At 28.7% G+C, this 72,089-nt stretch overlaps 3 protein-coding genes across 5 annotated transcripts; 1 reads left to right on the plus strand and 2 right to left on the minus strand.

The window, feature by feature from the left end:
• The first annotated feature begins 10,356 nt into the window (after positions 1 to 10,356).
• Positions 10,357 to 34,478, plus strand: LOC129976347 (gastrula zinc finger protein XlCGF7.1-like). 2 transcript variants are annotated; one of them, XM_056089871.1, is made up of 2 exons: positions 10,357 to 10,490; positions 33,038 to 34,478. In XM_056089871.1, the coding sequence occupies exon 2, from the start codon at positions 33,528 to 33,530 to the stop codon at positions 34,446 to 34,448; it is 921 nt and encodes a 306-aa protein (XP_055945846.1). In that variant the 5' UTR covers positions 10,357 to 10,490; positions 33,038 to 33,527; the 3' UTR covers positions 34,449 to 34,478. The 2 variants fall into 2 exon arrangements, with proteins under 2 accessions (XP_055945846.1, XP_055945847.1); XM_056089872.1 differs by having other exon boundaries at positions 10,367 to 10,494.
• Positions 25,441 to 26,676, minus strand: LOC129975330 (uncharacterized). Its single transcript, XM_056088393.1, has one exon. The coding sequence runs from the start codon at positions 26,674 to 26,676 to the stop codon at positions 25,441 to 25,443; it is 1,236 nt and encodes a 411-aa protein (XP_055944368.1).
• Positions 34,479 to 67,870: 33,392 nt separating the features above from the next.
• LOC129976639 (uncharacterized) lies at positions 67,871 to 69,340 on the minus strand. Of its 2 annotated transcripts, XM_056090318.1 has the most exons (3): positions 68,525 to 69,340; positions 68,327 to 68,424; positions 67,871 to 68,254 (listed from the first exon to the last, which is right to left on the minus strand). In XM_056090318.1, the coding sequence occupies exons 1-3, from the start codon at positions 69,080 to 69,082 to the stop codon at positions 68,143 to 68,145; spliced, it is 768 nt and encodes a 255-aa protein (XP_055946293.1). In that variant the 5' UTR covers positions 69,083 to 69,340; the 3' UTR covers positions 67,871 to 68,142. The 2 variants fall into 2 exon arrangements, with proteins under 2 accessions (XP_055946293.1, XP_055946292.1); XM_056090317.1 differs by having other exon boundaries at positions 67,871 to 68,424.
• Between the last annotated feature and the right edge of the window lie 2,749 nt (positions 69,341 to 72,089).

Genomic DNA, 72,089 nt, shown 5'->3' on the forward strand with positions numbered 1-72,089 from the left:
GTACTTTTCACAGGTAGGTACGTTTGCCCGAGAGGGGCAGCAGGGATAAACGTTGGCTTTTAAATGTTGAGTTGTAGCTCAACGCTTATCCCGGTTCATTTGAATCGTTTTTCATTGATCACGAGGGAATACGTTGTCATTACTTTAGCATGTGAATGTGGATATAGTTTTCCTCTCTATTAATGTCTATTTTTAAATCACTATTTCTTATCTTTGAAAATGTTTACAAATTTGTTCTTGTGTTGCATTTCATAAACGGATCGTATATAATTTTTAGAAATGTATAAAATTACATTGTGAATGAAGAGGTAATGTGATATTGATATTTAAGTTTCAGTATGTAATATGGAAATAAAGCAAATCATTAACCATTTCATTTTCATACTTGATTTTTTTTTGCCATTATATTACTTTTGTGCTTTGTAGTTTTAAGTAAATGCATGTTAAATTCTTGTAAAGGTAATAAACTAACAGGAATGAAATAACTTATTGAATTTAAATAACACGTTTTGTGAGTAGAAGACATATAACCAAAACTTAATGATCTAGGTCATCTTTATTTTTAAAAAAATAAGTTAAATAACTTTTACACAAATTTAGAAAAATAATTTTATAAAGTGCTTACTGTAAAAACAACTTTAGCACAAAGTTTATTTCCTACTCGGGGTTCATAGTGTAATAAAAGACATAGCATGTTGAGTAGGTATATATTGTAATATTTATTGTATATCAAGTCAAGCCTTTATTCAAGAAACAGTTTTCTTAAAAGGATTCTGATTTTATTAATGTTTGATTGAGATTTATTTTACTATATTATAAATTTCTGAAATTTTTATTATCACAAGTTGTTTTCCTCTTCTCAATAAATAAAACAAATTGAGTTTTATTACTTAACAGATAAATCTCATTAAATGAGCTATAAAAATATGAACCTTTTTAATGCATGAAATAAAACTATTTTCAATTCATGTTTTATTGATAATTTAAGTTCTTTTGTAACAAATTAGTCCTACATAAATGACACAATTGTAAATATATTTAAAATATTTTCATTTGATGAAGTTATTTTATTAGTTCAATTAGTATTATTTGAAAAATAACATTTTAATAATGTCTGTTAGCAATTTAAAGTTGCAAAGAATTGTATTTTATAGTGATTTTTTTTAAACATAGGACTATTTAAATTCAATTTTCTTATGACAAGTATAAGATTATTTTCAATTACATAAAAGTATTAAAATGTAACTCCCTGCGAATATTTCGGAGGATATAATTTTTTTTTTTTTTAATACTGGTTTTCTTTAAATTAAGGTTTGTTTTTCTAGTTATTAAGAAATCATGTTATATAGAGTTTCATGTTCATACTTACACCTTCCTCAGTATATTTCAAAATATAAATATTCTTGAAAGATTAATATAATGGTCTTTTAAAAGATGTTCAGAATATTCACAATATTGCAGCCTGTTACTGACATTCTGAATATAGGAAAGGAATAAATCTCTATTTTTAAAAAATGAAACTACTAAATTTTCCTGTTAATAACTGAAAAAGAAGTGATATTGAACTAATATATTAGCATAAGTGATATGAACTAATATATTTCTAGTAGCACCAATATGTCTCCATGTGAAAACTTTTTTAAAGAGGGTTAGTGGAATTTGGCTTCATTCTATTTAGTCGTAGATGCCTCCAAATGGGGAAAGTTATTTTATGGTCACCCTGTAGTTTAATTACACAAAATTTTTGAAATATGGCAAAGTGAAGTTTTAAAAATTCATTTAAAAAAAGTAAAAATTGGAGCAAAAAAATTATAGTTAGGAAAGAATTAATTTTACCTGCTAAATCATGCAGCAGTTATTTTTTTCATGTTTAGGAGTATGAATATAATATCCTGAAAATTCTACAATTAAATAACAAGCTAATTTTGAATTAAGCAATAACATTTGGAAAAATAGAAATATAGTCAAATATCAAATTCTTATTGGTTTAACAGTATAATATAAATAAATTAACATATGAAATAAAAACTAAAGAAAATAAATAATATATAGCACTGTATTACACAATTTTTTGACTAAACTTTAATAAGTTAATGTCATAACTAGGCAGTTTTTAGAGTGAGGAAAAATATAATGTATCGATTGTTAGCTTTATACAGCTATAAAATGTAAATAAATGTGTTCATGGTAATTTTTTTCAGATTGTTGTTCTGTGACATAAAAATATTTACAGTGTTTGGGAATGAAGTAATCGTGTTATCTTCCTTTTGTGAATAATTGCAATACTTATTAATTTATTTGAAAAATCTTGGTTGGTTTCATTATAAGAGTCATAAAAAGAAATAGCTATAATATATATAATCCTTATGATGAGAAAGGTTTTATTTGATTTGTCAAAATTTTTCTCATCTCATCTCATCTTAATGCTTATCTTATTGAAATGATAGTGCAAGTTTACACATTACTAAAGTTTCTACTATTTTAATAACAAAACAATGACAAAATGAGATTCTCATCTTACTGTTTATCAAATAAAATACAAAGATATCCTTACGAAATATGAAATCATGATAAAAAGAATTAAATAATAATTAGCAAGTTCACTTGAATCACAAGGAAAACTAAAAGCTAAATTTAGAAGAGCCTACAGAAGCAAATTGTTTTTTGAGATGTAATCTAACTGACATTGCTCACAAATGGTAAAATGTTTAGTATGTAATAAAGTTAAATATAATAAAAACGCAATATATATTTATTACGAAAACATTGTGTAATGAAACAAACAGAAAATGGATTAATATTAGTATGAAAGAGAATACTATGCAATATTGAAACATGACATTGTTTTCATATTTGTTATAGTCTGTTCCATCATTCTGTTATGCATTTCATAGTATATATATTCATACTTGTCACATTAGGTGACCAGTTTGTTCATCAGGAACATTGGTTGTATTTGTTTTTAGATAAATTGTTTAGATATAACTTCATATCAATGAGTCTTATCAAATAGTTTAGCATTAAAATTGTGATTTTAACTGACTTACTTAAATATTCTTATTTACTATGTGTATTGTGATCATAAACTTTTCTGATTGAGACTGTTACTTGACATCATGGCACTGTTGAAAATGTAAATAACCCTTTCATCTATCTTCTAAATTTGAGGTATTGTAACTTCACTTTTTCTATTTGTTTTATAAATTGCTCAGATATTAAATATAATACTTCTTTACTTGACTTTCAATAATGGGCAAAAACCATGCGATTAATTACATGATGAAAAAATGAAAACGATTTGGATTTCAGGGTAATAATGTAACATTAAATGTGGGGAGGGGGATATTTTTAAAAAAAGCAAATATTCGTTCTACAATTCAATTGATATAATTAAAAAAATTTCAAACAATGTAAAATTTATGTTTGTGCAGTGATATTTTCAGAAATTATCATGGAAAAATGGCGAATTTCAGCTTAAAATATTATTTAAAATTTCTAAAAAATCGATCCAAGGTGCACACATCCACCATTCTACATATGTGTCACATTTGATACATGTAGGTCAAATATTTGGCTTGTAGAGCACCAAAACACACACATTCAACTTTATTATTAGTATATAAATATATTTGTTCCACTTTTTTTATAATTAAATGTTTCATTATTCGTTCGTTGAAGCAAGTTATGTATGGGGTGGATTAAAAAAATGATTTCGTTTTTATCTTTATAATGTATTAAAATAAAATAGATAAATATAATAATACTAAATATATATATATATGCAAGTGATACAATAAATGAGTTTGTCTGCATTATCTAACCAATAAAAAAAAAGATTTACATAAATACTACAGACAACAATTCTGTGCACGATGACTTGCAATTCTGTTATTTGGTTAAATGTTACAAACTGTATTTTGGTTTATATATTATAATTATGCTAAAAACTAGTGAATCTGTAGAACTTCAGCTCTCAAGAATTGAATAAATTTGATGATAGTTAATAGATATTTTATAGAAACTTTTAATTTAATAAATTTAAATAATAATATTTTATAAACTTTCTATAGCAAACAACTTTTTTTTATTATCTTTATTGAATATAGAATAAGAAATGAAATACTTTTTTTACTTAATATACAAATGAATCTAAATTTTTCAAGGCAGATTTTTTAAAAATTTCAAATGCAATTTAGTTTCTCCATTGGTATATTGTATCTAATTATTAAAATATAGCATTGTAGTTTTATTAGAAACAAAGAATTTTTCAAAAGCATAAAATATATTTCATCATTTGAAGAACTTATTGTGCTATTTGACTTTAAGTGGCAGAAAAAAAACTTAAAACAAATTAAAATAATATAATGAAAATAGTTATTTCCATTTTTTTATTATTATTTATATAAAAATATGTTATTTTCTATGAGAAGAAATATTATATTTCTATAATTTTATATTATTTATTTTATTGTTTTACAATAAAAAAAATAATAAACACAAAATAAAGTTGGATGGACACTAGAAACAAAGTAAACAGAATGAAAGTAATTTGATTAAAACTTGTTTTAAATATTTACATAACAGCTCATTTTTGTGAGGCAGTTAAGAAAATAATATATTTGTTTTCATTAGGTTTACTTCAAAATCATTAAGGAAACCAAAATATGAATGGCTGATAAACATAGATAATATACTCTCAATTAGCATTGGAACCATTGTGCATTATATATGTAATTTTCATAATTGTGCTATAGATATAGGAAAAATATTTATTCACTTAAAATATAGAAATGTTACAGTGTTAAAGAATATAGTAAAAATATTTACAGATTGGTTACAGAAGGCTACACTTTACTGAATGCCTGCCAAAAATGTCTTTGGTAAGTGGTTAGTGATTAAAAAAAAATAACTATAATTGGTTATTTATTTACTGAATTATATAGGTAATTCTCATAATTTATAAGACTAACAATGAAAAACATTTATACATGAATATTTGACCGAGTTAGTCCAACAAACATTGATATTGCATAATAGGAGATGCTTTGGATGTAGAATATTTTACTATATAACTTTCAAAAATCAAATAATAAAAACAGCAAATTATTTAGCCTGTAACTAAATTGAAATACTAATATGAAATTTTTTTTTTTTTGTCTATTGAATTGATATATTTGGCTCTAATTTACAATGTAAAATTTTAATGAAAGGAATTAACATTATCAAGAGGGTTTTGCAATGAATAGACACATATTAAATGCACAAACTACATATAAAATGCTAAGCAAAATGTGTAAATTTTATTAAGAATGAGAACAACGCATAATATAAAAAAAATATTACAACTGAAAAACATAGATACCATAATTACAGTTTCAGGATCAATAAAGTAAAGAAAGCAACAAGAAGGAAAAATTTACCTAAGTATTTTAAACACTAGTATATCTTCTCACAAATCATGTGATGTGTAGCATTTTATCGTTAAAAAAAGTTCCAAGATTCAAATTGCCAATACTACAATTGATTTTGAATACTTAGTACATTCTAAAAGAGACACTATGAATCTATGTGTGCAATATTTTACTTGGATTTTTTCTTTTTAAAAAGAATTTATCAAAGCATAATTATTTTTAGAAACTATATAACTGCAACTGGCTAATGGAAAATAAATGTAAAACTTATGAAGTTCCCAAATAATGTCTTAAATTGTGTTTTTATTATATGAGAACACAATATAGTTTTGGGAATGAAATTTTTATTTCAGAAAAAAAATTGGCCAGCTATATCTTTAAATTGGGACTGCAGAAAATGCAAAATATCAGAAAACATTCTAAATCCATTCCAAATTTATTCTTTTTGAGTTTATATTCTGAATTAACAACATTCTAATTATATTATAGAAAATACTTCTACAGAAAGATTATATCAGGAAGCGTATTCTATTTAAAGTATATATATTTCAGATGCTTCAATTTGTCAATGCCTTTTGTGACTATCTATGGTTTAAAAATCCAAATTTTAGTTTATATTACAAAATTGAAATGTTCTCACGTCATATTTTAAATTTAAAAATAGCAGTATACATTTTTTTTTTTCAGTTCATGGTAACATATTAAGACAAATAGAAATGTGAAGTTTAGGAATTATAAAAAAAATAGATATACACTGTTCTGGGAATGTAAAGGCAAATATAACCATTGGCAGAATATTTTTTTTCTCAGACTATAAAGATATTATAGATTAAAGATTTTCAAAATCAGTAAATTACCAGTTTTGAAGATGATGTATTAATGGAAACATTCGTCGGGTCAAATGCACTTTTAAATGATTTCAAGATTCATTAATATTAGGAAATTCAGAACCCTATAAAAACAGAATTAGTAATAATAATAATAAAAACAGTAGAAAACAAGTAAAAGCCACCTGAAAATGAATTGTCTGAAATATTGCTTTTGGTAAAATAAATGGTATTTGTATTAAATATCCATTGAATAAAATGAAGGTCACTGAAAAATATGTTTAAAGCTAATATGTCGACAGCTTGCTTGGAAAACGCATCCTTCCACTGCAGCGGAAAACGATTCAATTGAAGCGGGATAAGCGTTGAGCTACAACTCAACATTTAAAAGACAACGTTTATCCCTGCTGCCCCTCTCGGTCAAACGTCCCTACCTGTCGAAAGTATGGTTTGGGATGGATTCGCCCATCCCGTAGGGATAGACGTTGCGATTGAGACGCTAGTGAATACGGCCGTAAGAGTGCGGTTAGTCACGGTAGATGTTGGCTTAGCGAAGTGCGGGTAATGTGTTACTGGTTTTATTTAAAAGTTTTCTGATCTTTTTTTCATATTAATTTTAATTTATTGTAATAAAGATGCCTAGTGCGTGCTGTTTTCTTAATTGTGAAAGTAATTACACGAAAAATAGCCCCAATATTTCAGTATTTTCGTTTCCAAGAGATGAAAACACTAGAAGAGCATGGATCTCTGCAATAAAGCGGGACAATTTCGTGCCAACTAAATATAGTAAGGTAAGTTTGATTCTTTTTTGTACAGTTTTTAGTTAATTAATTCTCTTGAACTGTGAAACATTTAAAATTATGTATAACTTCCATTTCTGTCATTTTGTTTTCTCTACATTTAGTTGCTTATGCTTCCAATTACTTTGGTATTGTTTGCTTGAGCTAAATAAAAAATTTCTTTGTTTTATTGTTACTTCTCATAGTATTTTTTATAAATTTGTTCTTAATATTTAAAATGTTTTGTTTCTGTATCTTTTTAATTATACTTCATATATATTTTTTTTAAATTTGACTTAAGCCTAATATTTGTTTCATATATGTAGGTCTGGGCTAAACATTTTCCAGAAAATCAGTTTTTAACTGTTAGAGAAGCGTTTAATACCAGTACAGGAGAACTTATTCAAGTACCAATGGAGTATAAAAGGTAAGTTTTTTTAAAAAATATGTAATAATTATCACCAAAATCTTACAAAGTACCTAAGTGATTTACTGTTATTATACTCTTATAAAAAAAGTTTAAAATCATCTAATGAATAATAAAACTTAATTTTTTATTATATATATCATGGCTATAGATTGTAGCAAATTAAATTTATATTTTGTTCTAAAATATTATGTAAAAAAGTTAGATGTAGTTGTAAAACAATATGAATTGCATGCTCATATAGGTTTAGAAAATGTAGTTTTTATTTGTTTATCTATAAATCATCAGATTATATATAAAACAATTAATATTTATTATTTTTAAATATCATTAGTTATACACAATCTTTAATTATAAATGGATGCAACTTTTACAAAATATCTTAAACGTTTTAAAAAAAGTAATGAAAAGTTAACTGTTTTTAAATCAATTTTTCATACCTTGTAAAATCAATTGATTAATTCATGTAGAATATTGTATTACTTGAATGGTAGTAATAATAAATAATTATTTTAGATATTCCAACGCAATATTGAACTATTTATTTTGGATGAATAAATGTTTCTGTTGATTTTAAATTTTATTATTTAATAGTATGATTTTAATTAATACTGTCCAACATACATTAGCTTTCAGTTTATGCATTATAAAATTACTAATTTTTAATATTGTTAATCTTTTAATATTGTTATTAACTTTTATTTATAAATTTGTATTTTAACTTTAATATTATAATTAATTTCATTTGTCTGTGTGAAATTTATAATAAAGTTAAGAAACAAAATGTATTTTGTTATTGTCTCTGAAAATAAAATGTTATGAATGAAATAGTGTGTGATTTTTTATTTGTGTTATCCAACTGTTACTTCAGATTAAGTATGAAATGTGAAATCAGATGTAATAAAAGCTAGTTTATTAAATTGTATGAATTACTAATATATTAAATGAAAACAATTCTTAATGTGAAAAAACAAGGTGTGAAAGTAATTCTTTTTTATCAACAGAATTAGTTGGTGTAAAATTTAAATCTGATATTAAATACATTAATGTTTTATTTGAAAGTTCATAAGTAATTTGAGAAGTAACAACAACAATTATATGTTATTTATAAAATACATGTATTACCTGTCACTACAATAAAAAAAATCATCAAAAGCTTTAAAAAGTCTTTAATTTCAAGCTTTAAAAAATATTTTCAAGGAAAAAATAAAACGATTTTTAACAGCTTTTAATAAAATAAAAAAACTATTAAAACAAGAAAACTAACAATACCTCAATGTATATATTTAATAAATTTACATCTTCGAAAGTTTGAATGTTATTAAATGGTCAATACGCTATAGAGGACTTTTAAGATTTTCTATCATGCCGTTTCTTTTATTCACACGGGAAAAAATAAATCTTGAATTTTATGCAAGATTCATGTCTTAATATTAGGAATAGTAAGTTATTTTTAAGTGAATTTAAAATATACCTACACATCAAGGAAGAAAGCAGGATTCTGCTCACGGCAGGCAATCATCCTAATTGCGTGACGTCACAAACTAGTTGTGAGGCCTTGTATTACGGAGGTCGTGAACGATCCGATGTTTAGCAACCGGTTTGGTGAATACGGCCGTCAGTGATACTAATTCTAAATAAGATAAGTAAAGTAAAAAAACCCTAAATAATATGAATAAATAATGAAAGATAAATAAAGAATATAGATTAATAATATATAAATGAACAAAAAGAATTCTTATCTCCACATGCAAATAAAAGGTGTAAGAGATTCAATACACACGTCTCACGTACAGCAGAGCAAAAAGAAAAAGGATTAGTCACTAAATAATGCTAGATAAAGCCCGCGCTAAATGACCAGTATGACGTCAACAATGAGTTACGTCATATCCGATGAACTTTGGTTCATATCCGGTAGAATCAGGTGTTCTTATCCGGTGGCAACGACTTACTCCCATACGTAAAAACCAAAAAAAAAAAAAAAACAAGAACAGAAGACAAGCGTCTGTACGGCAACGGCAACGTCGTGATGTTTCGGAGTTCCGCGATGTGACAAAGTGGTCACGAGCACCTCCACATCATAATTTGGAATAGATACTTTAATTTGTTAGTTTAGGGAAAAGTTAAATTTAATTGAACTAGTTTGGACGAGCGCAATAAAGCTCTAACGTCATGAAATTTGGTATTTAATTCATATTATTACAATTTTTGATACAATTAATTAATTTAAAAAATAATATTTAAATTATTTATGGGGTAAAATAGAACTTTAGTGGAATTACGTTGCACGTGCCTTAACTATTGGGGCTTTTTTGGAACTAAACTTTCTGAAGGAAAAATTTCAAGGAATTTCACGCGTGTAGCTCATCGTAGCTATCTGAGGCCAAAACAAATAATTTTGAAAAATTTAATCCACCAGATTGGTAACAGAGTTAATTAATTCTCAGTTTTTTAACTGAGGGGAAATTTACATAGACATTGTCTATTGCAGCTCTAGGTCTTTTCCTAGAGCTGGGTACTGCAGGATCATAAGCAGGTAGATTAAGTAACTTGTTACGAATCTGGGGCAGTTTTTCGAAGAAATTTATTGATGTTCTTCTAATAAATTCCGAAACAGGTTCAATTTTGAGATCGTCATGTAAGATCTTTCTCCTGATATACCAGGGGGCGTCAACAATCTTCATCAGATGCCTATTTTGAAAAACTTGCAACCTCTTAATGTTTGTGGCTGATGTCGCCCCCCATATTTGGGAGCCGTACATCATTATTGGTCTTAAAACAGCTTTGTACAAGCGTCTGTATCACAAGCACGGATCTAAGAATCTTAACATACATTGGCTGTGTAAATCACGTGAACTAAATGCTAAGTTTTAAGTTAAATCTGAGCATGCGCAGAAAAACTCATTCCAGCTCAGAAAATTTAGAAGTACGCATGACCGTTCTTGTTCTCTCGCTATCCGCTTCTGGAAAAAAACAGCCTCTTCTTTTCATTGTTGTTGGAAGATGGTGTTTGAATTCAACTTCTGTTTTTAACTTTGAAATAATTGTAAGTAAGTTTTAATTTATACATAAATCTTTTTATTTTGAAAGAGTTTATATTTTAAGGAATTAAACGTCCTTATACCCTTATGGATAATCAATGTTCAATAAATTCAAATAATGTTGTAAATGAAACTATTGTAAATTTTCTTGTAAGATTGATAGTTAGATGAAATTATTAGCAATTAAAATATATCATATGGGCATAGAGTAGTGGAGAAGAGAAAAACTGATGGTTGCTTTTCCCACACCATGGTATTGAAATTTTTTCTCATGCTGTTGTTTTGAAATTATGTTGTATTTTATTGTCAATTTATAATTATATTGCTTACTTATTTTATATTTTTAACCGTGCTACATAGATTTCAACATGTAAAATCCTAGGATGATTAGTAAATGCATTTTTTTACAAAATCAATTTTAAGTATTATATTTACCGAAAAAGTTAATTCTACAAAATATTTTCAAGATTACCATGATTCTATTTAGGGAATAATTTAATCCTTCAGTTCTTTTAACTATTATGTGTACATTAACATTATTTCTGAAATGTTTTTCTGTAGGTTATATATTTATTTTGAATTGGATCATCTGTTTTTCTCTTAATATGTCCATTGAATGAATTCCACTCCACTTCTTTTCTCCTAAAAAAAATGAAATAGTTTACCATAAAAGAATGCTATTCTAATTCTATTATATTATTAAAATTCTGAATCATTTAATAAATATGAGTAGAAATTATATAAATGTTTTTAATGTTTAATAACTGTTCTAAATCGTAATTATAACATTTAATCATTAATCAATATAATATTTAATAATTTGAACTACATAAATTGTGAGTTTTTTGTATTAATTACAAATGAGAATTTTGAATATATATATATATTAAAACAATTCTGTTCATTTCATTTAATAATAGAATAATTTCTTCTAATATTAAGTATCAATCTTGTTTATCAAAAATAATAAAATTTATTTTTAAAAAACTATTTTTTTATAAGTAATATGATACTTGTGATTTTATGCACTTATTAAAAAAATTGGTTTAGAATTTTCAAATGTCACTGGTATAAAATTCAAATTTTAAAAAAATGAACAAAAACGAAGATATTGTTCAAGAAAAATAAAAGAAAATTATGGCAAACAATTTATTCACAAAATGCTAATGCAAAATCTGAGATGTGTCATCAACATATACCTGTCTATTTCCAACAATGAGTAATTGAATGCTAATACAATCTTAGGATTAATGTGTAACTGCAATCAAAAAGTTAAAACTTAGAAAATATTGTTAATAAAGAAAAAGAAAATTTATTAAGTACTTACTTGAATGTCAGAGATATTATATAATTTGTTTTATGTAATCCATTGGTAAACTAGAAATATTTCCATGAATTTTAAACTAAAAAAATTAATTTGGAATCCAAAACATGCGAAAGTTCTCACTGGTCCGCTATAGCAAATTGTCTGGCCACAGCAGAAAGTAATTCATTGCTTGTTCTCGAATAGTAATGGTGGAAGGAGTTAGTGTTCCAGGCCTCCTCAGAGCCCCGATAGTTCATTCCAAGATATGCTAAGTAAAATGTGAGAACTGCAATAAAAATTTCTAGGATTATATTTGACTAGAAATTGTCCAAAAATAATTTACATGCTGATACTTTCAATGGAAATTGAACCAAAAATCACTGAAGTAGAATATTTCTATTCCATTTTATTAATTAAGAAACATAACATTTACTTTAAGATAAAGAACCTAATTTAGATTAAAGTTATTTATCTAAATCTATTATTATTATTAAAAGTTTAATTTAGTCAAAGAGAAAAATTGGTGAGTAATGTAAATGTATGTAGAAGTGTGGAGAGACTTTTTTTATATCTGGACTTGATTTTTATAATATGTAGATAATGATATCTTTTGTTAATTTTTCAGCACTGTATATTTGCTTCAAAGCTTTTATTGCAATACTTTTCTGCTTAATCCTCTTTATAATAAGTACATTTTTATTCAAATTGAAATATTATTTTTCTTCAAATATTACTTCTGTTTGAAAATTGTTAATATACATTGCAGGATTTTTTTTTTTCTTAGCTCCTAAAAGTTAAATTTTTCTACAAGATGAAGTCAAGATTTTTTAAAGAAATTATAAATGCTATATTATTAAAAATTAAGCTCTTGCTGTTTATAGCTATTTTAATTTTGAAAATGAAAAAATATTATTGCAAAATGAAAAGAACAGGAAATACTTAGATTGTTATTTGTCCTTATAACTGTTCTCATTATAAGTATTGAACGAATATTTTTCAAATATTTTAGTAATTAATTATTATGGAGAACTTTACTTTTTAAAATATTAATTAAGAAAAATTGTAAACTTAAAATATTCTGTCTGCTAATAAGAAATCTTTTCTTATTTGGTCTGCAAATAAGAAACTCTGTTATTTCATAGTAAATTAGGCAACATAAATCCAAGACTCGCCTTATGACTAATTTATTTACTTTAATATTTTTTTCTTCATTATTGAGATGCATATGTTCTATATATAGAGTTTGTGATGTCAGGGGAACCTTTGAGACAAAACATTTGTGCATTTGTTTCACTTTTTAAAATATGATGAAAGGGCAAAAAGATATATGCCCTGTATGTCATTTATTTACTTCCTTCAGCCATTCTTGGCACCAATAACAATCAATACATGTCTGGCAGCTTGCATCCCTATTTTAAATTACTTGTATGCTTTAATTGCCCATTCATTTATCCCCTCGTCTCCTCAATACAGTTTTCCCATTTGTGATGTGTATAATGATTTTTTCTTGGGGAACGGGAAAACTTGCACAATAATTCTACAAATTTTTAAAGAAAACCACAAGTCATATTTCAGTTGTTTAATGAGATAGAAAGATACTTTTTTGTTTATTTAGAATCCTTGTTGTAAGAAAATGTTTTAAGCTTTTTTTTTTTTTTTTTTTTTCAGATTTAAAAATTAATTTTAAAGTTTAAAAGTTAGTTATTATAGAAGTGAGTTTTCTTTTTTTATTTTTGAACAGAAATGAAAGTCAATGATTAAATACAATGCTTAACAAATTCTTTGGAAGGGGTAGCAAATGATTATTAAATATAGCATTTAGCTAGAATTTTTAAAATATTTTTTGAAAATGATGGAAATTATTATTTAACTCGACAAAGAAAGAAAAAATTGTTTTTTTGTTTGTAGCAGAATTTTTAAAATTACCATCTAATTTAGAAGCTATTTTTCTAATCTGTATGTTCTCTAGACTTTTATTGACTTAGCATGTTACATGGTCTTCCAATGTAACAAATTACAATACAATTCAATTAAAATTCTAAGATTTTTGATAAATAACGAAATTCATTCTGAAAGTGAAATTTTACTCTTTATAAGTTTTAAATTTCTGATAAATGACACACTAAGAATTATGACTCCAGTAATGCTGTATGGGTAGTTCTAGTAAATTAAATAAGTTATAAAAACTACTCCTTTGTAAATCTTCTAAATAATTTTGTTTTTATTTTAAATTTTTCTGATATTTTATTTATTATTTCAAGTGTGTCATTTGGAAACTGATTTTTCATATATTCTCTACCCATTTGAAACTCATATATAAAATTAAAATAAAATATTAAATTAATTAATAATTAAAGAATGTATTAATTAGTATTGACTTCAAAAAAAAAAAAAAGTGTACATAATTTGAAAACTATCCCTAACACAAACCAAGTGAAAAATCAACTAAAAAAATTCATAATTAAAAATAATCGTCTGTCAAACTGGAAATTCCATTTTTGCAGTTGTGAAACAAGTGAACTTAAAGAAAAAGAGTATAATCATATTTAACTGTTTTGATTTTAGTTTTTTTAAATGCTTTTTTCAGTTTCCAATCTTATATGTTTTTTATTTGCATTTTTTTTTTTTTGTGTGTGTGTGTGTGTGTGTGTGTGTGTGTGTGTGTGAATTTACAGCTTCTAAATTAGATACATGCTTATTTCATGAGTAATTACTCGCTAAAACCAGTTTTCAGAACTTTGATTACAAATAATATTCTGAGTTGTGTAATTTAGTTACTTTCAAAAGTCCAACTGTTATTTTGCAGAAAATGATTATTTTTTAGCATACATATGAGTTACTTCCCAAATTGTAGCATTTATTCCATCTTTCAAAACTCATAGGAATGATTCTTGTAAACAGTACAGTTTCGAGCTCATAGAATTCCTTCTCACACCACCTCTCACAGCTTTTTCCATATTACTAGTGAAGGTTATTGTTAAGAGCTTGATTTCTACTACTAGGAAAAGCTACACTAATTAAAAATCAATCAGTTAGTCTTCCACTTCAGTATCCAGAATTACTGCAACGCAAAAGTGATTTTTCCACCAGCTTAACATTTAAAAAAAATTATATTTTTTAATGTTGCCAGTTTTGTGCTATACATATTTTTTATAAAGTTAAAAACTGTTTAATATTATCAAGCGCATTTTACAGCAATAATTTTCATTCTTTTAAGTGGTTATCAAAGCATTGCCATTGTTCTTTTGGAGCTTCCATCCATAGTTTTACTGTGTAAGTTAATGATAAATATGCCTTCAGTATATATAGATAAACTATGTTTTCTTTCTTTTTTTTATTTATTCAAGCCATAAATAAGAAGATTTTGTAGATTGTTTTTGCATGTCTTTAATTTTCAGCAGAGTTAATCCGATAATATCACAGTTTAGAGAGAAAAATAAATCAGCTTGAAATAATTCATATTTTTGAAAAATTTTCAGTTTGTTTCTTGTGCCAATGGTACATTTAATTATCTATACTTATATAAAACTCAGTGTGTGTGTGTGTGTGTGTGTGTGTGTGTGTGTGTGTGTGTGTTGGCTCTCTACAGACCAGACCGTTTGACCTACAGTTACCAAATTTGGTACATGTATACCTTGGATGTCGGGACTGTGCATCTGGGTCCCTTTTTTTTGAATTTTTAATTAGAATTTTCAGTTCTAATTCTCAGTTTTTTTAAAAAAATCTTTTAATTTTTCCCGCCGCCAAATGAGTAGGGCTTCAGGGGTTCCCCCCCCCCCCACTCTAATGAGGCTAGGCTTAAGATCTTTCGGCCGATTATTTTAAACGATTCTGTTTATTTTCTTAATGTTTTGATGCATTTAAAATTAAACATTGTTAATTAATCGATCATTCAGATTCATTCTGAAGTACTTTTGAATTAAAATAAAACAGAATGAAGGAAATTAAAAATTACTAATCTGCATAGCGTTACCCCAACTGGCGTTGAAGATTCACGCATGCGCATTGTGTTCTGATTGTTGACAATTATTAACAACGGATGCGGACTGGATTTAAATTATTTTTAGGTTAGTTGCAGGCTTTTGTAATTAAATTGCATTTATGTTAATTATATATTTTTTGTATATGCTTACAGTTTTAAGTACATCGTTTATTAAGTAGCTTTTTTAAACCTGTTTTAGACCGATTATTTTAAACGATTCATTTTATTTTCTCAGTGTTTGATGCATTTAAAATTAAACATTGTTAATTAATCGATCTGGTCATGATGAATCTGAGAAAATTTTGTTGACAAATTCTTGAAATATTACATAAATTAAGAAAGATTTTCTTTAGTGTCCATAAAGTTTAAACGCTCAGTGACTCTGTTTTCAGTGATCATATTACAAAAAAATACTTTGCTTCAGTAAAAAATATTATTATATTAATTGCAAATTAATCCTTTCCACTTTAAAGTAAAAATTATACGGGAGCTAACAGAAAATTAGAGAGATACATATTACGTTATGACTGAAGGCCTTTATAATATTATGAGTGAATTAATTATATGACTATCAAAATTTGAAGTATTTTGATGAAGAAGCTATTAAAGTAGGAATTGTTTAAAATATTTAATTATTAAAATTTTAACGAGCATTAAGATTGGCGAACCGGCTGGTCGCCAAAGGCGGCTAGTATAAAATATATTCATTTAATGTGAAGAGGTGTTCTCTACTATTTATTTGTTGAAGGAGTTTAATTCTACCTAATTAAACCCGTATATGTACTTCTAACGGAACTCACTGTATTTTACGGGATGTAGCGTTTGTTCTAGAATTGCCAAATTTGATTCAAGCATATTTGATGAATGATATATTTTTCCCCCTCCTTTTTTTAATATATAATTAACCTAATATTTACTATTTTTATGCAATAATTTGGGAAAACAGTTTATACCAAATATTTTTTTATTACATCAGTCAAAAGTGCATTTTCTCTGCTCCTAGTTTAAAAAAGCATTTAGTAACACATTAAAAAGAGAAATCATATGCTTTTGATGTGTGCACTAAGAGTTTTTTTTTATCAAATGGGAAGTTTAATAAGGCATTTACAGAACCATTTGAAAGATAAACCGTATGTATGTGATTATCTGAAATAGAGTAAATACTGTGTGGTGCAGGAACATTTTTAAGAGAATTTTGATGACCCAAATGAGAGAAAATTTGAATATGTTTTTTTTAATTCGTAAATATTTTTTTTAAGTTGTGAATTTAAATAACTCTTTATTGAAGCAGAAAAATACAGTGCAGTTGTAGTTTATGAGATTTTAATAGGTTTTTTTTTTTGTCACGAAGTAGATTGTGAATAACTTTTCTTAACCTCGTTGAGGACCATGATCACATATCTGTGATCACTCAATTCTCCCTTCACGGCTCACAGCGAGATATTTATTTGGGATGTTTTATTAAATTTTTAAACAAAACTAAATGACTGAAATTTTATACAACTTTCATTTGTAACTTTGTTTTCATGCGTATAATTTTTGCTTGCGTGGGTATAGTTGAAAGCTGAGTGTTTGGCTGTTTCATTCATTCATTTTATGTTGTAGTCTTTATATTAATAAATATTAAGTAGTAGTATATAACATACCTTATTTGTAAAATTGAGGTCATTATATAAAAATGATAATTTTATGCGATTTTTTTTTTTTTTTTTTTTTTTTTTTTTTTTTTTTTTTTTTTGTAAAATTAGGCCTAACTGCGAAAGCTGCGTTGGCCCGTGGTAACGCTCTACTTCAGAGCGTCCCGGACCTGTGAGAGCGCTTCGTTATCCACATCCTGCTTCTGAAGGGGTTAAATTTTGCTAAAGTCTGACTGACTCTTATTTATTCACGTCAAAATCTCGAATTCGAATTTTTTTCATGATTACAATACTTCTTCTATACTTCGTACAAAGAAAAAAAAGGAAAGAAAAAAATCAATGAAAGATCCCCTCAAAAGTTGTAAAATATTATCATAGCAAACCATCGCCCCTGGAGGCGGACCTCGAAATGAGGATGAGATGCTTCCAGCATGGTGGGTGCATCTCGCCAGCCTGGCGGGTACATGAAAAGGTGGAGGTCTAGCTCTTCCGATCGATGACGGGACGTACGTTCCTTAGAGAAGGATTGTACCGTGGCCGATGATGGCCCTTTGCACTCAACCACAGTTCCTGCCAGTGTTGCTGTAGTGGCGGTCCGTGTGCCTGCTTGCGTGTTGGAGAGTCAGTGATATATCATACTGAGCCTTTCGTCTGACATTGCCAAATTCAATATTAATATTTCCGCTTCTTTCGCATAAGGTCATATTTTACAAAAATGTACTTACCTTTAATAGCACTGGTAATTCCTGTAAATACTAGCTGCTTTAAAGAAATATCTACTGATACATTTCATGAAGAAACATTAAGTATTTGACTTATATTCAAGTATAAGAGGATTGGGGGAAATGAATAATGTGAATTTTCTAAGAAATTTTCTTTGAAGAAGATTTGACGAAATTGTTGTTCTGTTAATCATCTGAGAATAAATTTCTTAATATGTGAAATGTTGGCTGAAATACAGATCATATTTGATGTTTCCATATTATTAAAGTGTTTACCCGAATGTATTAAGTGATTGGATTTGAAAGCCTTTTTCTTTTTAATTTCTTAATATTTTGTTTTTCTAACCTTTTTATTTTACTGGCTAAGTAGATGTTACGAATTTATTTCTTTATAATTTTGTATTAACGGAGTTCCAGATGTCGCCACGGTTAAATATTGGCGCAGTTTTATTAACCCCAACATCTGTCATTAAGATTCAACAGGTTTTTGTCTGAAATTTCGCTAACGGAACTTCACTTACATTTTAATTTCCGGGAAACTTAAATAAGAAATTTATTTTTATGAAAAATTTGCAATTTACTGAAATAAAAAGGCTTCTTTTTATCTGCAGTGCGAAAAAATAAAACGCTTGCAACTTTTTGTGTGTGTATGTGCTTTTTTATCTTAAATATAGAATATTAGTTTAATCATTGGCAGTCAGTTGGCATTTTCACAAGAATATTTAACTTTTTTTGGTGCAGTCTCTCAAAAAAGTATCTGAATGCTATTCTTTCTTCTGAAACTAATTATTATATAAGAAAACTGTAAATGCTTGTCGTTGTAGAAGTATCTTCACTATAAGTAATGGAAGGGGTCGTCTTCAAAATTAGATTTACACAAACTCAATTTTCAAATATATATTTAAATTCTCCAAATTAAAGCAGCCTGAATATATAAAACATTTTGTAATTTCAAGTAAATGGTTAATGAGTTAAACAAAATTTTATTTCTTAATTCCTAATATTCCTTATCAGAGACCCATATGAGAACCTTTTTATCTTTTTAAAATCTGTTGGATTTTATTCCTTGATTTGAACTCATTGTCATGGTTTCGTTGTGATTTTTTTTTTTTTTTTTTTTTTTTTTTTTGTAATTTATTATCGTTTTAGCAATTGTTATTTTTGTATCATTTTAATAGAAACTGTTTTTTTTTAAACTTTGAACTAGAAATAAGTTTCTATCGCGCAGTATGACCTTCAGATTGTTACTTGAGCCATAAAACATCAAACCAAACAAACAAACAAAAAAAAGCTTGATCAACTTGATAGCTGTCACTAACAGCGCTACAAAACGATCTGTTCTCAACTGCAAAATGTGGTGTCAGTTGCTGAATTGTATTGATAACTAGATGCCACTTTATTGTTGTTGTTGTTTTTTAATTCTTGCTCACTGGCCACATTGAAGAAAAAAAAGGATTTTATGTCTTATCAACTTAAAAAAAAAGTGTATTTCTGTAATCTTTTTTATAGAAATAATATAATTTGCTAAAACCTATTTCTATTATTTCGTTAAACTTTTAAAAAAATAAAGATAATTTAACATAACTCAATGCATTACATTTTAATTAAATTGTCTTTAAAGCAGTGTATAGCTTTAGATTATTTCTGCAAATAGTATTGCTGTCATGAGCATTCAAATCTCAAAAATCATCTTTTTCCTAAAGATTTCCACAATTTTAGCCACTACTGTGTATATACATATATCAATTCTTGCCGCAAACGAGATATATAGAGAATACAGACATTACCACTGAAAGAACATGGATAAAATTGTATAATTTTAATATGAGAAAAAAAAAATCTCGACTCAAAATTTCAAATAAACAGTATAAATATTACAATTTCATAGTTACAGTTACAAAATGATGAAAGTTATACAAATATTGTTAAGATTAATTTAATCGAACATCAAAACCTAATAACGATAGAATATTTTTTAATAGTCATCTTTAAGAATGCTACTTAAAATCCATTACTCTTTGTTAAGCAAGAGAAAATAATGCATAACGATAATAATTATCACCATTTCACCCTTAGTAATCATCATTGACATTGCAAGTTTAAACGTAGGATAGGCCATAATATCATTTTTCGCTTTTTCATCAAAATTTTCTTTAAACAACAATGATGTACATGCGCAATCATTTTGTCTTCATGGCGTGCGAGGCATCCATAACCCTTTTGTTCTACTTCTGCTACACCACTGATACTATTAACATTAATACAAATGCAAAATAAGCTTCATATTAAGTTTGGGTCAGAGCTTTTTTAAAGACTCTTATCTTTAGACATGTCTACTTTCTCGTATACGTACATACGAGAAAGTCATATAATAATTCGAACTCGATATTTTGGCGAATCTCCACGTTCTAGACCTACCTGAATTTAAATAACAGGTTTTTGGAAAATGTGTGTCTACCAGTCTGCAACAAAGATAATTCAAAAACACTCTGAACTAGGCGGCTGAAATTTGGTATACGGTCTTCACACCAAATTTTCTGGTTTCTATCAAATTTTGAGTAAAATTTGTTCAGAGAAACTTCGTCTGTCCGGCTGTTCGAATATGAGTTATCATGATAGCTACGAAACGGAAGAGGTAGATAAGTTTCGGTACCCACATTTGACATCTATATTGTGAAACCTGTCAAAATTTGAACCATATCCAACAGTGGATTGATTGTCTGTCGTTCTGCACTTTCAGAAATATGTAAACGCGGTAATTCAAAACCCCAATGACTTAAATTTGTGTAGTTTGGTATGGGATTTTATTTATTAGAAGTAATTTTTTTTTCTTTCGAATCTTTGTTTCAATCGGTTGAGAAAAATGTGTTGAACGGCTTGCCAGGGATTTATCGTCAAGGACGACACGATAAATTCAGTAAAAATGCTGAAGTCACGAAATTAACATTTCGTAACTATTGTACGTCAATGCCATGCACTGGGATGATATCTTGACTAGAGACCACTCTCGCTGTTTGTTTCACATTAATTAAGTTAATCATTAAGTACTGTTGAGGATTGTTATTAAGATATTATGTTTTTTCATATGTAAATTAGATAAGAAAGAAATAGGAGTTGTGCTTAAGTGGGCTTCTAGCTATTTACTTTGGACTCATGTAATTTTATATTAAATTCAACGCAAAAAAATGAACAGTAAGAATTGCTTATAAATTTTTCATTTTATTTAACATTAATCACTTTCGACGCCCAGCTAATTCACCGAAGATATTGGTTGTATTTTTATACCAATTAAATCTTTAGATATATTTTGTCCATACTTCCGCCAAATTGACAGGCATTAAAATCGCGTTATTTTAATTGTCTTACTTATGTTCTCTTCATTTTGTACATAAACCTTTCTTTGGAAACCAGTCCCGTAATCTCATAGCGCTGTTAAAAACGTTATGTGATTCATCTATCATCTAAATATTGCAGTTGTGTAACTTTATTCGTCTTGTAAACCACAGGGTTATTAAATAATCCTACTTATTTAGCTTTTAATCACTAGATTTCCTTCAATTATTAAATGTGTGATGAAAAAATGGAAACAATTTAAATTTCAGTGCAGTTATGTAATCCACTGTTGGAAATGAGGCAAAACGATACTTTTGGAAAATTACCAAAATTGAGAAAAATTTTGCATGAATTATTAAATTGGTGTCATTAAAAACTTTTTAAAAAATTTTTTGAAACGGCGTAAAATTTATTTTTCAGCAATAATATTTTTGCAGTTGGCTCAAAATGAAAGCCTTATTCATGAAAGTTATTGGATGGAAACGACAAAATTAAGTTTAATTTTTAATTCATTAATTTTTTTCTAAAAAAATGCTGCTAGGTACACATTGGCAAATTTGATAGTTGTAGTCCAAATGGTGTAACCTGTAGAGCGCCAATACGCATATCTTCATTTTTATTATTAGTAGAGATAACGATATTTTTTTAGGGCCATTTCAAATTTTGATGTAGTTCACTTCGCTTTTCTTTAATTGCATTTTGTAGAAATACTTCACAGAGTCGGACTTTATCAGAATCGTTCCTGAAAATAGGGGATCAGATAATTGCATTACAATAGCGGGACTAACAGTTCTCATTGTTAAACAAAATTTGTCTTTTTCCCTCCATAACTTCCATAAATATAAACAGCTCAAAAATGATTTTTACGTTATCTTAGTAATTGTAACTAGTTTCATTGCTGTTCAAATTTTTTATTACATTTTTAATCAATTAAAAAATATTTTAAGCTTATTTTTCATTATATTTCACACTCTTGTAATGAAATTCATATATATATATTTTTATTGTTGCTACAAATATTTTATTCTGGATTTTTCCTCCATTCTTAAAGATTGAAATATGAATATATGGCTTATTTTTCTTCGAGTAATTATTTGTTTAAAGTTTGCTTTTAATAAACTTGAATTTACAGATATGCTGTAAATTCAAACAACTGTTATTCAACAGTGAAATTTGCTGCGAAGCTCTATCGCTATAAGTAGCAATGGTGAAAAGTTTATGAAATGTGTTCATTTTTGTTGCTCATTTTTGTAAAATAATTAGATGCATAAAAAAAACAACTAATTATTCATATAGCTTTCTTATTGTAGTAAACTAAATTTTTTATTGAATTTGACTAAATTTGTTGAATAATCCTCTGAGATATTATATGAATTATAAAAAATATTGTGTAGTACACGTAACACTCCAATACTGAACAATTTTGTTTGTTATATTCATATTTTTAAAAACTTGTTTCAGGACATTTTTTTCTGTTAATTGAAGTGTAATCATTTCCGTTTTATCTTTAAATTCAAATTTTATGGGAGATGATTGAAAATTATTGAAATGAATAGTACAATTTACAGAGCGATGTAAACCTTCTAAAATGGTATCGGTTATTTGACTGTCAAAATTTGAAGCTCAAAAATATTTATATTGGCTTTTAAGACCAAGTTGTCTTAAAATATTTGATTAAAGATTTTAGTGACCATTAATACCGTCGGACTTGTTGGTTGCCAAAGGCGGTTAGAACTTAATAAAATGGTTTTTATAAAATGCTGTTCAATATTTGTATTCACATTCTCATTATATTATACATATATGCATATTTTAAATATTTTTTTGATTTTTTAACTTGTTTATATTATTAATCAAAAATGTGAGGTGCACTAACATCGTAAATAAATTTCAAAATAAAATAGTTATGTAAATTCAAATAATGTATAAAAGTTTTTATTTCCTTACTAAATGCTAATGGGTAAATTTTATACAGTACGCTATGTTAATTCGCCAGTTCTACGCACACATTTAATGTAATTCACAACACAAATCAGATTGCAGAGACTTTAGAACAACTCCATTTTATTCGCGTTCTTTCCACACTCTCTCTCTCTACACAGCCACTCTCGCGTTACAGAATTATTTTCGCTTCACTTTGGCGGCGCCACCATACAATCATTTCACAACACCGAACATCCACCCCCGGGTTGAATGATACATTCAAAAACTTAAAAGTAAACACCAACAATACAAATGAACACATACCACTTAATACAATAAACAGTATACAACATTGCAAAAACAAGAAATACTCAATTCATCAAATATACACAGTTGAATTCACACAAAAGGTAACTAGTATAATACTCAAAAACAACCAGTGATCATAACACAAAGAGAAATGTTCGCACAAATTACTCATTTGGGATGGGTAAAATACAAATTTTAGTAATAGGACGTTTAAAAACTCCATTTTTAGTTTTCACTAACACTACTCTGATTTTATTATCTTTACCATAATACACTTCAAGAATTCGACCAAGAGGCCAGTTACACACAGACAAATTTTCTTCTTTCAAAATTACCATATCATTTATTTTTACATTATTTTTCTCAAAAAACCATTTATTTCGATTTTGAAGTGTACTTAGGTAGTTATTTGACCAACGTTTCCAAATCTGTTGTACAATTTTTGTTAGTTTTTGCCATACCTTTAACCTGTTATCAGGCAGTTCAGTTAAACTCGGTTCAACCATTGCTGAAATCGGACGACCAACAAGGAAATGACCAGGAGTCAAAACATCAAAATCGTTAGGGTCACATGATAAAGGGTAGAGGGGACGTTAGTTGAGAATTCCCTCATTCTGGTTAAGAATCGTTAAAAATTCTTCATAAGTGAATTTTAAATTACCCATAATTCGATTTATATGATATTTGACCGCCTTGACTCCAGCCTCCCAGAGGCCTCCATGATTTGGTGCTCTTGGTGGAATGAAACTCCACTCAACACGTTCATCACACAAAAATTTACTCATATTATTGTTACTATTACTCATAATTTTTCTCAGTCTCTTTAACTCTAATTGTGTGCCTACAAAGTTGGAAGCATTGTCTGAAAATATACGTTCAGATTTTCCTCTTCTACTAAAAAATCGTTTTAAAGCCGCAATGAAGGCTTCGCTAGTTAGATCGGAAACTAATTCAAGGGGACATGCTTTTGTGACCATGCACACGAAAACACACACGTAAACTTTATTGAAAACACCTTTTCTCTGATTAGGATATTTAATCCAGAAATGCCCACAGAAATCTACTCCCACTTTGTTAAAAGGAAAATTTTGAGAAATTCTCTCGGTTGGCAATTGACCCATAATTTGTGAACAAGTAACGGGTTTTGCTTTAAAATAAATTGTACAGTTATTAACTAATTTCCTGCACATATTATGACCATTTAAGGGCCAGAATCTCTGTCTAACAATAGACAATAAAGTTTGTGCACCTACATGCAATTGTCTCTTGTGAGTCAATTCAAGAATCAAATTAGTTAACTTGTGATTCTTAGGAAGAATTATTTGGTGTTTTTTGTCATAGTTTAAATTACTATATGCCAGTCTACCTCCTACTCTTAGTACCTTTTCAGAGTCTAGAAATGGAGAGAGATTTTTCATCTTACTTTGAGGGCTAACCATACCCTTAGTGGACAAGTCCTTTAATTCTGATTCAAATTCTACCTGTTGCACCAACTTCACAAGCGTAGTTTCCGCTCGTTGGACTTCGGATATCTTCAATGGTCCAATTTGTTTGTTAAATGGTTGCTTACAATTATCGATGAACCTGTAAATATAACTAAGAACACATAAAATTTTTTGGAAATTATTAGATACAGAAAGAATTTTGTTCAAAAAACTATTGTCCAAAGTCACAGCCAAAGTTTTTCTCTCAGACGATTTTAGTTCTTCCTGACACACACTGTCATCACTAAGTATCACGTCATCATTTTTTAGGGACAATGTTTTCTTCATGTAGGAAACTCGGTCCATTCCACCACTTCTCACAGTTCAACAGTGAGTCGGCGCTGATGCCTCTCGTAAGAAGATCAGATGGATTGTCCTTTCCAGGACAATGGTGCCACGTATCTTTGTTTGTCAAGGATTGTATTTCCTTCACACGGTTGGCGACAAAGACTTTCCATCTGCTGCTGGAACCTTGAATCCGACTCAAGGCTATAGTGGAATCTGTCCAAAAGTGGTTGGTTGCTGGTATTTTCTCACTGAGGACTCTTGATACTTCTTTTGCCAATCTCGCAGCAAGTAACGCACCCATTAATTCCAAATGTGGAAGGGATAATGGCTTTAGAGAAGCCACACGGCATTTTGAAGCTAAAAAATACACACAAATTTTGTTAGGAGTTTTCAGTCTTAAATATGAGACAGCTCCATACGCTTTAATGCTAGAATCGGAAAATGTGTGTATTTCACACTCTGGGGGATTCTCACTATCACACTCAAGGACATATCTAGAAATCTGAAGTTTACCTAAGAAAGACGCTTCTGAACACCATTGTTCAAACTTCTCATTAACATCTGGCAGTAACTCTTTGTCCCAGTCTGTTTTACTTTTCCAGATTTCTTGAAATAAGATTTTAAATCTTATAGTGAAGGGGGATACAAATCCCATTGGATCAAATATTCTGCCTGCGGCCATCAACAAGAATCGTTTAGTAATTTTCCTTTTCAGAAGGAAGTCCAATAGACCTTTTAAATTAAGACTAACATAGTCATTTTGAGGACTCCACGAAAGTCCCAAAACACGATGTGGTTGGTTCACGAAATCGTTAATATTTAAATGGTCGAAATGTTCTGTCTGCCATTGTTTCATTAAATCACAGTCATTTGAAATCCACTTCCGCAAATTCATCCATGCATCATCCATGATTTTTGCTGCTGTGTTTAACAAGTAAAATGCTGATGATACGTCGTCTTCACCAGAGACGAGATCGTCCACGTAAAAACAACTATCGAGTGTCCGCAAAGTAACGGGATATTGTTCCTTATATTTCTCAATATGGGTTTTTATAGTTGCGCCCAATAGAAATGGAGACGAGTTCACACCAAAAAGAACTCGATTGAATCTATACACTTGAACATTGTTTTCACTGTTAGCCACAAGAAACCTAACTGCGTCTTTATCTTTTGAAGTCAAAAAAATCTGGAGAAAGGCTTTTTCCATATCAGCTAAAATGGCTATTTTGTTCAAGCGAAAGGATATCAACAAATCAAAAATGTTTGGATTTAAATTAACTCCTTGATGTAAACAATCGTTCAGCGATAATTGTCCTATTTCATGTGCACTAGCATCAAAAACTATACGTAATTTTGTTGTTAGAGATTCATTTTTTATTATCACTTGGTGAGGAAGATAAAACACTGGGTTATTTGTTGAAGCAAACAGATTTGTTACCCTCTCAATTATCCCCTAATCTAGGTAACCCTTTAAAACTTTACAATACTCAGAATACAACACCTTATCATTTTGCATTTTTCTCATAAGACTGCTGAGTCGTCTTTTTGCTAAATCAAAATTATAGCTCAACTCATTACTATCTCTTTTCCACGGGAGTCCCACCTCATACCTACCATTTTTAAAACATATATTTTCCTTAAACAATTCTAAATTCATGTCCTCCTCACTAGTAATACCCTCGTCCTTGACACCTATTGATTCTGACTCCCAAAAGGTCTTTAATGTTGTATTTAAATCACTATCTCGAATTAAACCACAGTGAATTTTGTTATTCACCTCCTCATCTACACTTCCGCTAGCGACATATCCGAACACTGTATTTTGCAAAAGTAGTCGAGAATCTCCTGTATAAATTTGACCTGGCCTAAGCAATTCATAAAATATTTCCGCGCCTAATAAAACATCAATTTTTCCAGGAATATTAAATTTGTAGTCTGCCAGCTCAATATCGTTAGGTAAATCAATTGAAACATTAATCATTCTTGACAGAATTAAATCGGTTATTTTTTTTGACAACTAGCAAATTAAGCTCTTTTTTAAAACTCATATCAAGATTATTTATGGTTGCCATAACACACCCATTAACCGTCATTGATGAATCATTTAAACAAGATACAAGTAAATTAATTTTGTCATTCCTCAACTGCAATCTATCCGCACAATCCTTCGTTATAAAATTTGACTCGCTTCCTCCGTCTAGGAGGCACCTCACTTCATGTCTCGCGCCGTATCTGTCTCGTATTAAGAGCATCGCACGGTACTCAATAAAACTGTTTTTGTTTTGTTTTGCAAAAAACTCGTAGCCACTACTGATGCATTTCTCTCGCTCTCAATTTGGGGGAAGGCAATATTTGCTGACCCTCCCTGACTCTGACTGACGTAAGCATGTGCATTTGGATTCAACGGCGTCGAATCATTGGCTCCTGTTGCTGTGTGTGTCTGGGCGGAAGAGTTATCTCTTTTGGGATAATGAATTAATCTATTGTGCGGTTTCCCACAAAAACAATTTTTAGCTCTACACGGCTTCTTAACCAAACAATTTGAGGAAAAACATTTATAACATAAGCAATTAGTTTTCACGATATCTATTCTTTCGTCAACGCTAAGAGATTCGAACACAGGACACAAATACAGCGGGTGGGATTCCTTTGTTTTACAACTATTTACAATGCATTTCGCATTTTTAACGGAAGACAGATAAACACTTAAAGTATTTTTTGACCCACGACTATTATTTTGATTACTGACATCATAACGCCGCTTTTCATATTTAGATTTATAATTAGGTATTAAACTTTGTTCTCCTTTAATTTTTCCCTTCGACGATATGAAAATATCGCATTCTTGGCCTAACTCATGTGGTTTAAACCACGTCTCTCCTTGTTTTACGCCAATATGAGTAGTTAATTCTCTATCCAACGTCTCGATTATTTTATCTGACACTATTAATTCACAAATTGATTTTAAGTCTTTTACCTCCCGTAACTGACAATAGTATTCAAAGGTTGCACTCAATCTAGATGCGAACTGCACATAACTTTCATTGGGTAACCTTTGCGCCTTTTTAAAGTGGTTTAGACATTCTTGGGGTGTTGGTTGAAACTCATTTAACACTATGGCTTTAAGTTTATCATAATTACTCAAATCTTCTTCTCGAAGATAAACCATTAAATTACACGCTTTCTCTCCAAGGATATTTAAAAGAATTTCGGGTTTTAATTTCTCGGGAACATCTTTGGTTTTAAATGCCTTCTCAATCGACTGAAAAAATAAATTAAATGACTCGGCTCTCTGAGGAATCGGAATAGTTAGAGTTTTAATATTCTTAATCAAACTCTACATTACACTCTGTTCCGATTGTTTTCATGTCATTTTGTGATGGCTCACTCTCTCGAGATTGTTCACGCAATTTTGCAATTTCTAATTCCCTTTCTAACTGGGATAGTTTAATTCTCTCAAATTCTAGTCGATTTTCGTTTTCTAATTTTTCCCGCTCAAGTTTATCTTTTCTCTCGTTTATTTCTTCAAGTACACAGTCAACAATAGTTTGATACGATTCTTTATCTGTTTTATAAATCTTACTCTCCTGTATTAACTCTCTTAAATCTAGAACTTTAGCATTATCAGGTATAGGTAATTTTAACTCCTCGGCAATAGCCTTTAACTCCTCTTTTTTAAACTTAGTAATACTCATTTTCACAAAAATTAACTCAATCACAAATGAAATTAATAAAACACAAATTAATTACGTCTTAAAACACTAGATATAACAATATCAATATCATAAAATTTGAATAACTAACCTCTCACCAAGTAACAATAACAACTGAATCTCCGTGAAACCCAAACTTGAACTCTGAACAACACAAGACTATCGCTTTCGTTTTCAATTAATTTTCGATGCACTATTTTCAAAATTTTTGTTCTTCGGTCCCAGCCACCTCCGGCTCGACGGACCATGTTGATTCGCCAGTTCTATGCACACATTTAATGTAATTCACAACACAAATCAGATGGCAGAGACTTTAGAACAACTCCATTTTATTCGCTTGCTTTCCACACTCTCTCTCTCTCTCTCTCTCTCTCTCTCTACACAGCCACTCTCGCGTTACAGAATTATTTTCGCTTCACTTTGGCGGCGCCACCATACAATCATTTCACAACACCGAACACGTTACTGTTACAAACTACTGGATTTTCTTTAAAGCTGAGATTTTTTGTAGATTTATGCTTCATATTCAATGAATAAAAATGATAGAAATAATTGCTTCTACATACATAGCATGAAAAAAAGTTGCCATTTACCATGGTGTAAGTATTTAATTAATCTTTTACCGTTTTTATTGTACTGATATGGCACATATATGCATGAAAGAGATTTAATTAGTGGGCTAATAGTAGAGTATAAGAAAGTGGTAGATTTTATATCTACCGGGTGCGTCTTAATAAATTCATGCAAATTTTAAAAAATCACAATAAAAAAAGTAATTCTCGATAAAAATTGCGGTTTGAGGGAATATGTTCAGGGAGCCTTTGGATTTCGTTATTTCCATTAAAAAATGTATTTAATAATGACCGATAGATGGCGCTCATACGGTCATACCGAAACGGTTTGTGCAAATCAGGAAAACAGAGCACAGTAACATTATAGTACATTTTATTTTACAGCAAAAGATGCTCAACATGACCGCCACCACAAGGTATTAAGCAAGTGAGGCGCATCACTACGCCTATTATACAGCTGCGTGTAACATGTCGGCTCGATGCCACTAACGGCCAATTAAATGAATCTTTCAGTTCCATCAAAGTGGCAGGAGAGCTCCGGTACACACGAGACATTAGGTATCCCCACAACCAAAAGTTCGCTGGTGCAAGATCTAGTGATCGGGAGGGCCACACATTCTTACATCCTCTGCTTATCACTCTGTCCTCAGTGAATGTGTCTAAAAGGAACGTATTAACGGAACTAGAAACGTGGGGCGGAGCATCATCCTGCATGAAGGTGACGGAAGATAACGCACGTCTTTGCTGCAAAGCAGGCATAACGTGGTCTCGCAAAAGCCTAAGATAGTGTTCTGCAGTGACGGAACAGGTTTTCCAACTGGATACAGTATCACGCTCTTCAAAAAAGAAAAGGCCTGGAATGAAGGACGCAGTGAAACCGCACCAAACAGTCACATGTGGAGAATATAGCGGTTTGGTCGTGTACGCACGAGGGTTTGATGCTGCCCAGATACGACTGTTTTGCGTATTGACGTCACAATGAAAAGTGGGCTTCATCTGTCCACATGATGTTCAGTAACCATTGTGAAGTCACGTTCCATTTATGTGAGCACCCATGTTGCAAAGGCTTGTCTCTTCTTGCAATCTGCTGGCAACAACTGGTGAAATGCCTCTATCTTGTACAGATGCAGCTTCAAGATTTCGTCAGAATGCGTCGGATCGACCTTTCCGGAATTCCTGTTATTTTACCTCTTTCACGTGCACTGGAACTCCCCGTTGAAGTCTCGGCTGCTACATTTCACATGACCCTTTGGACAACAGGGACGCGGTCAACGCTGACGGATGGTCTGCCACTTCGTGAACGATCCTCTAATCTTTCCGTCATCTAATCTTTCTAATAATCTAATCTTCTAACTAAATTCAATATCCCATTCAATGAAATTGGATTTTTCTGCGCCTGAATTCCTTTCATCGTCCGTAACTGTTGCAATGCTTTAGTCGCGGATTCGTCGTTCTAATAAAAAAGTTTAACCACTGATGCTCGATCCTGCAGCGATAACATGCTACTGACGTCGAATAACAGATCCATTTCCAGCCTTGTGTTTCATAGCTATAGTGATTTGCATAAACTGTCTCGGTATGACGTGTAGGCGCTATCTATCGGTCATTTTGAAATACATTTTTTAATGGAAATAACAAAATCCAAAGGCTCTCTGAACATATTCCTGCAAACCACAATTTTTTTCAAGCATTACTTTTTTTATTATGATTTTTTGAAGTTTGCACGAATTTATGCCGCACCCGGTACTTTTATTTCATTGAATGCAAAGTATTGAGAGAACTTTAGGTTGCCTTAATACTTCGCATATCATTGATGAATAATGCAAGTATTTTCTTTTGGTTGATAATTATAATTTAATAATGATACTTGCACTCATATCCGAAAGAAATCTCTCAGAAATTATATCAAAGTAGCCGCTTTTGGTGACCTTCTGGCTCGTAGAGAATATTGACTGTTTCATCCCAATTCAATATTTTATGCATTTATTAATGTTTATGATTTTCTAAACACAATAATTTTAAGTATCGAATTGTTGCAAGCATTACAGCCGCGGTATTTCAGAAGCATTTTGTATGAAGTTCCATGCAATCGTAGTGCTATTAAGATTGGCTCCATTTGTTTTCTAACATTTGTGATATTGTAACTTCACTTAGCTATATCTAAAGCACGCTTCTCAAGTATTAAAGTAAAATTTTTCTTCCTGATATTTCAAGTATGAAAACATTGTATCATATAGTTGATGAAACAATGAAAACGATTTGAAATTTTTGCAACAGAATGTGTTATTAAAAATTAGACTTAAAATTTTTTTTCACTAAACTAACAAAAAAAATATATATATATCGGTATTCAGGGAGGGGGAATTGCACGGTAGAAAAAATGGTATCGTGAAAAAGAAAATTTTTATATTATTATTTTAAAGTGTTATAGAAATCAATTTAATAAAATAATACTGTCGATAATTTTCAGGAAAAATATTAAAATTTTATTTTATTTTCAATTAATTAAAATTTAAAAAAAAAACATTACTTGGTGCACATTCTAACCTGCCAAAAAATATTTGTGCTATATTTTGTTTCCTTTGACCAAACAATTTATCTTGTGGCACGCCAGATACAAATGCGCGTTCTCTTTTATTGTAATTAGGTATAAGTACTGCAGTTCATTTATTTCTAATGAAAGTGAATGTTAGTAATTTAAAGGGTGCATTATTTCTTCTACAGCTACAAAAATTCTTTCTAGTCTTTCTTTTTTTTATTTATTTATCTCTCTCTCTCTCTCTCTCTCTCTGCACTTGCGTGCGTGTGTGTGTATTTAATAACATTAAAATCTGCTATTTTTCAGGAAAAATTCAATAGTTTAAAATTAAAATAATAAAATAAATTAAAATTCAATAGTTTAACATTTACATCAATTCAATGAAATGCATAATCTAATTTTAATATATTTAAACTGAATTTTTAGAAAATTATACTAAGAGGCATTGCCTTCTTGTGGTGAGATTGCATTGATTTTTTTTCTCCTATTTATACAACATTTATAACTAAGACATGAAACATGTATTGTACGTTATATGTATAATAAAGATTATAAAAAATTATTTGCATCATACGTTCGTGCTAAAAAAGTACATTGCATAGCATGTTATATACATAATACATATTATAATAAATTGCAATACATTCTTAAAATATGTTTATTTAATGTTTCTAGGCTTGTAATTTTGTTATTTTTGAAGATTTAACTTCAGGTGTAAAGATTAATAAAATGTTCTTTTTTCAGGTTATGGAAGAAACGGAAACAGCAAAAATATAGCTTATAAATCAAGATTAAATATATAAAGAATAGAAGTTTAACAATTCCTGTTTGTCAGCCAATACGGTTAAGGTTAAATATATGTAGTTACCGCTCTACTTTTCAACAAGATCTCATCAAACTCAATTATTGAGAAAAAAATGCTATTACGTTATATACTGCAAAAAAAGCAAGTAGTCCTCTGAAAAATTTAAAAAATTATTCTGTCGATTCTTGTAAAATATATATCATGCACAAGCAGCATATCTAATAGATACCTTTGCCAATAATAGTTTTTTTATGTTTTAACAAGATAAAAATCACGCAGATCTAATTTTTGTTGCAAAAGATTTTCTAGTGCCTGTGAAAGAAAAGTGTGGATCATTCAATCAATCTGTGGATCATTCAATATAAAATATTTTCTAATCTATTCACTCAAGTTTGGAATATATGCAAGCTTACGAAAGAATTCTGCAAAATGTGTAGTGAAGTCTTTTCTTCGCAAGAATATATGATGCCACAGATCTTGACGGATATTAAAGAGAAACCATTTGTTTGTGATGTGTGCAATAAAGGGTTCTCTCTACGAGGAAGTTTAAAGATACATTTAAGGACGCATACGAAAGATAATCTGTATGCTTGTAATCTGTGCGATAAAACATATTCTGTATTAGGACGTTTAAAAGGCCATTTACGGACGCATACGAAAGAGAAACCGTATGTTTGTGAGATTTGCAGTGAAGCTTTTTCTCAAAAAGGAAATTTAACGAGCCATTTACGGACGCACACGAAAGAGAAACCATACGTTTGTGAGATATGCCGTAAAACGTTTTCTCGACGAGGAAATTTAAAGACACATATCCGGACGCATACGAAAGAGAAACCGTATGTTTGTGAGATTTGCAGTGAAGCTTTTTCTCAAAAAGTAAATCTGAAGAACCATTTATGGACGCATAAGAAAGAGAAACCATATATTTGTGAGATATGCAATAAAGCGGTTTCTCAAAGAGGAGGTTTAAAGGTACATTTAAGGACGCATACGAATGAGAAACCATATATTTGTGAGATATGCAATAAAGCGTTTACTCTAAGAGGAAGTTTAAAGGTACATATAAGGACACATACGAAAGAGAAACCATATGTTTGTGAGATATGCAATAAAGCGTTTTCTGAAAGACGAAGTTTAAAGATACATTTAAGTACGCATACAAAAGAGAAACCATATGTTTGTGAGATATGTAGTAAAACGTTTCCTGGACGAAGACACTTAAAGATACATTTAAGAACGCACACGAAAGAGAAACCGTACGTTTGTGAGATATGCAGTAAAACTTTTTCTGAGCCAGGAAATTTAAAGAAACATTTAAGTACGCATATAAAAAAGAAACCGCACGTTTGAAATGTATGCAATAAAACATTTTCTAGTGGATGCCTTTTATGGAAATATTTTCTGACGCATACGAAGCAGAAACATCTGTGTGTAATAAAGCATTTAATGCAAAAGGAAATTTGCAGCCCCATTTAAAAGAGTAGCTACATGTTCGTTGTGTTTGTAATGAAGTATTTTCTGATCGAAATATTTTAAGGAGATATTTATTGAGGCTTGCAAAATTAAATCCACATATTTGTAAGATGAACAACAAAGCGTTTTCTTTGCGAGAAAATATGAAAGTGCGTTTATGGGTTCATATGAAATGAAAATGTGAGCAATAAAGCATTTTCTGAACCAGTGAGTTTAAAGACACATTTATTGGCGGATACAAAATTACACATTTATTTCCGAATATTTCTCGTCGAAATATTTCGGAAATACTTACTAACGTATACAATCGAATAACATTGCGATTTAAACAACAAAGGGTTTTTCTTTTTCCTTCCCTTCCTATACGGAAATTTAAAGGCGCATTTACTGATACAAAAGAGAACCTTATATGTACGATTTACTTGAATTTGCAACATAGCTCGGGATCGAAGGAAAAAAAAAAAAAATTTTTTATTTAGTCGCACATCTTGAAACAAAATTATGCATATGCCATTTTTTTTATTTTCCTATAGTCATAATTAATTAAGAATTTAATGAAGTATACAAATAAACCGGAATTATGCATCTCTGTAGCGTTTTGTATAGCTTTTTCTAATGATGCAGATTTTTGCCGGGTTTACACTCGGGCAATTTTAGGACGTTCAATGCACACCGCATGCACAGAAAGGGACTGATTTATGTTTGCCATAATTTCATAAAATATATTCAGTCATTCCATGTTTGGCTATAAATTGTCGGTATGACGTCCCCCAATTATTCCTTTCCATTGCGTATCGTATTAAAAAAGGGGAATATTTTCAAAAAGAAACGTGATAAATGAAAGGTCAAATTCAGAAAACTATAGAAAAAAAAATAATAATAATGGAGGGGGGGGGACTCCCATGAGAAAGAACAACGAGCAAAAAATTTCGGAATTAATATATGATAAATGATTAATATTTTCAGACAAAAAAAATAATAGTAAACCGTCAAATTTTTCAAACGCATGAGCAGTAACAAAAAAATAGAGTACAGCGGCATGTTACTATTCCGTCGGGACAAGTACTTGCCATTGACCGAAACAACATTTTTCAGCCTTTCTACTTATGCGCTGCCTACTGGCCAAGTGTAAACCCGGCCTTAAAATGTTATTTTTTGACTTTCTCAATCGAAACATGGCCTGACAGTTTAGATTGACTTTTATTAATTCATAAAAAAAAATCCTCCTGATTTGTATGCTAGTAATAATTTTTCACACACACGTAATTACCCAAATTTAGGAAACATTTTCTAACACATCAAATAGAAAAAATAATATTTTTGAGATTTACGTAATAAAGTATTTTCTTTCCACATCTAAACATGTTTTTACTAATGCTTGCCTACACAATTTGACATATTCTGTGAAGCTTTACCACAGAAACCCATTTGATGTTTCTTTTAACATTTAGCAATAAATATTAACTAAAGTATATAAATTTTATGTTGAATTATTTTCCACGAAAAAAAATTCATAGAAATATTTACTGACACATACGAAATAAAAAGGAAAACCGTTATATAATATATAAAATTTCCACGTCACGGTGTTTGTGTTCGTACTCCTCCGAAACGGCTCGACCCACTTTTATGAAATTTCTTATGTGTATTTGGCAGGTATGAGAATAGGTCGTAAAGTATATTTCACGACGCTAGGTAATTAGGGTGGTGTCCCTGTCCACGTTCACCGTGCGCTGAGGAGATCAACGCTTGCTTGAAATCATTGCCACTGTGACGCAATTTTGAAAACCATTTTAAGACCTTCTGTTACTTGTAATCCCAGTTCGGTTGCTGGAATTGATCAAATCTTGTTTCTTCCTGTTTCCAAATACGCCATCTTAATTTTTTTTTAATTGTAAGTTCTAAATTTAAATTAATGTTTGATGATGCACAATGTTAGGATTGAGAGAAAAAAACACTTTATCTCAGTTTAGATACCTCAAAAGTATACAATAAATTTTGTTTTGCAAAATACTTCTTAAATGCAGATTTTAATATTTACTTCCATTCAAACAACAATGTTAATATACCTTAATTAATAAGAAGTGTAAATTCTATGATATATAAAATACTGAACTTCAATATATATATATGTATATATATATATATATAATATTGCTATAAAAGAGTTAAGCTGAGAAATCTGTTAATAACACCAGCCTGCAAAAAAAAAATATTTTTTTTTTTTTGTAAAATTTTAATTGATTTATATCAGCAATGATGATGTCATTCCAAAATGCAAACTAAATTTTATGTAACACGTAAGGATTTTTTGCAAATGACGATGAAAAAATTAGCAAAATGCAGTATAATGCATACAGTTGCAACTGAAGTTACTATTAACTAAACATAATAATGCTGTTCATTTACAATATTATGATAACTTTTGTGTTTTTCTTGAAGTCAAGAAGCTTCTTTTTCGGGTGTTTCGTTTATGGTCCACATCACCGTCTCTTTTTAAAGACCAACAGTAATCGGCCATCATGTTAACATCCCACCGTCCTTGATATCTGCTTTCCATCTCCTTTATATCCTGGTGGAATCTTTCACCTTGCTCGTCACTCATTTTTACTAAATTGTCTGAGAAGTATTCCAAATGTGAGTGAAGGAAGTGAATTTTAATGCTCATATTGCACCCCAAAAGATGATAAGTACGTAATAACTCAGTTACAAGTTCTTTGTAATTTTCTTTTCTTTCATTTCCCAAAAAACCTTCTACGACATCTTTAAATGCAACCCAAGCCTGCTTCTCTCTATTTGTCATACATTGTTCAAAATTGGAATCTTTAACTAATTTCTTTATTTGTGTTTCATCAAATACACCTTCTTTAATTTTAGCGCTAGACAATTTTGGGAACTTCGATATAAGATACTCAAAACATTTTCCACCTTTATCCAAAGCTTTCGCAAACTGCTTTATGAGTCCCAATTTTATGTGAAATGGGGGCAATAAAATATTTTGTGGATCTATTAAATATTCATTTAAAATATTCTTCTTACCAGGAATCCATTCTTGTCTCTTCGGCCATATCTTTTTTATCCAATGACTTTCTCTGTCCCTGCTATCCCATTCGCAAATAAAGCACGGAAATTTAGTAAATCCACTTTGTTGCCCGAGAAGCAGACCTATAACCTTTAAGTCACCAGATATTACCCACTTGTGTTCAGTGTATTTTATTTTAGTGAGAAGCATCTCCATACTTTCATATATTTCTTTCATGAAAACGGAATGTGCAACTGGAACTGATGCAAGTTTAGATTCGTTATGCAATAAAACTGCTTTTAGATTCCTCTTTGAGGAATCTATAAATAGTCGCCAATCATTCGGATTATAAGGAATATTATCTTCTAATTCATGTAACAAACCAGGTATGTCAGCACAATAAACCAAGAAGTTATCAGATTTGAAAAATGATAAAAATTGCTTTTCTCGATTCCTGTACCAACTAAACGGCGTATGTGTCGTTAATAATTTTTTCTCTTTTAACCGAGAGCCTAATAATTCTACATTTTCTTTAGTTAAACCTAAATCACGAATTAAGTCATTTAATTCGGCTTTATTAAATTTTTCAGGTACTTCATTTTTCACGGTGAAATCCAACTGCCATCAATGTTTTGAATTTTAAAATAAAAGGTTTTTTTTTTAAATACAATTATAAGTATTTATTCAATATAAATGTAATTTAATTTCAATGAAGTAAGAGGTTTTCAGAATTTATTTAAACAAATAAACATACATACTTTATTAATTTATCCTATCCAAATCGCAAAAAATCTGTGTATTTTTACTTATTTAAAAAATTTACTGTTCAAAAAAACTGTACATGATGCGTAAAAACTGATATTATTTTTGAAATAAGCATGCGAAAATACATAAAAAACAACTATTACTTTTAAAACAAATTGTTGCAGGCTGGTGTAATCAAAACAAGAAAATACTATTCTAAAATGACAAGTGATTCTTTATTCTCAAAACATTAAATATTTAATGTAATAAATTTAATTCAAGGTTCCTTCTGATATCAAACAATAAAAATAATGACCGACCCTTTTTTTTTTCAACGAAAATCAATGAATACAATAAAGATAATTCTACTCGAGTATGGTTTTTACGAGCAGAAATCAACAACAACAAAAAATTATTTATAACAATCTTATTCCCTTTTCATTCTTTCAGAACTACCGAAATGAGAATCCAAATAATGCTATAACTCCTTTCTGCAATTTTTTTATACTTTATGACATTCAATATAAAACAGTTTTACGAGATTAATTTCAACCATTACTGTGAATATCCTTTCATAGTAAACACCATGTGCAAACAATTTTACAAAAGAATGAAACCGTTCTTCCAATTACTGTATTTTCAGAGATATCAATCATTCATTTATAGTTAATATTTTATCATATATATGAATACTTTATTTTTATTTACTATTTAATTCTTTTTTATACGATTAAATAAGAGAATTATCACATTCAAAGAAAGAAAAGTTCTTTCACCATTACGCTCTGAAATGTTTAATATTTGTTTTTAGAATAAATACCAACTCTACAAAATGAATGTAATTCAAAAAAGAAATAATAATAATATTCTCTTCATCTAATAGCTATTCTGATGGAAAGTGACTGGTGTTCATTAATTCTGATTTATGCTTACTCTGCGTTTTTTGCCTGCCTGAACTTCGAATCCTTATTCCTATCAAAATAACTCTAGTTGTACCACGATCTTCGTAAAACAAGGCCTCACAACTTATTTGTGACGTCATACGAGTAGGATGATTGGCTGCCATGAGCAGAATCGCGCTTTCTTCCTTGATGTTTAGGTATATTTTAAATTCACTTAAAAATAACTTATTAATATTAAGACATTTACCTTGCATGAAATTCAAAATTATTTATTTTTTCCCTGTGTGAATAAAAGAAACGGCATGGTAGAAAATCTTAAGGTCCTCTATAGCTTATTGACCATTTAATAACATTTAAATCACAATGTAAATTTATTAGATATATACATTGGGGTATTATTGTTAGTTTTTCTTGTTTTAATAGAGATTTTCGTTTTTATTTTATTAAAAATCGTTTTGTTTTTTCCCTGAAAATATTTTTTAAAGCTTAAAATTAAATTAATACTTTTTAAAGCTTTTGATGATTTTTTTTATTGTAGTGACAGGTAATACATGTATTTTATAAGTTAACATAAAATTGTTTACTTCTCAAATTACTCATGAACTTTCAAATAAAATATTAATGTATTTATTATAAAATTTAAATTTTACACCAACTAATTCTGTTGATAAAAAAGAATTACTTTCACAGCTTGTTTTTTCACATGAAGAATTGTTTTCATTTAATATATTAGTAATTCATACAATTTAATATACTAGCTTTTATTATATATCTGATTTTACATTTCAATTCATTTATAATTAATTTCAATTCAATCTGTAGAAACAGTAAAAGAAAACGCAAATAAAAAAAATCACACACTATTTGAATCATAACATTTTATTTACAGAGAGACAATAACAAAATACATTTTGTTTTCCAACTTTATTATAAATTTCACACAGACAAATGAAAATAATTATAATATTAAATAAAGTTAAAATACAAACCTACAAATTACTTCTAATTTGGAAGAAATTAATAAAGAATGACTTACCTTAGGAGCTTGAGAAGTGCCTAGACAAATAAAAATTATTTTGTTTGATTTTTGAATTATACTCCATGTATTTGATTTAAAGTTTTTTAATTTTAAAATTAAATCAGAAAAAGTGTTGATTTTTTCTATCTCCTCTCTTTTTACTATGTCCTGGAGACTGTTTTTTAGCTTTCCCATTTTTTTATGTGTTGCTCTATCCATTGGAGTTTCACTTCCTTTTGATTCTGAGGAAAAGTATGAGGATAAATTAGGGAAAATTGAAGGTTCAGCATCAGATACAAGCCTAGAAAAAAAGTGGAATTCTTTAGATTAAAAAAATTATTAATTTATTAAAACTTAAAATCAAAAACAGAATAGATATTTTCTTAATACATAAACTAAAAGCTAACGTATTTTGGACAGTATTAAATAAAATCATATTGAGTATTAAAAAATAAAATTTAAAATCAACAGAAACATTCATTCATCCAAAATAAATACCTAGTTCAATATTATGTTGGAATATCTATAGTAATTATTTATACTACCATTCAAGTAATACAATATTCTACATGAATTAATCAATTGATTTTACACGGTATGAAAAATGGATTTAAAAACAGTAACTTTTCATCACTTTTTTAAAAGTTTCATATATTTTGTAAAAGTTGCATTCATTTATAATTAAAGATTGTGCATAACTAATGATATTTAAAAATAATAATAAATATTAATTGTTTTATATATAATCTGATCATTTATAGATAAACAAATAAAAACTACATTTTCTAAATCTATATGAGCATGCAATTCATATTGTTTTTACAATTATATCTAACTTTTTTACATAATATTTTAGGATAAAATATAAGTTTAATCTGCTACAATCTATAGTCATGATATATATAATTAAAAATTAAGTTTTATTATTCATTAGATGATTTTAAACTTTTTTATAAGAGCATAATAACAATAAATCACTTAAGTACTTTGTAAGATTTTGATGATAATTATTTAAAATTTCTAAAAAAAATTGCCTTTTACACTCTAGTGATACTTGAATAAGTTCTCCTGTACTGGTATTAAACGCTTCTCTAACTGTTAAAAACTAATTTTCTTGAAAATGTTTAGTACAGACCTAAATGTTAGCAACAAATATTAGGCCTAAATCAGATTTTAAAAAATATGTATGAAGTATAATTCAAAAGATACAGAAACAAAACATTTTAAATATTAGGAACAAATAAATAAAAGACTATGAGAAGTAACAATAAAACAAAGAAGTTTTTTATTTAAATCAAGCAAATAATACCAAAGTAATTGGAAGCATAAGCAACTAAATGTAGAGCAAAAAAAAATGATAGAAGATAAATGGAAGTTATACATAATTTTAAATGTTTCGTATTTCAAAAGAATTAATTAACTAAAAATTGTACAAAAAAATCAAACTTACCTTACTATATTTAGTTGGTAAGAAATCGTCCCGCCTTATTGCAGAGATCCGTGCTCTTCTAGTGTTTTCATCGTTTGGAAACGAAAATACAGAAACATTGGAGCTATTTTTTGTGTAATTACTTTTACAATTGGGAACACAGCACGCACTAGGCATCTTCATTACGATAAATTAAAATTAATATGCAAAAAGATCAGAAAACTACCAAAAAAGCCAATAACACATTTCCCATTCTTCACTACGATAATGACTATCGTTTTCTACAGAACTCATCCAACCTCATGACGTCCACGGGCTGAAAGCGTTGGGAGTTGTGAGGCCTTGTATTACGAAGGTCGTGGTTGTACACACTTTTATTTCTTTTACATTCATACGCAAGCTATCGCATGTGAACATTTTCTAGGAATATTGAATATTTCATAAGCAAAACTTACATTAATTTATTCAAGAACTTAAATAGAAAAGCATTTACACTGATTTTTATATACAATGTTTTTTTTTAATTCGCCAAAATTGATTATATTAAAGTTTAATTAACTACACAATTATTCTCAGTAAGATTTTAATAGCAACAACAACTCTGTGTGTTGTTTTCAGATAAATTAATTCGTCAGGTTTGACGGAATTAAATTTCAACAATGTCAGTAACATTTAATACAACATAACATATCTGATATTTCTGGTTTTCTTCGAGTGAAGAACAGAAGAATTTTTAAAAACAAAACTTTATCTAGTTTGATTAAATCAAAACTTAGTTTTCAGATAAATTAATTCGTCAATATTGACGGAATTCAATTACAATTACCAGTTAGATTTATAAAACAATAATAAAACTTTTATTTTTCGGGTGAAGAACTTCAGCTGGTTTCTTTTCATCAGAACCTAGTTATCCGGGGTAGTAACTACAAAAGCTGAAAAAGAAAGCGTTGCTGTCTTGGAATGTAAATATTGATGTTTTAAATGTTTAATATTGATTCGGGCCGAACGTTGGGTTGCCAATTTATTGTGACCGTAAGGGCGCCAAAATTAAATTCTGTCAGGGAAGACGATTAAAATTAATAAATCATGCCAATTAAGTTAAAATACATCTAATGAAATAAAAGGACATGATTTGCAAGTGGGAAAAACTATTTCGGACAATAACATTTCATAACAAATATAAATTAAAATGATAATTGGCGCAGAATTATCAGAGAGGGCAACAATGGGGAGGGGCAAAGCTCCTCCCGTCGGCAAGAGGTTGTGAATTTCGTCGGCAAAAGTCTTTATTGGTTCGGAACGTAGGTGTGGCGAGTTTGGTATTAAAGTATATAATAATTTAAAACCCATCTTAGAATTACTATTTCATAAATAATGGAAGTTTCTGACGAATGATTTAAGTTGGCAGAATGACAATGTTCGATGAATAGCCGACAAGGCTACTGATGAATAAATATATTTTCCGACAATTCTCCATTAGTCGATTAAGAAATCAATGCAAAGTAGGTCGACTGACTGAACATAAAATGGAAAAGTCATATATTCAACGCCATTAACCTATAGTTAGAACACATAAATATAATAAATAATATATCATTTTTTGCTATTTTCAAATACAAATGTGAAACATTTAAAATTTATATTAATATTCTAAATCATTGGGGGTTTTTTTTTTGTACTTCACTCCTCTATTATCATCATAAATTGAAATTATAAATAATATATGAAATATAACCTTATTCACTTTTACATGCGAATAATTTTCTTGACATTTTTGTAAAATATATTTTTTGTCTTTGTTAGTGGTTGGCAATATATAAAAAGAATGAAAAAAAAACATGCATTAACTTATAGTTAGAGCACATAAATAAAGTATAATTATATACTTTTTCGTTATTTTCAAATACAAATGTTAAATTTTTAAAATTTTATACTTGCATTCCAAATTATTTTTTTTTTTTTTTTTTTTTTGTATAATGCTTATTTTATTTTTTTTTCATCATCAGACCTTATACATTTTTTTTTCGGAAATATAAAATTTAATTAAACATTACTTTCGATTGTGTGAACAGGGCTCGACTTAGCGTAATGGGGGCCCGGGGCAAAAATTTCTTTCAGTGGCTCCCCTCTGCTTCAGTAATGAAGAACCGTGCATGGAACTTGTCAATGATATTTTTCGTTAATTCATTCAAAATGCTAATTAAACTTAAAAATAAAAAGACTTTTAGTCTTAGCTCTAAGTACCACATTTAACCATTGAATTTAAAATGCAGTCTGACAAAATGCTAAGGCAAGATTTATATTAGAATGCTTTCTACAACTATCTTAAGCATCTGTCTATAAGAGAAACTCCTATATCTCATAAACAAAATATTAGTACATTTTTTTAAAGGAAAAATATTCAAATTTCACAACAGTTATTTTCATATGTAGGAGTATTTAATTATTTTTTGCATTTATTGCATACAAACAAAACAAACTTCATTATTTAAGAAAAGTAATTATTTTATCAGTCTCATTTTCTCATGGTAAACATTGGGATATTAAAGGTCGAATATTTATTCAAACAGAATGAAAAATATCCAGACCGATTCATTATTCAAATTCCAGTAAAAAGATAATTTTAATGATTGGCCAAATTTGTCCATCGTAACTGCGAACATTTAGCTGAATTCCGCCCTAGAAAGTCATGATTTACGAAATATAGATTTTGTGTGTGTGTGTTCATACGATAGATTAATGAAGAAACTAACATAAAACTGACGAATTTTACACTGTACTGATATCTTGTTTTAAAAAGTTCATTAAACAAGGAAACGTAAAATAAAATCTTTTATTCGATTTAGAGGGCCTCCTCTGATGTGGGGGCCCGGGGCAACTGCCCCTGCTTTAGCCAGGCTCTGGGTGTGAATTCTTAATCCGAACTCTGATAATAATTTTTTATTGATTTAATTTAAAGGACTTGGTTCCCACTAAATCAACTATGTTAAAGTGTGTAAATTCATGCACCCGTTTTTAAAAATGCATTAAGTTACAAGTACATACACTCCAACAGCTACGGAATTTTTGTAGTTGCTATGGAAATTAGGTGAAAACTACGGGAATTATTAAAAACTAGAAAAAATGATATATATATATATTAACATACAAAAGTATTAGAATCAAGTTAATAGAAAAATCAAAAAAAATGAAATAAAAATTAAACCAAAAAAATTATAAAATAATACTATACTCTAAATACTATGAAGTTCTTTTTTGGTTTTAGTTTGAATAGGTAATAAATTTTAGTTGCGATTTCGAAACTGTTTTGTTTCGTTTTCATTTTAGTTTCGTTTTCAAACTATTTCTTACTTCAGATTGGTTACTTATATATTAACATATATATATATATATATATATATATATATATATATATATATATATATATATATATATATACAGAAAATTGCAAAATAGTCTGAAAAATGCCCCTTTCCAGATTTCTCGCTCACAGCAATGCAAATTGTGGAAGTATTTTAGCAAGGTTAGGGGAAGAAAAAAAAAAAATCTTGTTCCAGCTTAAATACAAAAACACTGCAGTCGCGTCGCTTCTCATAACAAAAAAGAATATGGATGCTTGTATGATGTTAAACTGATTAATGATGACTTAAGAAAGCAAAAGTACTTGCTCTTTAATGACGCAAAATTATAAATGGCTAACAAATAATGTATATTTATTTCATAAATAAAATTGTGTTGTGTGTTTTTGTTAAAAAAATTATTTTTTCTCACGTAAAAAATAATACGTGAGAAATTTTCTAGCTACCACAAGCACTACCAGAATTTATTTTCTCTCGTTTTCCGTTAGATTACAAAAACATTGCCATTCCTAGAAAAAAAGTTTTACAGCTGAGTTGAGCTGTAAACTCAGTTCAGTTTACATATACTCCCACCTTGCAATGTTACATTTATATACTGAACTTTGCAACTTATGTTATATAACATTTAGAATTTTAAAATTAAAGTTCAAATTTTAATGTTCACAAGCTTAATCGACATGGAATTTTTATGGTTCTTCCTGATCTACTTTTGGGGTGGTGCCGCATTCCAACAGTATCAGTGTTCTCAGAAGAAGGGTCAGTTGGTCTAGCTGTCTTCGAAACGACACCATCAGTTTTTCTAGATGTCTTCAAAACATCAACATCAGTTTTGGCGGACACTTCCCAAGGATAGAACCTTTGAAATGGACGGATACTTTCACCTTTGTAAGTCTTTAATCTCGCAACTATAGGGATTCTATCTCTTCCAGGAAAAACCTTTAAGAGGCCAGTCGATGCATTTGACATTGTCACGCCTAATAAGAACTAAGTCACCAACATTCAAAACATCATTCCTTCTTATTCCTCTGTGGTCTAAAAGAGCAAGATACTCATTTCTGAATCGTTGTTTGAGATTTTCACGTAATCTCTGCAAGTATGGATTTGATTTGATTTGATTGTTTTTTTTATGGCGCAAGGGCCAATATTGGCCAAGCTATGCCAAACTCGAGTTAACTTAAAATAGAAAAAATATACTTATTACAGTAAGCGGATATAAAGTTAAAATAAGAAAGCGAAAATAGAATTTTATATATTATGCATGAAATTGATATCAAGTAAAAATGAAAATACATTAATATGGAAAGCTTCGTCAATTATATCTTTCAAATTTGGATAATCATTGCCGAAATATTTTATTCTTAGAAAGCGGTATTTAGGGCATTCACATAGGATATGCCGAACTGAAATTATAGTACTACATTTTGCACAAATTGGAGCTGTGTCTGAAAGAAGTAAATGTTTGTGTGTAAAATGAGTATGATCTATGCGAAGCCCTGTTAACACAACACTCATTCTACGGCTGAGAGAGTCCTTTTTAAACCCAGAAATAAATGGTTGGATGGAATGCAATTTATTATCAAGTTGTGAGTCCCAAGTATTATGCCTTATACGAAGCGAACATTGCTTTAGAATTTGATTTAAGTTTTGAAATGGAACAAAGGTTTCTTCATTTCGCCGCAACATCAGCTTGATCGTTCCCAGGGATACCAACGTGTCCTGGAATCCAACAAAATAAAATATTAAAATTACGATCCAGTAATTTAAAATATAGTTTTACTGTACTGTGCACCAAAGGATGGCTTTGTCTCGATGAGTTCAAAATTGCTTCAATTGAACTTTTTAATCGGTATATATGATGCAGTCTTTCTTTGATAATAGTCTTATCGCTCTTAAAGCAGTGTAATTGCAAAAATCTCCGAGGTAAAAACAGAACAATGTTTGTTTAGCTTCCTGGAAAGTACAATGTGGTCAAATATTTCAGCTGAGCCAACATGGTCACCAATTTTGGAACCATCTGTAAAAGCAGTGCCGTATTTTTCAAACGATTGCCTATGATCACAAAAAATTTGTATGTAAACAGATGGCGCATTTGTAGGTTTTGGCAGCTTATTAAAATCATCGATAATAAGAATGCTTTTGCATGTCCAAGGGGGAACTTCGTCTTCTTTAGTTAAAATGTCAATGTTTTTTAGGTTAAAACTATCTAAAAGAGGGCGGATTCTAAAAGCAAATGATGGAATAAATGAAATCTTTTTCTCGTATAACTGTCCATAAATCGGATTCACTATTCTGTCATTTAAAGGATGTGATGGATTCTGATTTATTTTAAAAAAGTATTTGAGAGAAATTCTCTGGCGTCGTAATTGTAAACCTGGTTCTTTTGTTATTATGTATAAGCTTTGAACAGGAGAAGTTCTAAAAGCCCCTGATGCAAATCGGAGCTAGGGATGACGAATATTTTACGAGCGGTTATTACGTAACCAATATCAAAAAGTCACAAATACCAGTGATCAATACTTTTCAAAGAGGGGTGTGATTCAAATCCTTGACATGATCATTGATCATTCTGGTGATATTTCGATTACAGGTCTTGGATCACAATAGAAAGTAACAATCGATACGATCTGTCCAATGGAAGCTCTCCTCAAACAAGAATCCAATCATGCACAGGGAAAGTCCCTTACACATTGATGACGTTCCTGGAACAGACCTGCCACAAATAATGTGGCTGCGGCAGAAACTATTTATCACATGCTGAGAGTTCACAAGATAATGACCAACGCGGGAAGCAATGCGCGGCTTGTCTCATTGTACGAAAACAAGATTTCTTTCTCACTCAGGTCTCCACAGAAAAATGTTTATTTGTTTTTTTAAACAATTTTTTGCAGATATTCAATGCTCCAAACAAATTTCATATGTGATATCCTTAAATGGATATAAACACCATAATTACTAATTTCTCATGATTGAAACGATTTGATGTTCGCATAATTAAATTTTCTGTGTCTGCTTAGCGTGAGAATTTAGCTGCTCTGAATGACTGTCCAATTTTTTAAAAACAGATTTATGGCTTATTTTACATTTTGTTTTTTTCCATGATTGCCGAATTTTTTTAAAAACAGATTTATGGCTTATTTTCCATTTTTTTAAAAAAATATTTTAAATAAATTGCTAATGATAAATTTCTCTTCAAGAATTATTTTAAAAAAACCTGTTGGATGATGCAAGAAATTCGTATAAATGTAAATATATTTTTTTTTATTGCATAACAGAAAATCTAAATGCTGGCATCAGGCATATATTTATACTTTTGTTTACATATCATCAATATTATGGTAGACAATGTAGTAAAGAAAAAATGCTTCGTTTATTGAAATTTCGTGGATTGTAGAATTTAAAGGGAAAAATTATAATGTTCGCATTAAAATTTTTTATTTATTTATTTTTGCAATAAACTGATTTTCTTTAGAAATTTTTATTTTTATTTTAATAAAGTTAAATAAATTACCAATTTAACATAAAATTTCTTCTGCTTTTTCCTCACCTTCTACAAAGTTCTAGAAAGATATAAAAAAGAACTGAAATCATTGTACTCGAAAATAAAATCTCATAAATTTGCAAAAAAAAAAAAAAAAAAAATCAAGAAAATGCCAGTATTGAGTCTCAATCAATTTAAACTAAAGATTAAAAAAAATCAAATCGCAGTTTCTGAAAGTAAAGGAAGATAAATCGCTGAAAACGAGTTGCAACCAGCCTTTCGATTATCAGTTATGTATAGGGATTGCAATACCGGGATACCGAATACCGGTATTTTGAGCCATTTGTACAATTTTGTTATACCGGTATTCACAAGTTTAAATACCGGTTTTTCGGTATTTACTAGAAATTTTTAAAATTGTCTCCACTATATGTTCAGGGATCGCGAACATAGCAAAATAGTATACGTTTTTGTTTTTATTTCTTCCCAACGAGCGAAATTAATTAGCTAATTAATGGCTTAATTAATTGCTTAAATCTAAATTAGCGAAACATGGATTATCCCTGAAAGAAAATTTTGTATCCATAACCACTGATGGAGCAACAATTATGAAAAAAGTTGGAAAGTTGATTGGTGCAAATCAGCAGTTGTGCTATGCACATGGAATTCAATTAGGAGTAATAGATGAATTATACCCAAAAAATAAAGAACAGAAGAATCCAAATACTGTGGATATAGAAACTTACGATTCCAACTTTGAAGAGAGTAAAAGTGGGAGTGATATTGACAATGAAGATAATGATAATGTAATTGTTGAAGAAGATATTGCTAATAAGGTTGAAATATTAACCTATAAAGAATTGCTTCCTATAATTTATAAAGTTCGAAAAATTGTTAAGATATTTAAACAATCCCCTATAAAAAAGGATATATTACTAAAATATATACTAAATGAAAATAAAATAGAATATATGTTAATACTAGATTCTAAAACACATTGGAACAGTTTACTCCTAATGATGGAACGAAGAATATACGAACGAAGATAGAAATCCAATCCAAAAAGCAATAATCGACTTAAATTTGTAAATTATTTTTTCAGATAGTGAATTCGACTTAATATTCAGAACAATATCAGCTCTACTTCCAATAAAACTAACTATTGATATATTATTTGTGAGAGATTCAAATTTATTAACAGCTAATGCAAAAATAAATTTCATGTTGCTGTCACTGAAAGAACAGGACACATCCCTATCTGAAGAATTATATATTACATTGAAAAATAGCACAGAAGAAAGGCATACCGAAATAAAATATCTTATGGTATTTACATAATTATAATGATTTTAAAAATGAAAAAGAAGAAAAGAAAAGAAAAAATTCAAATCTGATTAAGTTTAGAGTAAATTTTCTTAAAATTTTTTACCCACAAAGCTATCCACATTCAGAAGAATTCGGTTCAATTATCGAAGATTATGATGTCACTACTGTCGATAGTGAAAAGGAATTGTCTCTTGAATAAAAATTAGAATTATAGATAAATAAAAAAAAAAATTTCAATGAACCAAAATACAATACAGAAATTAGCTATATCCAAAACCATCCGACGATAAATCGATTTATTTGAAGATGAGGGATTTGGAGGTAAATACTTGAAAAAAATATATCACGCATTGCTAACAGTACCACCAACTAGCGTAGATGCCGAAAGAGCGATTTCGACACCTGGTAATTTTTACTCAAAATTACTTTTCAGACTTAATGGCAGTACAATGGATGCATTAGGTTTTTTTAGGATCACATTTCAAAAATTTGTAATAGTACCACAGACCGAATAGTGATATTTACACTTTTTTGTGATTTAAATAAATAAGATGTTCCTTTACTTTTTTGTGATTATATACTGTTATAATTTATAAGTTACAAATTATTTTTTGTGATATTTACACTCTCTAACAAAACTGACAAATAAAAAAAAAAGAAACACCTGTGTTTTCTTTCTTTTTCTAAAATTTCTAATACCGGTATTAAAACCGGTATCCCGGTATTAAGATTTAAAAAATACCGAATACCGGTATTGAAATTTTGGTCCGGTATTGCAATCCCTAGTTATGTATATTCTAGATTGCATTATCTACACATTATTTTTATTGAAATTGTATTTTATATTTTCAGAGAAAGTTTTAATAAAAGAAACGCACGTAAACTATATTAAAAAAATTTATTGTATAGTATTAAGAAAACTTTAAAAAAATCCGAAGAGTTAAATTTCGTTAATATTGTCTATACTATTTGTTATTCCTGTGCGGTTACTAAAAATAGAAAACTATTTAAACAAAAATAATAAATCAGTCAATAATTTAATTTAATTTAATTTAACAATAAAAAAGAGCATCATCTAAAATATTCCTACCTCTCAAATATCCGATTTAGTCAGTGTCAATAAATGATTAATAATAAAATTTAATCGGAAAAAAGATTTTTTCATTTTTTTTTTACTACAAAAAGCTAAAAATCTTTTTATATCTTAAGTAAAAATAAATTAAATCATTCCTAATAACTACCATAAAAAGTACAAAATAATGAGTTATTTATTTATTTTTTTACTGGCAAATCTGATCGGTTGAACGTTTTCCAACGAGTTCAATCCTTCTGAGTTCGGACAGAATTAGTGTATGAAACAGCATATCAATGACTGATAACCAATTACTGTCAAAAGACAGTAATTGGTCATAGAATTCTACAGAGAACATCTGTTGAAAGCCTAAAATTTCCTCGGACCAGTGAGTGATATGAGTAAAGGCGCTGTTGTTGCAATAAAATTTACGCGTTCTATCATTTTCGGTTTCGCTTATAAGTTTAAATAGAGATGTGAATTTTCAAGCATATGAATTATTTCTATTACTTCATACCGTTTGTAAAAAATTTCAAAATGAATCCAAAATAAAATTTTAAAAAAATGAAATTTCTTTTTATACAATAAGGCACGGGGAAAAAGTTGCATTAGGATTTTGCATAATTAATTTATAAAAATTTTGAGAGATTAAAAACAAAAACAAAATGGCTTTGAAATTTTTTTATGATAAGTTAGATTCATAAGACATTTGGAAATTATTTTGTGCAAATGGAATGCTTTGAAATGTTATATTCTAAACTTATAGCCGATAAAAATGTTAAAAATATTTCATACCGAAAATAAAATTTATAATTTAATGATTTAAAATAAGACAATTTCGTATCGATTAAAAAACTGTAGACCTGAAACATAATTACTGAGTCAAACATTAAATTTTCTGAATATTTTTTTATATTGAGAATTGCGTTTCTAAAAAAAAGAGGAGAAAAAATTCGCCCAAAAATTGACTAATATCTTCTCAACATGAAATTAGTAATAATGGATACTCTAAAAATAAAGCAAAGGTAATAGATTTTGTTTGGTCCCAAGTCAATAGTCTTTAACCATTATAGATTCTAGAGACTTTAACTATAATCAATTCTTTAACTATTATAGCTAAGGCTATTTCATTCTGAGAATTTGTTATTGATTGAGAGCAATTGGAGAAAGTTCAGTGATTTAGTGCAAAAATTTCAAAGTTTTCTCAAATATCAAAAAAGTGTATATATGCAAGCATTATTTTATGTAAAGCAGAATGCAGGTGCGACAAGCATTGAAGACGCTTTAATATTTTTAAATTCGCTTTAATCCATCTCAGGAAGACGTAATTTATTTACAAGAAGGCGCGGATAAGGCACGTCCGCTCACTGCGCGACACAAAAGCAGAAGTGGGGAAGAAGTGAGAAATAAATTATCAATCGTCTTATATAACATGAGATATTGAAAGGAAAAATATTTTTTTATAGTTCTAACTAGCCGCCTTTGGCGACCAGTCGGTTCGCCGCTCTTAATGCTCCTTAAAATTTCAAGTTACATACAAATATTTTATGTGTTTTCAATTGCTTCTTCATCAAAATATTTTAAGCTTCAAATTTTGATAGTCATATAATTCACTCATACTTTTAAAACGACCTTAAGGCATAATGTACTATCTCTCTCTCTAATTTTCAATCAGCGCCCGTAAAATTAAAGTGGCAATGATTAAACTGCAATCAATATAAAAAACATTTTTTTACTGAAACCACGCACTTTTTTTTTAAATATGAGTACTGAAAACAGAATCGTTCAATATTTAAGTCATACGTGCACTACAGAATCATTTTCATAATTTATATAGTATCTTAAGAATTATTCTACAAAGATTCATCATAAAATTCAGTTTTTAGTTTTATTTTCAAAAAGATTTAAATCACGTTAAATATATATTTTTATTTTGTTTTTATCTATAAATAATATAATATAATATACTTTAAAAAATTATGATATCTAAATTTTATACAGTCCTTTGGTCCTAAGGGATCATATTCTCGAATATTCTTGACATTGCAACTTTTAAATAAGTAAATGATCTATCTCTTGCTGTCAGATATGATAAATTTATGAACTTTTGAATAGAATAGTTTAGAACAATCAACATTTTTATAATCCTAGGCCAATAAGTCTTGAGAAACCCTGGGCACTGATTGAGATATCTTTGAGACGGTCGATAAAGTGGTCTAAAATCACCCATTTTTATTAAATAGTGATATTTAAATATTCATAAATAAGCCAGTTTTAGAGACTAATTTAGTTGATTGGAAATCCACTGTTTTTATTATAAATATTAGTATCTCAAGAATATTTTGTTAAATATGATTCGCAGAGCAGAGGATCTAGATAAACATTCGTCATTTATTAGAGTATTCATAGATTCAACTTATACAAAATATAATTGTTTACTACATTTATATTATTAAAGGTTTACAAATTAGCCGTTGGGCATTGAATTGAAAGGATATATATTAAACCATGTTTACCTTAAGTGGAACTGATTTATGGAATTAATAATGTAGGTATTGTAAAAGATCATAGAAATCTTTATTTTGCATTTTCTTTTTATAAAATATCCTATATCATGTTTATTTCATTTCATACAGACACATGCCGGAAATTACATTTTTGTATGTTTAATTTGCAATAAAAATTTATTTTTTTAAATTTAAGCTTTTGTCAATATGATGGCAACATGTTGCTAAATGCTAATAATTAGATAATTTTTCCTATGCACGCATAGCATACTCGTGCAGGTTTAATTTTATAATGTTGAAATATAGTGTTGAAAAATATGGTTAAAATATATCTTTAAAAATTCGTTAAAAATAAAAACTTAATTTATAGGTTAAAGCATTGGTATCATTAAAAAGATAATTTTTTGAACTTTAACTTGATGCAAAAATCAATTTTGTGCTGTAATATTTTCGGAGCTTATAGCGAAAAAACGCTGAAATTTCAATTGATATTTAATTAATTAAAATTTTTTTAAAAAATTGCTCCGAGGTGCACATATTCTGCCCCCAAGGTATAAACATGCCAAATTTGGCAGCTGTAGGTAAAACGGTATGGGCGGTAGAACGCCAACACACACACAAACACATTGAGCTTTATTAACGACGGGTTAATTATTTGGATATAGTTCATATAAAAATACTAAAATCGCGATTAAAAAATGGGAGGGTGGGGGTAGGAGGGTGAAAATTTGGGATTATAAGTATTTTTTGATGCCAAATAAAAAAATAATAATTAAAAAAAATTGTCAAAAAATTAGAAAACAATTTCTGGATAGGGACACCCTAATTACCAAACGTTATGAAATATACTTTACGACCTATTCTCATACCTACCAAATATATATAAAAAATTTCATAAAAATCGGTCGAGCCGTTTCGGAGGAGTACAAACACAAACACCGTGGCACGAGATTTTTATATATTAGATATATTATTAAGATTATGATAGGAATTTCTGACGCATGTCAATCCCAAGTAAGGGAAACACAGTGACCTTTTAAAAAAGAATGTGCTTATTGGACGTTTTTATTGGACCTTAGCACGGAGCGTGTGAATGTGTCGGCGTTTAGCAAGTACAGCAATTTGACAAAGCTTCTCTTGAATTAATTAAGTAGAGACAGTGAAATCGGATCAGGAATATAGTATCTTAAGCATTTAGAATGAGAACATTTTAGAATGAAGTTGCTATGGGCTAAATTAAGATAAAACCTTGGAAATTAATTAAATTGAAATGAAAGTTTAAAATATCATTACATATATATATATATATATATATATATATATATATATATATATATATATGATATTTTAATTCTAATTTCAATTTAATTAATTTCCAAGATTTTATCTTAATTTAGGCCATATTAACTTCATTCTAAAATATTCTCTTATTTCGTGATCCAATTCCACTTTCTCTACGTAATTAATTCAAGAGATCTTTGTCAAATTGCTGAATCGGCTAAAAGCCTAACTTTCCCACACTCCGCGTGAAGAGACAAAATACCGCTGACGAGACAAATTCTTTTTTAAACCTCCCTGTTCCGTCTTAGAGACGCCTTTCCCCTATTCCAGCTGTAGTCATCAGGAAACCGGCGCATGCGCAGTTTCTGTTGAACTTTGATACGCTTCTTTTTTATTACTTTATGATTCAGAATTTTGTAATGCCTAATTAGAGATGTAACGGATGTGTCTCCTGTTGCTGTGTGTGAGCGTGCTTTTGTGATGTTATGTTAATGTGCTTTAGATGTCTTCGTCAGTAGCTGCTTTATGTATAATAAATGGAAAAAAGACAGATCAGATCCCTTTTATTTGATTACCCACGAACACTCCCTGTGTTTCCCTTGCTTAACAGCGCGTGTAGCGAAACTCCCTATCGAAATCTCATTATATTAGCACTATTGAGAAATATTTTCCCTATCAAGTTCTCTGGTTATATAAGACCAGGGATAAAATGTCTAAGAGCTTTTTCCTCATTCCTTTCTGTGTCGTTCTGTGTGCTCATCGTTTGTACATATGCCAGCTTCTTCAAAATGAAATAAAACGACGTCACGAAATTAAGTCTCTTCACTGTCTTCTAACTGCATTCTGCTTCTCATAAAATAATGCTTATATATGTGTGTGTGTGTGTGTGTGTGTGTGTGTGTGTGTGTGTGTGTGTGTGTGTGTGTGTGTGTGTGTGTGTGTGTGTGTGTGTGTGTGTGTGTGTGTGTGTGTGTGTGTGTGTGTGTGTAATATTATTTGTTGTGAAGCATGATGCAGTTTGAAGACAATGAAGATACTTTTAATTTCGTGACGTCGTTTTATTTCATTTTGAAGAAGCAAGCATATGTACAAGCGACGAGCACACAGAACGACACAGAAAGGAATGAGGGAAAAGCTCTCGGACATTTTATCCCTGGCCTTATATAACCAATGATTTTGATAGGGAAAATACTTCTTTACAGTGCTAATGTATTATGAGATTTCGATAGGGATTTTCGTTATACGGGTGGACAAGGTAGGGGAAACACAGGGAGATTTTAAAAAAGAATTTGCTTGATCAGCGGTATGTTATCTCTTCACGCGTAGTGTGGGAAAGTTAGATTTTAGCTGATACAACAATTTAACAAAGCTTCTGTTGAATTAATAAGTGGAATTGTATGACGAAATAAGAGAATATTTTAGAATGAAGTTACTATAGGCTAAATTAAGATGAAGTTATTATGAAAATTAATTAAATTGAAATTAGAGTTAAAATATATATATATATATATATATATATATATATATATATATATATATATATATATATATATATATATATATATATATATATATATATATATATATATATATATATATATATATATATATATATGAATAACCAATCTAAAGTAAGAAATAGTTTGAAAACGAAACAAAACAGTTTCGAAATCGCAACTAAAAATTATTACCTATTCAAACTAAAACTAAAAAAGGAAAAGGAAAGAAGCTTCATAGTATTTAGTATTTCTAGTATAGTATAGTATTAGTATTTCTTCTAATTTGTTGTTTTGTATTTTCCTTTCTGTTAAAATGGTATATCTCTTGGGCCTAATTTCAGGGGATTTTCGGGTCACGAGGAATCATTATTAGACCTTTGTCTGGATTTCCTTACAGAAAAAATCCCTTTCTTTGAATCCCTGCCTGAGGGTGACCCTTGAAAAAGTCTTCAGGCCGTATTCTTTTTTATTTGGCTTAATTTTTTTTTTTTTTTTTGGTTTATTTGATTTTTCTATTAACTTGATTTTAATACTTTTGTATATATATATATATATATATATATATATATATATATATATATATATATATTTGAATCAAAAATACTAATTTAAAAACACGACAACCCTTTTGTTCGAGCACGCATGTATGTGTGTGTAATTCTTAGCTTTCTTATATGTACAAACATTTCTTCACTAAATTATTGTTTGCACATACATAAGATAGTTTTGGAGAAAAGCTGAAATTATTTTTTAAATTAAATGAATTTCATTTTTGATAAATTGATGTCTTCTTAAATTATATAGGGAAAAAAAAACTCTTTTAAATCATTTTCCTTCGAATCGTCAATTTTTCATTAAGATGTGAAGATTTAAAATGTGAAAGCAGTAGAAAAGTATTGTTTCGAATAAAATTTCGTCCGGATACTTTCCCCTCTTTTTCTTTTTTTTTTTCGAAGTGTGTTAAATATGAAACAACGCAACGTTTCAAAATGCCTGCTGATTGAAATCGGCGTGTGGATAAAAGGTTTACAGAAAATCAGCAGACGTTTTGAATTTGGGAGGTCCGTCCTTTATTCGTCCTTTCGCTGAGTTCACTCGGCCCTTTACTACCATTTATGACTCAACTTCCGGGTTACAACACTATCTGAAAAAGAAGATCAATATTTTTCGTTTAAATAGGCAATTACTAAACACATGTGGAGACTTGAATATGTTTTTTCCCACACCACTCTTTCTGATATTTGCAGTTTTATTTTGCCTTTGGCTTTTTATATCTTTTCAAGTTTTTGTTTTAAATAAAAAATTGTAACCAGAATAATTTTATTTTATTGTTCGCCTTATCTTAAATTGATAATTTTTTAAGAATCTCTTTTAAAAACCGTTTGCGGATATATTTGATTCACTGATCTTGATTGTGATTATTGTACATTTAAATTTAAAATGTTCGTAAAATATAACTTAGATGACTTAATGTAAAAAAATAATAATAAAGCTAAAATGTAAGATCCCAGGAGACTATACGATTTTATGCAAAAAAGAAAGTTAATGAAGCATTTTTAAAAAATGTGTTTAAATGACATTTGAATGGACACTTATTAATGCTATTATTAAATTTGTCGCTTATCGTATAATGCCATTGCATATATTCTAGAATTTCCGATTGAATGCTTCCGCAAATATTTTCAAATGCTTTAAATCACACCAGAAAGATTACTTAAAGCAAATGTTTATATATTAAAACTGGAAATGCGTAGACAAAAGAAAGAGGAAATGAAGGTTTATTGTTAAGTTTTCAACAAAAAATGTACATTTTTATTAAAAATTATCAAGTGGACTAATATACAAAAGAACAAATGGTACCTGAGACATAGTCATCATTTGTTACATTAAGATAATTTGCTTTAAAATATGATATAAACTCTTTACTATTTTGTTTTCATAATATTACTCTCTCTGTGCTAACTCGATCATTCCACCAGAACGGGGAGCTAGTCCATCTCGACTTTTAATCAGTAGCGGATTTAGGTATTTCGCAGCCATAGGCAATTGCATAAGGCAGTGCACAGAATGAGACCGTTTTTTCTGATAAAGTGGTCATTTTAATTTCATACTTCAACGCAATTTATTTTGTTTAGGTCAAACTTTTTTTTAATTTCATTAACTTAATAGAAATGTATTTCTTTTTATTGATTTATTATGACTCTAGATTTCCCGGCTTTCACATTTCTGCACAACAGTATTGAGACAAACTTTCAGTGTCAATAAACATTCTATTAAATAAGTGAACATAATGAAACATATAAGAAGCTGACTGATATATGATAAAGTATTATTTATCTAGCATTTTGTAATTTTTAGAATTGGTACTTTTTATAAACTTATCAACTATGCAACTAGAAAAATGAAGTTCTTTAATTTGACCGGTTTGTGGTCTTATCTCATCCTGGTGGCTCTAGGCATCGGCTTAGCTTACCTTGTTGGAAATCTGCTACTGAATTTAGTACTAGAACTGCAATCATAAGAATATTTGTGGGAAATGATCCCAGATCAAACTTTTATTTCTCATTGGCATTGCAGAGTAAATTGTGTTTTATTTTAATGATTGCCTAAAAAGAGCATTTTTAAATTAGAAATATTGGTAGTCATGTACTTAGAACCCTTACACCTGTTCATTGTGTTATCAGCTGTCCAATTTTCTCTCTGTCATAAAACCTAAAAATCGAGCTTTAATCTGGAACGGAAAACTAGTAAACTTAACTAACCCAATGGAAACGTGCTGGTAAAATACAGAAGAAGAATAAATTAATTCTCTGGCTTCAGAATTATTTGTTTCATAGTTTTTCAAATTTTTTGTAAATTCTTATAGAATTTTTATTTATTGTTTTACTGGAAAATGTATTTTTTCTGAAATAAGAAGATGCTATTCTAAATTAAAATCACAAGTAAATATTAACACAAATTCACAAGACTGAAGAGTAATAATATATTTTTGTACAACAAATTATATTACAGAAAAGAACAGTAGTGTTTAGAAATATAAAAATGAAATATAAAAAAATTCTCATCATTGTTTACTTTTTGCAATTCTGCGAAACTAGAAAAAACAGAAAAATGCTAGATCTTCACACTTGACTATCAACAATAGAAGAATAATGTTCTTTGCTGTTAAAAGAGATTAGTTAAAATGATGAAATATTTTTACTAATGATCATAATTTTGTAATACTTAAATCTCAATTAGATCGTACTGCGTTTAATTAAACAACAACTTTTTTATTCTGCAAAATGTCAATATTGGGGAAAATATTATTATTATTTTCGTTACTGTGACAAGATCAAAGTAATTGAACATTATAATTCTTTCTTTCCGAGAAAAACAATTACAATTTGTAGGTATCATGCTCTGATTTAGACGCTTCTCACTTTTTTATAACTCGGCATCCGAATAGGAAAGAGGTTTGAAATTTTAGGAGTGTTTCGGAGTAAGATTAAAGCGAACCAATGACTGAACAGATAGCTTGATTTAAAAGATCCAACACTTCAGAAGAACTCAACAGATAGATTTTGAAAGATTTGATTATGTCATCTTTATCCGACATTCGTTCGCAAATTCATTTTATTTACAGCTTTTAACACCTTTTCATCCCATTTTGTGTGTTTATTTAATTTAATTATTAGAGAATTATTCCGATATTTTTTGGTTCTGCTCTCAAGATATATTCGATTTATTTAATTGTAAAATTCTATAACTCGTTTATCACATCTATTTTGATTCCAAAGAGGATAGATAACTGCTGTCACAAAAGTTGGATTGAACCACTACAGTCAGTTGAAAAATGGGTAAGTTAGTTGTATTCTTTTTGTGCTTGATATAAAAAGTGATTAGCATAACATTTTTGAATAATTATGAACATTTAATGCCTTCTTCCGGATAATTTCTCTTTCAAAATACAAACACTTAAAATATATTTCATATTTTTTTGTATGTAATTTCTTTCAAATAAATTTCTTAATATTATGGCAATTTAATCGCAGTATGATTTGTTAAATAATTTAAAGTGTAAAGTTCATTTCAATTTATATTTTTAAATATTAATTTCATTTTAAAATAATAGTTTCAATGCGTGTCTATTGGAGATTTATTGCAACAAATAGCAGTAGAAATTTCAGTTATCTACTTGGACACCAGCGTACTCCGAAGGGTATTAATGTACTCTCTTAAAAGAACTTCTAAAAATTTTTATTAATTAAAAATTTCTCAACAAGGTCTAACTTTTTTTTTTTTTTTTTGCAAAATTTTGAAAGCACCTATTGTCCTTTAAAAGATTTTTCACACTTACATTATTTAATTTATTTGACTTCATTCATTTTACAATTTAAATTAATTATACTTTTATTAATTATAATTACACTTTATTAATTATATTTTTACACTTTATTTAATTATATTAGTTTAATTATTTCAAAAATTTAATTTATGAAAAAGTTAGTAAAGTTCAAGTTTGTTCTTCATTCTTTCTAAATAATTCTGCTAAAATAAACTATACAACTTAGCAGTTACGAAAATTGTCTGTTTCTAGACACTACTTTTCTTTAACAAGCTGCTGTCCTTAACCTTGCGCAAGATTATATTTTCCCCTTCGAATTATAAATTTGTTACAATGAAATATTTTAATATTACTTTATGAAACTTGTGCACAGAAAATCTTAATAATAATTGTAAACAAAAAGAGTTCATTGCAAAAAATAATTTTGATAATTTCGAAATTTATTTTAATCTATACTTATAATAAAGCTCAATGTGTGTGTGTGTGTGTGTGTGTGTGTGTGTGTGTGTGTGTGTGTGTGTGTGTGTGTGTGTGTGTGTGTGTGTGTGTGTGTGTGTGTGTTGGCGCTCTACAGGCCAGGTCATTTGACATACAGCTATCAAATTTGGTACATGTATACCTTAGAGGTCGGGAATGTGCACCTGGGGTCCCTTTTTTTGAAATTTTAATTAGAATTTTAATTATTAATTAAAAACTAACTTTCCCGCCAAAAAAAATCTTCCATTTTTCCCACCGCCAACTTTTCCGCCAAAAAAATCTTCCATTTTCTCCATCGCCAAATAAGTAAGGCATCAGTTGTTTTTTTCTCCCAACAGTAATTAGGCTAGGGTTAACATTTTTCGACGGATTATTTCAAACGATTCTGTTTATTTTCTTAATGTTTTATGCATTTAAAATTAAACATTGTTAATTAATCTATGTTTCAGATTCATTCTGAAGTATTTTTGAATTAAAATAACACAGAATAAAGGAAATTAAAAATGTCTAATCTGCATAGCGTTACCCCAACTGGCGTAGAAAAATTTACGCATTTGCGTTGACGTAACTGGCGAAGAAAATCCACGCATGCGCATTGTTCTGATTGTTGGCATGACAACCAACGGACGATTTAAATTATTTTTAGGTTAGTTGCATGCTTTTGTAAGTAAAATGTATTTATGTTAGTTATATATTTTTTGTATATGCTTATAGTTTTAAGTACATCGTTTTTTAAGTAGTTTTTTTTTAAACCTGTTTTCGACCGATTATTTTAAACGATTCATTTTATTTTCTTAGTGTTTGATGCATTTAAAATTAAACATTGTTAATGAATCGATCTGTTCATGATGAATCTGAGAAATTTTTGTTGACAAATTCTTGAGATATTACATAAATTAAGAAAGATATTCTTTAGTGACCATAAAGTTTAAGCGCTCAGTGACTCTATTATCAGTAATCATATTATTAAAAAAAATGCTTTGTTTCAGTAAAAAATATTATTATATTAATTGCAGATTAATCATTTACACTTTAATTTAAAGCATAATTTCTACGAGGGGTAGCAGAAAATTAGAGAGATATATATCACGCTATAACTGAAGGCCTTTATAATATTATGAGTGAATTATATGACTATCAAAATTTGAAGTTTTAAAATATTTTGCTGAAGAATCTATTAAAGTTGGAATTGCGTAAAATGTTTAATAGTACGACCGGAGTTTTATCCCCTGCTTGGCGAAATTTTTAAAAATCGCAAACAACGGCCTTGCGAAATGTTCAAAAGCAAAGAAGCAGATGTTCAATTATAGTGCATAATAAAGATTGCCAGCTTTGGTGCGTTATCGCAACTTGGCGAAGAAGGGGGTTAAACTCCGGTTCAACCTATTTAATTATTAAAATTTAAACGAACATTAAGATTGGCGAACCGGCTGGTCGCCAAAGGCGGCTAGTATTGCAATAAATTTTCGTGCAAAAGGTTAAAACGATAAAATTAAATTCGGTTAAAATCAATGCTAAAAAAGTTTAAACAAATGAAAAGCAACCGTCTTTGTGAAGTTTCCATTATAAAGCTCCTTTCCAGCGTCCTTTAATAAAATTAAATTTCTATCGAGAAAAAAGATTACTTATTATATGTGCTAAAAAGCAGAAATTTTATGCACTCATGTTTCAAAGCAATAGTTACAGAATCATTTATAAACTGATATTTTTCTCGTTTGCAGATCAATCAGTAATGCGTGGTGGATATATTGGCAAAAGGAAACGCTCGCCAATTTGGACTTTATTGCTGTTGATGAAACCCATGCTTGCTGTAATATTTGCAAAAACAAACTCTCTTATAAGACAATAGTTACAAATTTGAGCAAGCACATGATGAAAAAGCACCCGACAGTAAGATTAAAACAGCTTCAGCGAGCATCTTGTAACATTCAGATATTAACTGGCTTTTATGTTGTCATTTTTTTACTTGATTAAGACCAATTAAATTTTTTTATCATTTATTAGTATGTACTAAAAACCTTTTTGACCAAAATTCACAATTTTTAATTATTTTATCTGAAGGACTGTTCCTATATCTTTTCAAAAACCTTTTTATTTTATCTCCACCATAAATACAATGAAATTAAAGACATTTTAATAAAAATTAATGGCTGAAAACGGAACTATAAGCAAAGTTTTTTCATTGTTTCTATTTCGATCATTTAAAAAGTGTTGTCTTTCCCTATTTTTTACGCTATTCTAGATATTATTTTGAACTAATTCCTATATGAATTTCTTTATTATAAATTAAAATAATCTAAATCACTATTGATTTCCCACTGATGTTACAAATTTTGACAATAAACAAATGGAACGCATTTAAATCATATTTATGATGCATATCATTTGATAGAAGCATCTCCAGGGATGTAAAAAATGCCTTTTCAAGTCAATTAGTAAAGAAATATCGAAAACACCTTATTCCAGCCTATCACAATATTCACTAGAGAACAAAAAAAAAAAAAAAAATCTATGGAAACAATTCTAGAATTGAAAATTTAAAAAATGAATTACGCTATGGGGGAAAAAAACAGTAACCTACAAATTTAAGAACAATCCTCTTTTCATCTGATTAAAAATATAAACTTTAAACTCGCTTTTCAGAAAGTGTGATTTTTCCAAAAAAAAAAAAAAAAAAAGTTTTTCAAAAACGATTACTAAAATATTATTAAAAATATCATTCGAAAATTTGGCATATATTTAGTTTACAATACTACCTAATGATGAATCAAAATATAAGTGCAATGCTAAACTATTGTAAAGTTATGCAGCTTTTAAGCTCTAAGAAAGGATCAAAATTTTACAAAAATATGATTTTATTTGAACTCTCGTAATTTGCAAGAATTTTGAATTATTATTGAGTTTGTGCTACAATTACTAGCCAATACATCAATGATTATATACACCAGAGGATATACTAAAATCCTTTAATAAAAGGAAATTTATTATTCTGAGAAATCTGTGTGCCTATTGTTTGAAATATTTGACCAAATGCGAACAAAATGTTGTTATATTTGTGTAATACATCACTTATATATATTCTATAGAAATAAATGTATATTTAAACTGTAGAATAAATTTCAAACTTGTATACCCTCCCACGTTGGTTATCTAGTCATCGGTAGCACTTCTTCCGATGTATTACATAATATTAACAAATTACTGCAGAAAAGATATTGCCAAAGTAGTTGAAACAAATATTTTCAAACATTATTCGAAATTATTTAACAGGCTTTTATTAAAAACTAAATATATAAGTAAGATATTTTTTTTTTTCAAAAAATCATACAACACAGTTTTATTCATAAAATAAATTAGCATTATTTGGCAATCATTTACAGTTTTGTTTCATTAAAGAGCAAGTACTTTTGCTCATCAGTTCATCTTTACTTCAGTTCATCTTTAATCAGTTTAACATCATACAAGCATCCATATTCATTTTTGTTATGAGGATTGACATCGTATTTTTGTACTTATGCTAGAACAAGATTTTTTTTTTTTTTTTTTTTGCTCAAACATTTCTAAAATACTTTCACTTCCACACTGCTGTGAGCAAAGATTTTCATAAACTGTATTTTCAGAGTACATTGCAGTTATATATATATATATATATATATATATATATATATATATATATATATATATATATATATATATATATATATATATATATATATCTTTTTTTTTTTCTATTTTTTCATAATTCCGTAGTTTTTACCTAATTTTCATAGTAACTACGAAAATTCCATTGCTGTTGGAGGGTATGTACTTGTAACTTAATGCATTTTTAAAAGCAGGTACATAAATTTGTACAATTTAATGTTGCTGATTTAATGGATATGGGTTCCTTTAAATTAAATCAATAAAAAATTGTTACCAGATTTGGGATTCAGAATTCACACATTCGAAAGTAATATTTAATTAAATTTTATATTTTGGGAAAAAAATTGTATAAAATCTGATGAAGAATATAAAATAAGCATACTACAAAAATTAAAAAAAAAAACACCCTTATTTGGAATGTAAGTATAAAATTTTAAATACTTAAAATTTGCGTTTGAAAATACTGTAAAAACATATAATTATATTTTATTTATTATATTTATGTGCTCTCATTATAAGTTAATACATGTTTTTTTAATGCTTTTTACAGATTACCAAATGCTTACAACGGCAAATATCTATTTTACAAAAATGTCAAGAATAATATTGACATATAAAAGTAAATAAAGTTATAATTTAAAAATTATTGATAATTTCAATTTATGATGATAATGGAATAAGTGAAGTACAAAATGAAAAAATAAAAACAAACCCTGATTTAAAATGTAGGTATAAATTTTGAATGATTAACATTTGTATTTGAAAATAGTAAAAAATTATATTTTGTTTATTATATTTATGTGTTCTAACTAGAGGTTAAGACATGTTTTTTTATTATTTACTGGTTGCTACTGAGTATACTAATCGCTTTTTTGTCTCTGAATTTACTAACCATTGATCATTATGTTTAACTATATCATTAATGGAAATTTTTGCTCTCATTTCATGTTTTTCTTTAATATTTTTATTGAAATTTGAATTTAATGGAACATTATTTACGACATTAGAATACTTTAAAAACCTATCTGTTTCTCTCTTTAAACGAGTTGAAATTAGCTCACCTATGCGCCTATTGAATTTACGCTCAAAATATACAGTTTTTAACTAATTATGAAACGATTCATAATAATTATTTTTATTGGTATAACCATGTGGAAACTATCTGTGTGGTAGCCCATAATGCTTTCCTAGCAGAATAATTTTTTACAAAATAATCAACAAAATTTTGGCATTCATTTAAATATTTACTAATGAAAATTGAGACTTTATTTTCAAAATCCTCTAGAATCTTTTCATTCATTATATTTAATAATTCATACGAAGAATTTTATTATGGGCTTTAACAATCAACTGCCTTTTCTAAGCACGGTATACATGCCACTGACACAATAGGCCAAATATAGAATTAAAAGCATTAAAAGTAAAACTATCATCATCAGTCATGAATGTATTCACTTTCATATTAGGAATTCGACAATGTAAAGTGGAAAATAAAGCCACCAATGTACGAAAATCTAAATCATTTGTAACAAAATGTGCAATGGGATATTCCTGACCATACTCATGTTGTACATGCAATGAAAGAAGAAAGAAATGATAATGGTTTGTGCCATGGGTAGCATCAATGCAAAGGATTTTATGGGAGTGTTTCATAAGCATGTCTTTTTGAGCTTCAGTTTGAAAACCTAATGCAAAAGAATTTTCACGATTTGGTAAGCTATCCAAATAAGAAGGTCCAAAGATAGTATATGACTTTTGTAATTTGAAAATTAAAATGGGATTATATTTTTCAATTTCTCCACAGTACAGAAAACAGACATAACATAATTAATTGGCTTTACTGTATTACGTAGATGCCTGAATAAGACTGTATAGTCTTCCGAGAAATAAAAACTTCTTTTGTTGGGCAGAAATTTCTTTTATCCCGACAGCCTGCATCACCACGAATTAAGCTTACTATTATCGAAACAGGAAATGATAGCAATAAATAAGATTTAATTAAATTACGTGTATTTTCTTTAAGTGGGTGGTATCTTGTATTTTCATACCCAGTATGATTATCGTGAACTGGATAATATGTTACTGTCACTAAATTTTTATGTTCACACACACAAATTCTAACTGGACAATTTAAATGGAAAGGTATTTCTCCTTTTCTATTTTTACGATTAGCATGTCGTTCTACTCTTGATTGAATCCTTGACAGATACGAAGGATAAAAAAAATTGGCAAACATAATAATGAAATGTTTTATCACCCAAAACTTTTTTTGTCTGTTGATTTCCGGAAAAAAGTATAAGTAGAAGAACTTTCAGCTTCTAACCAAATCTTAAAATTCTTAAAAGAATCAAAAGACCATTTTTTGACATTCTGAATTTGATGCACAGCACTATGATGTTTATTCAAATGCCATAGATTAGAAAAGACTCGATTGCAATCCATCTGTACAAAAAAAAAAAAAAAAAAAAAAAAGTTCATTTTTCTTGGTAAAACTGCAAGTTTCTTCATGACTTTTAAAAGCCTTATTTCTGTAAAACCTACCACATTTTAAACTTTTGGGGGATTTTCGTAATTATTACTCATAAATTGAGAACAATGTACATCTTGATTTATTCCTACATCTGCAATGGGGTTTATTATTGATTCCTTGTGAGGAGTTATTATCCAATACAATACAGTTACTTTTAACTGGTAAACATGATACAGTTTGAACCTCAGATTTATAGCAATGCTTTAAATGATAGCTAAAAGAAGATTTAGAAGAATAAGACTTTAAACATAATTTACAACTTCTAGGATACGTACTTTTAACTTTGGAAGGACTTTTAAATTTTTGACAAACATCTGAAACTGAAGATGTTAAATTAATATCTCTACTTGCTTGTAGATTCTTTGCAGGTTTTACCACCGATTCTGGCAGACATGCATTTGTTTCCAAAACCCTATTGTAATTTTTTCCAGATGGGGATAAGAAAACACGAACTTTTGATTTGTTGCATTGATTTAAATGGTTTGAAAAAGAAGATTTAGAGGGATAGGACTTAAAACATTTTTCACATAGTTTAGGATAACAGTCTTTAACAGGTTGTAGGCATTTAAATTTCTTCAGGTGATTTGAAAACGAGGACCACGTAGAATATGTTTTCCCACAATAAACACAGTTTTTAGAATAGGAACAATTTTGAGGGCCTCCACCATGCAATATTTTACAATTAGTTGCCAAAACTGAAAATTTATTTGATGTGGGAATACTACTAAAAACATTTTCACTAAACTGATAGAATGGAATGCACGGGATCACAGGAAGTACAAATTGAGTATTATCTTTAGAAGATGGCAGAGAAGAAATATCTTTCGAGAGCAGAGCAGCTGACTGTTGTATGGGTGTAGAAATTAGCCTTGTAGATTCTTTCTTTGGCCGAGAAGGTTGCACGGGCCTAGAAACTGGCTTGGCAGACTCTTGCTTTGGCCGAGAAGGTTGCACGGGCCTAGAAACTGGCCTGGCAGACACTTGCTTGAAGAGAAGTTTGCACGGGCCTAGAAATTGGCCTGGCAGACTCTTGCTTTGACCTAGCAGGTTGCATGGGCCTAGAAACTGGCCTGGCAGACTCTTGCTTTGACCTAGCAGGTTGCATGGGCCTAGAAACTGGCCTGGCAGACTCTTTCTTTGGCCAAGCAGAAGAAACAAATGCTGTGTGAAAAGATGACAATAGAGGAAACTCTGCATCATCAAAAGAAAAACCAGAGTTGGAAGACTGAATCTTTACAATCTGTGAAAATAAAACAAAACCAATTATAAATTATCGACTTCAGGCTTGCATGAATTTTTAAACTCATTGAGAAAAAAAAAAACAATGTATTCATACATACCTTTTTAGATGCTATATCTGCTGAAATGCATCCTGTTAAGGATTCAAGAAAACAACCTGCAAGCAGCTCATTACCCCATTTATTTAAATGCAAGAAATCTCTTGCAAGATAATTTTTCCAAGATGGCTGGTAAGAACTGCAAAAGAGAAACGTTTGAAAATAACGCAGTTCTTTGAGTGCACAGTTTATGGCTCGAATCTTATAGTTTAGTGTCTGTAAATAATACTCTGATTCCTTATACTCCTTTCTGTAGAAATAAAAATCTCTTGGAACAATACTCGAGAAAATTATTCTTGCAGCTGGGTTATGAAGTAATACCTCAGTGGCCAAAGCTCTATATTTTTTAAGTATTACTTCAATAGTATCTAAAGATGCATTATTTGTGCCAGCATACACTAAGACCCAATCATAATTTTTGTGTACAGAAATATTACTAGCTAATCTTTCAATAATTGCACCAGGATAGGAAACAATGTCCAAATGAAAGTCAAGTGATTCAACAGATATATATTTATGCAAGTATTTGATCATGGAATCGCCAGTAAAAAGAGCCCTCATTGTAAAACAGTGAGATAAAATGGAATTCTTTCAAAAGCTAGAAATAGTAACTAAATTCTATACAAACTGCCAAAAAAAGCACAGAGCAAAACAGAAAAAAATTACAAGACTCAATATACGGAAAATGTTCCAAGATTTTTATTAGATACCACAAATAAATTTAAAACTATAAAGTTCAATATACCACTGAATAATGAGAAAACTGAAATAATATACAAATTAAATGTAAAAAACAATAAAACAATTTCCTAAGTTAGCACTAATCTGGAAATTAAAATTAGAATCTTCCAGATTATAGATAATAATAAGATCTAATTAATCGTAGGAAAAACAAATAGTAAAATTAAATTTAAAAGTTTATAATATAAACTACAAGTACAAAGAAACTTTTTCGGTTCCTAGCTAATCCTAATTAGTATATTCAGTGATACTAATTCTAAATAAGATAAGTAAAGTAAAAAAACCCTAAATAATATGAATAAATAATGAAAGATAAATAAACAATATAGATTAATAATATATAAATGAACAAAAAGAATTCTTATCTCCACATGGCAAATAAAAGGTGTAAGAGATTCAATACACACGTCTCACATACAGCAGAGCAAAAAGAAAAAGGATTAGTCCCTAAATATTGCTAGATAAAAGAAGCGGCTAGCGAGAGAACGATCATGTAATGTTAACGGACTTGGAAAAATTTTTCGGGAGAAATATCCACCAGGCAGCTCTAATCGATAATATTTCGCTAATGTGCTTAATTTTTGCATCCATTTCACACTACGCACCCTGGATCAGATATAATATTATTTAAAGTTTATTATTGTATGCAAATACTTTTAGACTATTTGTTTTATTAATTCTGTAATTTTTTTGCTTTGATTTAGATTTTTGTTTAACACTTTAAATGTGTCATTATCTAGAAGTATGCATATATATGTATAGATAGGCATATAAATAATTTTAATTGAAGTATTCTATGCAGTGATTTAAATTAAAATTTTAATCATTTGAAGTGATTAATTTTATCAAATTTTTGAAACTGCAATTATTAAAAATAAAAATTTACACTATTTTATTTATTATCATTTTCTCCTACTGAATCATATATATATATATATATATATATATATATATATATATATATTGCTGCTGTTGCTTCAGCCATATAAAATGGTTTATGGTTTTGTATTATTTATCAATATAGGCTTTATTAATCACATACTTTCACAATTACATTTATCACTTTCATTATTATTTAATTTTTGTATATTTCTGATTAGTGCATATCCAAAAGCAATATTTTTTTTTTTTTTTTTGTTCTTTTTTTTCAATTATAACACTAGGATTATGATGATAAGGTTTCATAAGGAATATAATAATCTTACATATCTGATTTTAAATTCATTTATAAATTTTACATTATTTTAGATTCTCTATCAAGTCACTCATGTATTGCTTTAACCCTCTATATTTTGCAATTTTTTAAACGTATATATTTTAAAATTTTCATTATATTGTTGTTTGAATTTTTGCATTACTGATTACTTCCTGAAAAATAGCATTGATTTTCAATAATGGCACAATATATGTTATATTTTATGTATATTTGGTTGTAAACTTTATTTTGAATTTTCTATCTTGTCAATCTAGAGTTGTATTACTATTCTGCAATTTTTTTCCTCAAAATCTCTTCAATTATATTGTTTGAGTTTTTGTATTATTAATTAGCCCAGAAGATTCAGAATTTGTTATGCTTTTTAATTTTTATAATTTGTATACAATGGCAATTATATTTATGTTGCGTGATTTTAAGATATTTTAGAGAATTAATCTTTTTTTTTTCTTACCTCGATTTTTATCTTTTCTACCTATACATTGTAAAACTTTTGTAAATTCTACATTAAATTATACTCATAATAATTTACTTTATAATTTCAAAATTTGTTTTGTGATTTTGATATATTTGAAAAATGTTTATAACTTAGTGCAGTATTCATCTTATATTTTGTAAAAAGTAATCAGATGCATTTTGTAATTCTGATGTCTGTAATAAAAATTTCAAAATTGTTTATAATTCTTCTAATTTATTATTCTCATTCAGTTTTACATTTCAGTACACTTTTTCTTTCATTTAGCTTCAAAAAATGTCAAGTAAAAATATCAAAATATTTATTGCTTAAAATAAATAAAATGAATATGATATAAGAAATCTCGTATAATTTTTCTATAAAAACACTAACATTTTGGTATGGCAACATAATATATCTTATCAGATTTTTATAAAAATATAAAATTATTAATATTTATAATTCATAATTTCAAACAAAAGTATTGAAACTTTTATTTAAATTAAAAGGTTCAGAAATCAAATTTTTAAAAACATATTTGTATTATTTAAATATATCTGAAAGAATGAGACAGTAAATTAAATTCTCTGAATTAAAAAAAAATTGCTGAAAAATCTTGGCAGCTACACCAGTAGTCCTGGATGGACAAAAGTTGAAATCATATGAGTTATTAAGGTTTTTTTTAAAAGAAGAAATGGGTAATAGTTATTCTTGGATTATTGATTAATTTTGTTTCTGATAAATGCATATCAATCATGGTGGTGAAAACATGTAGATTTTCTATTTTATCTTTCTTGCCTAACTACACAAAACTATTTCAGCAAGACATGACCAAGATAGTTATTCCATGATTGACTCCCTTTTGAGTATATAGTCATGTTAAATTTTATCTAAATATTGTTTTTTTTTAAGAATCCAAAGAATTTGGGGAGGGGATCTTATTAAATTTTATTTTTGTCTCTTTTGATAAACATTTTATTATTAATTTAAACAGATGATTTTTTTCAGGTTATCTTTCTCTGATGCTACCATAATAAAAACTTAAGTACTCATCAAACTTAAAGTATATGCAGTAACAAAAAGTGTATATGTTTTAAAAGAAAGTCCTTGCAACTGAAGGGAAAAAAAAAAAAAAAAAAATGCAGCTGCAGAATAGTTCA

The sequence above is a fragment of the Argiope bruennichi genome, chromosome 7 (genome assembly GCF_947563725.1).
Source record: "Argiope bruennichi chromosome 7, qqArgBrue1.1, whole genome shotgun sequence".
Taxonomy (NCBI): Eukaryota; Metazoa; Arthropoda; class Arachnida; order Araneae; family Araneidae; genus Argiope; species Argiope bruennichi.

Bases quoted from the DNA above. Each gene is read 5' to 3' on its own strand.
- LOC129975330 (XM_056088393.1), bottom strand. From the start codon at position 26,676: ATGGAAAAAGCCTTTCTCCAGATTTTTTTGACTTCAAAAGATAAAGAC.
- LOC129976347 (XM_056089871.1), top strand. From the start codon at position 33,528: ATGTGTAGTGAAGTCTTTTCTTCGCAAGAATATATGATGCCACAGATC.
- LOC129976639 (XM_056090317.1), bottom strand. From the start codon at position 69,082: ATGAGGGCTCTTTTTACTGGCGATTCCATGATCAAATACTTGCATAAA. The intron at 68,425-68,524 runs GTATGTATGAAT...TTATTTTCACAG, and splicing joins CAGATATAGCATCTAAAAAG to ATTGTAAAGATTCAGTCTTC.